This window comes from Populus trichocarpa, chromosome 4, assembly GCF_000002775.5.
Source record: "Populus trichocarpa isolate Nisqually-1 chromosome 4, P.trichocarpa_v4.1, whole genome shotgun sequence".
In the NCBI taxonomy this organism is placed as follows: domain Eukaryota; kingdom Viridiplantae; phylum Streptophyta; class Magnoliopsida; order Malpighiales; family Salicaceae; genus Populus; species Populus trichocarpa.
Window position 1 is genome coordinate 11,990,052 of NC_037288.2, and position 72,089 is coordinate 12,062,140.

General features: G+C 32.1%; 6 protein-coding genes across 6 annotated transcripts; 5 read left to right on the forward strand and 1 right to left on the reverse strand.

Moving 5' to 3' along the window:
* Window positions 1-4,836: 4,836 nt before the first annotated feature.
* On the forward strand, window positions 4,837-10,084 carry LOC7472609 (FACT complex subunit SSRP1). The gene is made up of 16 exons (XM_024600247.2): window positions 4,837-5,104; window positions 5,696-5,881; window positions 6,263-6,365; window positions 6,531-6,667; window positions 6,900-6,983; window positions 7,066-7,160; window positions 7,326-7,434; window positions 7,804-7,890; window positions 7,970-8,062; window positions 8,227-8,424; window positions 8,535-8,680; window positions 8,756-8,903; window positions 9,119-9,217; window positions 9,316-9,492; window positions 9,586-9,664; window positions 9,753-10,084. Exons 1-16 carry the CDS (start codon window positions 5,051-5,053, stop codon window positions 9,881-9,883), a joined length of 1,926 nt encoding a protein of 641 aa, XP_024456015.1. The 5' UTR covers window positions 4,837-5,050; the 3' UTR covers window positions 9,884-10,084.
* A 3,680-nt stretch (window positions 10,085-13,764) lies between these two features.
* Window positions 13,765-16,085, reverse strand: LOC7472610 (pectate lyase). Its single transcript, XM_024599384.2, has 4 exons — window positions 15,665-16,085; window positions 14,624-15,395; window positions 14,283-14,525; window positions 13,765-14,189 (listed from the first exon to the last, which is right to left on the reverse strand). The coding sequence occupies exons 1-4, from the start codon at window positions 15,853-15,855 to the stop codon at window positions 13,968-13,970; spliced, it is 1,428 nt and encodes a 475-aa protein (XP_024455152.1). The 5' UTR covers window positions 15,856-16,085; the 3' UTR covers window positions 13,765-13,967.
* A 10,658-nt stretch (window positions 16,086-26,743) lies between these two features.
* On the forward strand, window positions 26,744-29,006 carry LOC7463049 (probable auxin efflux carrier component 8). Its single transcript, XM_002305335.4, has 6 exons — window positions 26,744-27,367; window positions 27,757-27,928; window positions 28,031-28,116; window positions 28,201-28,358; window positions 28,427-28,503; window positions 28,614-29,006. The coding sequence occupies exons 1-6, from the start codon at window positions 26,860-26,862 to the stop codon at window positions 28,678-28,680; spliced, it is 1,068 nt and encodes a 355-aa protein (XP_002305371.2). The 5' UTR covers window positions 26,744-26,859; the 3' UTR covers window positions 28,681-29,006.
* Window positions 29,007-32,016: 3,010 nt separating this feature from the next.
* LOC127905251 (glutathione S-transferase T3-like) lies at window positions 32,017-33,624 on the forward strand. The gene is made up of 3 exons (XM_052452575.1): window positions 32,017-32,566; window positions 32,650-33,067; window positions 33,614-33,624. Exons 1-3 carry the CDS (start codon window positions 32,147-32,149, stop codon window positions 33,622-33,624), a joined length of 849 nt encoding a protein of 282 aa, XP_052308535.1. The 5' UTR covers window positions 32,017-32,146.
* An 11,047-nt stretch (window positions 33,625-44,671) lies between these two features.
* LOC18097706 (BAG family molecular chaperone regulator 8, chloroplastic) lies at window positions 44,672-46,265 on the forward strand. Its single transcript, XM_052452542.1, is given in 2 exon segments — window positions 44,672-45,379; window positions 45,418-46,265. Coding segments are annotated over 2 exon segments (1,026 nt in total). The 5' UTR covers window positions 44,672-44,685; the 3' UTR covers window positions 45,750-46,265.
* Window positions 46,266-49,339: 3,074 nt separating this feature from the next.
* LOC7472612 (pentatricopeptide repeat-containing protein At5g39350) lies at window positions 49,340-52,490 on the forward strand. Its single transcript, XM_024598880.2, has one exon. The coding sequence runs from the start codon at window positions 49,584-49,586 to the stop codon at window positions 51,612-51,614; it is 2,031 nt and encodes a 676-aa protein (XP_024454648.1). The 5' UTR covers window positions 49,340-49,583; the 3' UTR covers window positions 51,615-52,490.
* Window positions 52,491-72,089: the final 19,599 nt, after the last annotated feature.

Genomic DNA, 72,089 nt, shown 5'->3' on the forward strand with positions numbered 1-72,089 from the left:
AAAGCTTTAGGAGGGTTATGGGTTTCTCCCAAACATGCAAATCAAAGGCTCTTTGAAATATATTTCTCATTCACCCATAATTTGTTTAAATCAAGTTAATGTTTCATGTTAAAGAGCTTATGTTGGAGATCAAATTCCAACAAAGTGTAACTCTAAAAGTAAATAGACTTCATTTCTAATTTGACCTCAAATATGCTCATTAACCATGTTTTAAATAAAAATTTTAACATCCTATAATTCAATGCATGTATCCTCAACTTATTTAAATTAATATTCACCAAGCTGACCAAAAAATTGCTAATTTAATTAAATATATACTAAAAAACTAGAAAATCATTATGGAGCTTTATTTTTTTATATGAACAGTGAAGATATTCTTTTTTTCAATTCAACCCTTATTTCCCTTATTTTTTTATTTCAATTTGATCCTTTTTTTTTCAATTTCATCCTCAAACTTTTCTTAACAGTCATTTGGGTTGCCTTAAAACTAGTTAAGTCGATTGGATCACATCGAGGTAACTTCCATATGGTCTAGTTTTAAACACGGACTAAGTAAAGAGGTGAGTCGAGAAGTTTTTTTTCCTTTTCAATTTCATCCATTTTTTCTCAATTTGTTCTTTTTTTTTTTACTAGTCATCCAAATTACCTTCGGACCAGCTAAGTCAACGGGGTCATATTAGAGCAACTCTCATGCTATTTAATTTGAAACCTAGGCTATATAAGAAGTTTGTTCAAAAGATTTTTTTATATTGGTTTCATCTTTTTTTTTTTATCAATCTCATCCTCACACTTTCTTTTATTGGTGGTCAGGATATCTTTGGATTGTCAAGTCAACTAGGCCATGTTAGGGCAACTTTCACACAATTTAATTTTAAATTTGGGTTAGGCAAGGAGTTGAATAAAGAGGTTTCAAAGTTAAATTGTTAGGCCGAGTTTAATAAAAATGCCAAATAGTTTTCTATAAGCCCAAATATTTTTGTTAATTTCAAGAAAGATTTGACTCAACCAATAGCATAACACAAGCCTATAAACTAGTTCTTCACTACATCATTAAATATTAAACATATGTCCATTTTAAACCATATACAATAAAAATAAAAATGAATTATATGAGGGAGGTTGATACTATACATGCAAGAGTTCAACAATAAAATTCATATTTTAGCATAATGTTACTTATTGTTTATTTTTACATTATCAAGCATGATTCTCAATCTGACTGTTGGACCTGGCTGAAATTTTACTAGGTGTTTCTAGATGTATTGTTCTACATGAGAGTAACATTTCAGGTCAATTAGAGTTCAAGAAAGTCTTGAAATACAAGTTAGCAGATACATTACAGATTTTAGTATTTGTTTCCTTTTGACTTATAAACTTCTTATTTCAAGAGGATTCTTTTCCTCATAATGCAAGGATATTCAATAACTTATTTTTTAGAGTTTTGTAGTTTTACAAGAATCTTTAATGGGTAGCAACATAATTTTCAAATGTGGCGAGGATTCCTTAATGTTCCAGAATCCTTTTCTTATAAGGATTTCTTATTTATCTTAGTTATACAAGGACAAGAGAGCATGAATATTTAATGACATATTATTTTTAGGCTGAATAATTTCTTTTTGTATTAATTTGTATTATTTTAAGGTTTTATTTGTTGTTTTATTTCAATATTTGATATTTACAATCAAATTTGGGCTTGTGTTTTAATTTGGGTTTGTTTTGGTCCAAAATAAATATTTTAGGATTGTTTTAGGCATTAAGCTTGTGTTAACCGATTATTAGTTTGGACCCATTGGTTTGTAACCCAATAAAGGTCCATTAGGGTTATTTAAGAGAACTATATATTATTTTTTTGTTGTAAAATTTAGTAGCAATGGATTATAAAATAAAATTAGTGTTTTGCTTAGAGTAACATATTTTTCTCCTTGTTTAAATAAAGAACAATCGAACTTGTTAAAGTATAACTGACTTTGTGGTTTTTTGTCCCTGTACTTTTTTTTTTCGTGATTTGCTAATCATTGGTGAGGGTTCATTCCAATAGTGTTGGTGCTTTGATTCAGGTAATCTATGTATCACACTCTTATCAAACCAAATTCATTGGCTTTCTAGGATTTGTCTTCCTTTCGTGGGGGTTACGTGATAATGACGAGTTGGTATCAAAGTTTGGCTATATTTATCAAGTTATATCCTTATGTAATTCTCATTCCGCGTGTTAAAACTCATTATTTCGTTTGAATTATGGCATAAACTACTCTTACCAAAAAGATGCTATTTTGTTTCATTATTGTCACTACATATATCACTAATACAAAGGTCAAAAAAGAAAAAGAAAGTCGTCATTCAAACAAATATGTCATAGATTATATGATAAAAACTAAAATAAGGGGAAATTGGATCAAACCACATCATAATTACTTGAAAATGTATATTCTGATTCGTTGGAGTCTAATCACACTATATATTAAATTTTAGGTCATTTGGACATCAATTGGTTTAGGTTGCAGATTCAGTTTAATTTGTAAAAAAACGAGTTTGATTTGTGTCTACTATTGAAACTTGCTTTGCTACTATTGATTTAGGTAGCATACTAAAGTGTTGTTCAGGGTATTTGGATGTTAATCAAGTCGTTTTTATAATATTTACTTCTGATTTTTTTTATGTATTAAAAAAACATCCATATCTTGTATGAATTTTCTTGCTACTTGTGAAATTGTAATTATAGTTTTTTCTTTGCTTGTTTTCATATATTTCTTACTTCTTAATTCATTACATATATCTGGATTGCGTTACTAAGCTGTTCTATTAGCTGTGTTGAATTTCTAGGTGAAAAGCCTAATTGAGTGAAACACGAGAAAAGAGTAAACATGTGAGGGAGTGAATGAGGAAATATTTTTTTTCTTTATCACTAAAATATTTGTAGATTTAAAGATTTCATAGAACACCATTACAACACCACCAATTGGGAATCAGACTTTTCAAATTCAAATGTTAGCACAACAGATGGAAAGGTTGAATAGAGTAATAGACAATTTGGAGGATAGGAAAGAGATAAGGGAAAGTTTTGATGCTGAAATTGATGGTTTGAGAAATAGGGTTGATCAGTGTGGAAACAATGTTAGGAAGTGTGAAAGGTGTGTTAGTCCCCATGTTGACGATGATTTTGATGAGATGGGTGATGAGAATTATGATAGTGTAACTTTAGGCCATAAAGATCAGTTTGGGCATCTTAGAAACGATAGGTATGGGGGAGTTATGAAAGATTGATAGTTTAGCCAAGGAGATGATAGGAGTTATGGGTAATTTTAGGTACTGTGTGATGTGGTAGATAAGAGTTTGGATAGCATTACGATGAAAATTACTTTGTTTCAATGGAAAAATGATCTTGAGGCATATTTAGAGTGAGAGAAGAAGATGGAGCTTATATTTGATTGTCATAACTATTTAGAGGATAAAAAGATTAAGCTTATCATAATTGGGTTCATAGACTATGCCATTGTATGGTGGGATCAGTTTGTGTTAAGTCACAAAAGGAATCGTAGGAGGCTTATTGAGACTTGGAAGGAAATGAAGACTATTATGAGGAGATGTTTTATCCATAGTCATTATTATAGAGAATTGTATCAAAAATTGCAGTGTTTGAGCCAAGGAACAAAGAGTGGTGATGAGTACCACAAAGAGATGGAGATCACGATAATTCAGGCTAATGTAGTAAAGGATAGGGAGGCCACTTTAACTAAGTTCTTGAATGGGCTGAATTGCGAGATCTCGAATATTGTGGAGTTGTAACACTATGTGAATATGTGGAGTTAGAGGATACGATGCTTATTATCGCGGGTCGTGCCGCGACGTCGTCGTCGATGACAAAGACTTTTATCGTGCCTCTTGATGAGGTGTGGTGTGTCGGGAAGGGTTTTTGGATTTAATCATAAAATTATGATTAATGTTTAGGAGTCGCCACCTAATATTATGGTCACTAAAAACCTATGGTCTGCGAGAGTCTGGGTAAGGGACTGGTTGTGCAAGGGGAAGATACGTCACATCTAGTGCACCCTACTTGAGGTAAGTTGTATTGTTGTTTGATTATTTTTTCTAAGTCGGGTTTCTAATCGTTGGTTTTTTCTAAGGTTCAAGATAGATCTCTCTTTATGAGAAAGTCTCTACCTTACTGGGTTAAATCCTAACCGTTCTAAAGTCTAAATTTTAGCATTACATTTTTTAATTAGGGTTATTTAGGAGGACTATATATTGTTTTCTTTGCTGCAAAATTTAGCAGCCATAGATTATTGAATAAAATTGGTGTTTTGCTTAGAACAACATATTTTTCTCTTTGTTTAAACAAAGAACAATCGAACTTACCAGAGTATAACTAACTTTGTAGCATTCTTCATTATACTTCTCGTTCATGATTCATTAATCATTGATTGGGGGTTCATACCAATAATGTTGGTACTTTGATTCAAGTAATCTTTATTACACACTCCTATCATACCTGATTTTTTAGCTTTCTAGGATTTGTCTTTTCTACTCGTGAGTTATGTGACTACATGATCACGAGATTCGTATAAAAGGTAGACGAATGACCACCCATTTTTTTCATTGCATGTATTAGATATATCTAACAAGAATATCTATACACATCTTGGTAAGAAAAATAAAAAAATCATAAAATATAAGAATTTCATAATATCATTATCTCTAAAAAAAAAAAATATATTAAAATAATATAATTACCATGTCAATATTGGGGTAATAAAACTTATATAATCTAAGAAATTTTGCAAGTACAATTAATCAAATTAAAATCTTCAAATAAAAAAAATACATGTAATTTGCCACCATATGCTTTTGTTTCCATCTTCCTTCCCACGCGGCACACAAAGAAAGAAAACAGCGATCACCAATTTGGCGCTCAAATCCAAGGGTACGGGAGTCGCTCCGTTCATGCCTTCCCGATTTAAAAGACAAGAAAATCCCTCCCAAAAGGCAGAAACTCGTGCGCGCGCACACACACACTTTCTCTCTCTGTTCTCTGAATAAAAGTTTTGCAGGAGCAATGACGGACGGTCATCTCTTCAATAATATCTTTCTCGGAGGCCGTGGAGGCACTGTAATTACCTTCTTTCTCTCTTAAATTTATTACTTTTACTCTTCGATTTTGAAACCATACCTTGTTTGAACCCTAATTCCTTTTCTTTTCTTTTTTTGTATTTCAATTCTGCTTTTTGAGACCCTAATTTTATTCTAATTCCTACTTTGTCTGTGTTTTGGGTTGGAAAATCATGTTCTTAGATTGTTGTTCATGAAACCCTAATCAGTTGGCTAATTCGTTTTTGGAGTATTGAACAAATTATGAATAATTGGCAAACAATCTCAAAAGATTATTAAAAAAAAAGCGATTTAAGGTTTAGGTTTGACGGGTTGCTGAGAAAAGTTAGTATGGATACATGAAATAGTGGTTTTATAATAACCGTTTCTTAAGTTTAAACTCTACTATAGTCAATATGATACCTTTGGTATCGATACACTAATTTTTTAGATTTGAGGCTTTAGTTATATGTGATTTCTTAGTGAGTTCATGGTATTGTTACCCTAATTTGTTGAAATGCCTTGTAAAATTTGGAGTCTATTTTTCGAATGGAGAGCAAGAAAGAGAATTGAAAATTGGAATCTCATATATGTTCATATTGTCACATTTCAGAACCCTGGACACCTTAAGATATCTCCAGGGGGGATTCTATGGAAGAAACAAGGGGGTGGTAAGGCAGTTGAAGTTGATAGAGCTGACATTCTTGGAGTGACATGGATGAAGGTCCCAAGGACAAATCAACTCAGTGTTCTAATTAAAGGTGGACCTTGGTACAAGTTTACTGGATTTCGTGATCAGGTTTTTCTCCAATGTCCTTGATATCTTATTTTTATAGTCAGAAGTTATTTGTGCATTTGTCTTGATGTTCAGAGAGTGTGTATTCAATTTGAGTGGAAATCAAGGTAATTTATGGCCTTTCCTCTCAAATTTTGAACATATTGATCCGCCTTGTAACCTAGCTTATCCCTACCTGCATGGCTTCAGGAACTTCTCATCACATTTAAGTTTCTGTGTCTGTAGTTTGTGGGTCTGTTAAATGATCACAATAGCCCTGGTGCATGTCAGTGACCGTTCATTAGTTACAACTTCTACTGAAGTTTTCAATTTCCTTTTTCCTTGTAAGTTTGATGTTTATAGTTTGTGATTTCTTACCTTGCTCATCTTTTGTTGGCCATGTAGGACTTATCTACCTTGACCAATTTTTTCCAAAGCCATGGAATAACACCAGAAGAGAAGCAGCTATCTGTCAGTGGTCGTAACTGGGGAGAAGTTGACTTAAATGGTGGGTAACTTTTTTGGACTTGCCTAGTTGCTGGATTGTCTTGCACCCTTTGGTTTTCTTTATAGCCTTTGTTGTTTATGACAGTAGTTAGCTTCTTTAGTGGTATGGCATTCTTTTATTCTGTCTTTATTGTGCTGTTGGCTTACATCTTCCAATCATTTGTAGGAAATATGCTTACATTTTTGGTTGGTTCGAAGCAAGCGTTTGAGGTATCTTTAGCAGATGTTTCACAAACACAGATGCAAGGGAAAAATGATGTCATCTTGGAGTTCCATGTGGATGATACTACTGGAGCAAATGAGGTCTGTTTATAGTGCTATTTGTCCTTTCTGAACAGTGCAAGCCATATGGCTACATTTCATGCATATGGGTCCACAATCCAGAATTATATGCAGGGGTCACCTCTATCACATTCTTGTTTTCTTCATTGCAGAATTGCATTAAGTACCTAGTAGAAAATAATGGTTCTGCATTTATATTTTCTTGTTTAGGATTGATGCTATCATTAGTAATTATATTTTGTTATGTTTACAGAAAGATTCGTTGATGGAGCTAAGTTTTCACATACCTAATAACAATACCCAATATATTGGTGATGAAAATCATCCTCCTGCTCAGGTGAGTTTCTTCCTTGTTATGACAATCATCTTTTTTACATCCTATGTATCTACTGATTTCTTGTCAATTGATTTTTTTTTAGGTTTTCCGTGACCTAATTGTGCAAAAGGCAGATGTTGGTGCTGGAGGTGAAGAAGCTGTTGTTACATTTGAGGGCATTGCAATCCTCACACCAAGGTAGAAATCGCAGACCCTGATCCCCCACCCACCCTCCCATGCATACTTGCATGCTCACCCATGTACTTCCATGCAAAAGCATAACTCAATCCATGTCATCTGCTGGTTCTTTAATGCTACTCTTTTAGATACATATGTGACTTGTAAAACTATTTTTCAATTTAGGGGTCGGTACAGTGTTGAACTTCATTTGTCTTTCCTGCGGCTTCAAGGACAGGCTAATGATTTCAAAATCCAGTATAGCAGTGTTGTCCGCCTCTTTTTGCTTCCAAAGGTTTGCTTTAATTACCTGTCCACTTATATAAGCATATGTATGTTTCAAATGATGATTTCCTTAGAGCCTTGGTATGATTTCAATCACTCATGTTCATGAAAGGCAGCGTTTAGTTACTGTTTCGGGATAAGAGAGACGGAGATAGTGGGACAAAGGGTACAAGAGGACATATCTCTTTGTACTTTTTGTATAGAAATCCACTCTCCAAAACTGTCCAAAAGATGGACTTATTTTATGTTTTTGTCCCTATCTTTCCAACCAAACACATTTTTGTCCCTCTTGTCTGTCTCTTTTATCTTGAGACAATAACCAAACGCTATCAAATGATTGCTAATGGAATCTAATGTGAGCTTGATTGATTTTTTACAGTTTAACCAGCCACACACCTTTGTTGTCGTGACTCTTGATCCACCTATCCGTAAAGGGCAAACTCTATACCCGCATATCGTGTTGCAGGTATTATTGATTGTATTACATTTGAACATCAGTTTGTGTTTTTGGATGTGTTTGGCATTCATTATTCTATTTTGTACAGTTCGACACTGACTTTGTAGTTCAAAGCAACTTGTCAATGAGTGAAGATCTTTTGTACACAAAGTACAAGGACAAGTTGGAGCCATCTTACAAGGTAATAACCTAGTTACATTCTGATTCGATCATGCTTCATGTGTTCTTCTTCTTCTTCTTCTTCTTGCAAGAAGGTAATCATCTCTTGTGATGTGGATATTTTAATCTAGGAGAGATTGGCTTGCAAGTTTGCATATAAAATTTATTTGTGTTGTGGATAAATAGGGACTTATTCATGAAGTGTTCACCACTATATTGCGTGGATTGTCTAGTGCCAAAGTTACTAGACCAGGAAAATTCCGTAGCTGTCAAGATGGCTATGCTGTGAAGTCATCGCTGAAAGCTGAAGATGGTGTCCTGTACCCACTTGAGAAGAGCTTCTTCTTCTTACCCAAACCTCCAACCCTCATTCTTCATGAGGAGGTATAGCTCTGCAAATTTTGTTCTTGATTAGTTCTTTGATATGCATATGATATATTTCAATTGGTTTTGTACATGCTTGTTTTAATTTTTTTTGTCTTTCGTCATACAAGATTGACTATGTTGAATTTGAGAGGCATGCAGCTGGTGGCTCAAATATGCATTACTTTGATCTTCTTATAAGACTTAAAACGGAACAAGAACATCTTTTCCGTAACATCCAGAGGAATGAATATCATAATCTTTTTGACTTCATAAGGTTTGGTTTATTTCTCACCTGACAGTTTGATTTTACACTGTTTTCAATGGCTTTACCTTTCATTTAATCATACAGTGGGAAGGGCATGAAAATTATGAACCTGGGAGATATGCAGACCGCAAAAGGAGTGGCTGCTGTTCTTCAGAATGATGATGATGATGCTGTTGATCCACATCTTGCACGCATTAGAAATGAAGCTGGTGATGACGAGAGCGATGAAGAGGCAAGTTCTTTTATCTATTTTTGAATTTTGTGCTGCATCTCCTGCAAGCTTGTAGGTACAGTATCTTTTAATTGTAGGGTTCACTTCATGTAAATACATAGCGTTATGCGCACCACTCTTGTTTGCACTCCATTTTCTACAGTTTTCCTATGCCTCTATTGAGATCTAACAGTTTTGCATTTATGCAATTGAATCTAAGCATGGTGATGTTGCAGGATGAAGATTTTGTCCTCGGGAAGGATGATGGAGGTTCTCCTACTGATGATTCTGGAGAGGAAGAATCTGATGCCAGTGAAAGTGGAGATGAGAAAGAGGCAATGCATTTATTTTCCTTTACCTTCATGCCCTATTGAAGAGGATTTGCTATATGGTAATTCGATTGATAATATTTCCAAATAATGGCCAATTGCAGAACCCTGGAAAAAAGGATTTTAAAAGGGAGGTTTCATCTTCCAAGGCTGTTACAAAGAGGAAAAGCAGAGATGGAGAGGAAAGCCAAAAGAAGAGAAAACCAAAAAAGAAGAAGGATCCCAATGCACCGAAGAGATCAAAATCTGCCTACGTGTTCTTCTCGCAAATGGAAAGGGAGGTGGGTTCATTGCTGTTCCATTGAAATCTCTGGTCATGATTTGCTCTTTGCTTGTTTTGGGTATGCTAATTATATTATTGTGTTTGGCAAAAGAATGTGAAGAAAAGTAACCCAGGAATTGTGTTTGGGGAGATTACAAAAGCACTTGCGGACAAGTGGAATGCTATGTCAGGTTTGCTTTTGTTTTTGTAGGTTATTCCCCAGATATCTCGCCAATATTAAAAATATTTCACCGTTTGTTCTTACCTGTTCAAATGCAGCGGAGGAGAAAGAACCGTACGAAGAAATGGCTCGAGATGATAAACAACGGTATAAATCGCAAGTCAATGATTACAAGAACAAGAACCCACAGCCAATGATGGTAGACTCTGGATACGAGTCTGACAGTTGAATAGATTGAAGCCCTATGTTCTAAGACTTTTCTTATGTTTGATTTTCCTGTCTTCATGCCATTGGTTTGAGAATTCTATGTTTCCATGGTGCCTTTTTTCTTGAATCATCCAAGACATTGTTGGTACTTTTGTGGCTGCTCTCAGTCAGGAATTGGGTGCCTTTTCCTCGGGTTAAAGACAATGAAATGGTTTTATACTAACCATCTTACCAAAGGAATCTTCATGGCTTAGCATCATAACTAGATATGTTCTGCCGTGAAAATTTCAACATAAAAAAATTGTTAAGAAAAAAAATTAACAATAAAGCACTGTAGCTTTTTTCATGTTTTTTTTTCTGTATTTTTTTTTCATTCCTTGTTTTTTTTTTTTTTTTTTTTTCATTTTTATTGTTTTTTTTCCATTCCCCACATGCTTTTTCTTTTTCTTTTTTTCTTTTTTTCTTTTTTTCCCCAAAATTATCAACTTTTTTTTTCATTTTTTTGTTTTTATGTTTTTTCTAAAAAAAATTATCTTTATCAATTTTATTTTTTTATAATTAAACTGGTTGAAAATTTAGTTTTATAGTTTTTTTTTATGTTTTTTTAAAATTATTTTTGTTGAATTTATTTTTTTAATATTGAGAAGGTTAAAAATTTAGCTTTATAGTTTTTTTTTTCTTTAAAACATTTCGGATTGCTATAGTGTTTTTTCATATGTTTTTTATGTTTTTTTTTTATGATTTTCTCTAAAATTATTTATCGATTTTACTTTTTTAATATTGAGTTGGTTAAGAATTACAACTGTAGTTTTCTGTACAATACATTGTGGATTGCTATAGTGTTTCTCTACATGAATCTTTTTTTTTTATGATTTTTCTTTTTTTATATGATTTTTTTCAAAATTGTCTTTGCTGCTTTTATTTTTTTAATATTAAGCTCATGAGAATTTAATTTTGTATTTTTTCTTTAAAACATTGTTGATTGCTACAGTCATTCTCCATATATTTTTTTTATGAATTTTTTTAAAATTATCTTTGTCAATTTTATTTTTTAATATTGAGTTGGTTGAGAATTATAACTGTATATTTCCTCATAAAATATTATAGATTGCTACAATATTTCCCGACTTTGAGTCATAGGTCCAATTGATTATTTAAATAATATTAACAAAAAAATATCTAACAATGATAGATAAATTAACAAAAAAAAAACATAAAAAAAGATAAAAAGAATCTGATCTATACTTATACTGAATGAAAAAATTGAAAAAAGAAGAAGTAACAAAACAAAATTTTAATTGAATTGGATTGTAAACTTTGTTGGTATAGGTATAAAATTGAAATAATTTCATATAAAAAAATTTTGAATATCAAATTTTAATAAATAACTTTATATAAAGCAAAAGCAAAAGAAAAAATTTTAAGTTAAAACTTAATCTCTAACAAATAAAATGTTGCAAAATGAAAATAAAAAAAATATATAATTAAAAAATATTGAAAAAACTTGATCAGAGGGGTCAAGATTCAAAACCTTTGACTCAGTCGTGATACTTGGATAACTGCATTTGAAAGCAAATTAAAAAAAATAATGAAGTTTAATGATTAAACAATTAAATGTTGAAGGAAAAAAATGAAAACAAAAAAACTGGAAAAGCAATGAAAAAAAAATATTTGTTAACCCCACGACCATGTGTACATGATCAGAATAACTTAATAAAAAAAACAAGAAAAAACAAGACAGTACAAAGACCAATTTCTAATAAATAAAATGTTGAAAGATAAAACTAAAATAAATTATTTTAAGATTTAACACCAATAACTCTAGTTATTAACAAAAGACTAACCCCAAATGAGACAAATTATAAAAAATAAAAAAAATCATAAATTTTAAAAAAATAAAAACATTTTTATACTAGATTCAGTCTAATCTCTAAACTCATAACCTATAAAATTCACATACAAGAAAGAAAGTAGGGGAATTTTTTTTTTATATATACGAACCCCCATTTCATTTTAAATGTGAATTGGGTTGAATTGGCCGTGAACTGTGTTAAAATATAATATATTAAGTTTGTTGTGTTTTTTTTTTTTCCCTTAAGGTGTTTCAGCGTATGCCATCATTGTTTTTCTTGAATTTTAATATAATTGAGAAATGGATGCTTGATTGAGATTTTTCTCTTAAACTTAGAGGGTCAATGAAGACATAAAATATGGGACACCTCATAAATCTCAATGGAGGTAATTCAGATATACACCATAAATAAAACATTAATTATAACTATATAATTAAAGAGATCAGTTTTTTACTATGTAATCCAAGTTAAAAGACTGATGTTTTTAGTTATAAGTTTTTTTTTTTGCTTTTTTGTTTTTAATTAATTTTTTTATTTGATTTAGTTCGTTGATATTAATATTTTTTCTATTTAGTTATCACACTCTCATGACACGGATCTCAGGTTTGACGGGTTAACTCAGTTGATTCAATTTTTTTTAATTAGTTTTTTTCTTCTAATTTTTTCTTTTAATATCGATTTGATTGAGAATTAAACCTCATGATTTATTTTGTTTACTTTTCATTAGATTATTGTGATCTCATGAGGAGATTTTACAGTACCCCTCATTGCAAAGTACTATTCATTGGAATAGTGCTTTGCTTTTTTTTTTCCTTTTCAATTAATTTTTTTTTTAAATTTCATTCTTTAATATTAATTTTTTTTTCTAATTAGTTATCACACTTTCATGACACGACCTTGTAGCCAGACCTACAAAGGCTCTCAGGTCTGGTGTTGCAACCAAACCCAAGGTTCTTGGGTCTGACATTGTAGCCAGACTCAATTAAACTTGAGTCATGCAAGTTTAATATTATTATTAATATTAAAAATATTATTATTTGTATTATAAATATTATTATTTTTACTATAATGAATATTGCTAATATAATAATTAACAATTTTTTTAAAAAATATTATTAATATTGAAAAATAACCATAGATTTGATTTAAAGGGTAAAATTTAAAACTATAAGAACTTGAGTTAGACATATTTAATATTATAAATATTATTATTGTCATTATTATTAATATAATTATTAATAAATTTTAAAAAAATATTATTACTATTGAAAAAAAAAACCATAGATTTGATTTTAAAGGTAAAATTAAAAATTATTATTATTGTTATTGTTGTTGTTGTCGTCGTCGTCGTTGTTATTCTTATTATTATTATGATTATTAATGTTATTCTTAATATTGTTAGTATTTTTATTTTTATTATGATTATTAGTGTTATTCTTAATATTGTTATTATTATTAAATTTGAAAAAAAATATTATTACCATTAAAGAAAAACCATAAATTTGATTTGAAAGTATTAAAAACTATAAAAACTTAGATCAGATAAGATTAATATTATTATTTTTATTCTTATTAGGGAAACCAAACCCCAGAAACTTAGGTCTGGCTGGGGCGCCAGATCCAAGTTTATAATCATTAGTCTTCTTATTCTTATTATTATTGTTATTATTATCATTATCATTAATATTTTTTTTAAAAAATATTATTACTATTAAAGAAAAATTATAAATTTGATTTCAATGGATAAAAAACTATATGGAACTTAGGTCAGAAAAATTTAATACTATTATTAATATTAAAAATATTATTATTTGTATTAAAAATATTACTATTAATATTATAATTAATATTATAAATATTATTTTTGAGTCGGTTCGTTGCAATCAAACTTAAAGCTTTTGGAACTAGTTTTGTAAATAATCTTAATGTTATTGACCATTAACGTCTTTTAATATTTTTTTTATATAAAAAAAAATTACAGTGAAAAGCTAAAGTGAAACAATAGAAAAAACTGACGAATTCTTTGTCCCATCTTTAAATGGTCCACAAAAAAAAAAACAACATCAACGTAGTACATTAATAATTAATTGTAATGCTTACATTTTTTGGTTTCGTATTTTGCCCTCCGATTCCAATTTCTCCTCCCAACAAACACGCAAATTGATAACAGCAACAACGTTAAAATTGTTCTCCTTCACATGTCCTTGTTCGTGAGGTTTAAGGTTCCACAGATTACCATGGGACTTGATCTTTCTAGCATTTTCTACCTGGTTTGCAATCAAGTGCCCCAGCAAAGCGAGTCATCCTTGTAGCAACTGCACCGGGTTTGGCTTTGATCATGAACTTCCTGTTCGGTTTCTTGGTTCTCGGCTGGCCAGATTGAACAAAGAAGGCTCCATTCATCATTAGATCGTTCTCTGATCTCCATGTCCATTTACTCCATTCTCCCTTCGTTGCATAGTCCCTCTTGGTCACCTGCATTTTAATTTGCAGGTATCATCAAAACATTTATTTATCGTATTATTTATGGGATTTAATTAATGTAATGCATGATCTTGTTTTGTTTACCTGTTTTAGATGACTCTCAGGTGGTGCGATGAAGCGGTTACCCTGGCTGATAATGGTAGGATGTTTGCTGCCACCAATAGCATACAGGCGCCAATGAGTGTAGTCATTATTAACAACATGGAAGAAACCCCATCTGCATCTTGGCATTCTCTGTACAAGCCCCTGGCCAAAATGATTGAATGCAACTGTGACTTGCATAAGATGATCGCCTGAGTAGCTATCACTTGCTCCCAGCAAGATGGCCTGCAATTCTCAATATATATCAAATCGTCATCTCTCTGCAACAAATAAGAAGAAAAATTATATTTAAGTTTTAAATAAGAAATGATATTGTAGCTTACATCATTGTGGTGGGTGAAATGGCAATTGGAAATGGTAATTGCAGTGGATCCCATAATTGCATCTATGAGTCCATCGGTGCAGCGAGACATGGAAACGTGATCGATCCAGACATCGGTGGAGCCGAAGATGGAAATTCCATCTCCATCACTGTTGGTCCTGATTCCATAATGGTCCACGGAGTCCCTAATATTCCCACCGCTAGTAGCAATAATGTGATGAATGCGAATTCCATGAATGATTACGTTATGGATGAATTGTATTGTAATGCCACCTCCATAAGAGATGTGTACATGGTGCCCACGCCCATCAATCGTCTTATGGCTAGACATTATCAACTCTTTCGACAACTTAATGTTCATGTTCTTTGAAAATATGATCCACAATGGCTCCTTTTGGATCACAGCATGACGCAAAGTCCCAGGTTTTGGCTTCATAACATTGTTGTCCGAGCTATCTGTCACAACATATATCCTTCCGGCCATTCCTCCAGTAGTCCTACGCCCAAAACCAAGCGCACATTTTGCTAACTGCTTGCGGTTTTTTGCCCAGTTCCTTTGGCACCTCCAGCACCTGTCAATTGGGTTGGTCACCTGGCATGGACCTGCGTATTTTTTCCTCCCTTGCCTCAGGTTCCTTCTAGTGCTGTTAGCGAACTGTTCAAAATCGGCATCGTTATCGTTATCGTTATCATCATCATCAAGGTCCAAATTAGTGATGTTTGTGCTCCCAAAAGCACCATAAAGGCTGCTGCTATTCTTTGCAAGAGAGTATCTTCCCCCAGTTAAAAAGAAAAGGAAAAAAGATTGTCAAAATCATTATAATATTTCATAAATGTGCCATGTAAATTAATTCTGCATGCTGTAACAAAAAATATCGTCGAGCGCATACGTTAGTATAGCAAGTTCCTATATATCTTATCCGATCTAGGCGCTTGCTTCTTAGTTCAAAGAGAAATTAAGACTTTATAAAATAAATAAATGGTGATACATTGTGTACTGATGATCAATAATGAAATGGAGAAAATGATGTTGGGAATTCACTTGTTAACTTCAACGTTGAAAGCATCGGTTGCCTCTTCCGGGTCGGGTACGTAGGCTTCCAATGTCATCTTCTTAGCATCCTGCGCTCGTTTTTGCCACACATCGTCGAAAATGCCAATGTCTGCCAGCAGGCTTGGAATCAATGTTGCAAGAGTAAAAACAAAGATCAGCATGGCCTTACCCACTGCCATCTTCTTTGTATGTAATATATTATGAATGTTAACAAGTTCTGACCAAAAGTAGTCCTGGACGTCCTAGGTCCGTTATAGATTAAGGTCTCCGGTTGAACCACTGGGCGCGGCGGGTTCGTAAATCTTCTTATGGGTTCAGACCGAAATAGACCAGAAAAAATTGAACCTAGCTAGGTGAATTTTTGAGCTATCTGCATAGCTTGTGTTTGGTTTATGAATTGAACACATAGGTTTGACGTTGTGGGCATGCTTAAATACTATCCAATAACTTGGGAGATCTAAAATTAGAAGCGTAGAGAAAGGAATACCATTCTGTGCTAATGGTTGACAGTACATGCACAGCAACAAAGATTGACTGACTGAGGATTAGTCTCTAACAAGGAGAAGAAATGGTCTCGAACGAGACCCTATGTTGCTAATATACATACATGCAAGCTATTTTCTCTTCTTTTTCACGCCTGTCCCAACCTGGTTCATGGTTGACTCCATGCCAGCAATTTCTCTTCTTTTTCACGCCTGTCTCAACCTTGCGCATGGTTGACTCCATGCCAGCAAGCAATGTTTTTTTTATCAAATCCTTGCTTTAAATAGCTTACAATCAACCATGCATGTTTTTAGACCAACGATCGATATATAATAATTAGAACTGCCTTGCAGCTTCCAAACAATGAGCTAGATCAGCTGTTGCAGAGTTTTCTTTCTTCTCTTTTCTTTTGTTGTTTTTCAATTTCTTTTGTTTCGCAGGCCGGCAGGCAGGCATGCATGCATGCAGCCATCCATGCATGGATCTCCTTAGCTGCTTGAATCAACAGAGAATTGGAGGGAAGTAAGGGTGCTCTTAAAAATGGCTGAACCTATTATGCCCAGCCCCCATATATATACATAAACACATCCATCACGGTTTAGACACATCTTGAACACGGAATATTAATTAGTGAAGTTGCGCCCGCTAGCTAGATAGCTGTCGATTTTGTTATAAATTAAGACCATAAAAACTAGCTAGCTAGCCAAGAAAGATTTAATTAAAAATATATTAAGTACAATCAGCTTGCTCTAGCTTATCAAGGACTGCTAGATATATAGTCATCAATTTTTATTACCAAATCTAATTGTGAATTATAATATTGAACATCGATCATTGGGTACTTTCATGTTTAAAAACGCAGCTTATCTTTTGGGTGTCTTCTATTTATTTACATCGAATATATATAAAGAAGGGGATTTTACTTTCCTATTCCTCACGAAGTATTATTTGTTGAAATAATGCTTTATTTTGTTTTATATTTTTGCTATTTTATTAAATTTTTTTTGTTTAATTTCATTTTTTAATATTAATTTTTTTTCTATTTAGTTATCATACTCTCATAACACGGATCCCAGGTTTGATGAGTTAACCTGTTTTGGCGGGTTAACCTAGTTGACCCATATTTTTTTTCTTCTTCCAATTTCATCATTTAATATTGATTTGATTGAGAATTAAACTTCATGATTTGTTTTGTTTACTTTTCATTAGATTATCATGATCTTATGACACGAGAATAATGCTTAACAGATAAACCCTAGTTAACTCGGGTTTTTTTTCTTTTATTTAATTGGTTTTTTTTAAAAAATTATCATTCAACATTTGGTCGGTTGAGAATTGAACTTCATAATCTATTTTGATTAGTTTTTTATGAGAACACCTTGTTCTTAAGATCAAGGTCATGAGTTTTGACATTTTAACCCTGGTTAAATCAGGTTGTTTTTTATTTTTTTTTATTTTCTTTCTAAGAGGTTAAATTGGTCTTATTACCTGGGTCACGAGTCCTTCAACATTAAACTTTCTTTTTATTGGGTTGTCCTTGTCTCATGACTCGGGTTGTGGGTTAACCTAATTGACTCATTTTTTCTCTCTTTTTTAATTGACTTTTTTTCTTCCCAATTTCATCAATTAACATTATATTTAATTGAGAATTAGACTTCATGATTTATTTTGGTTTGTTTTTCATTAGATTATCATGGTCTCATGACTCAGTAATAGTTCTTAACAGTTAACTCGGGTTAACTTGACTTATTTTTTATGTCATTTTTTTAATTAAAATTTTTATAATTATCATCATTCAACATTAGGCGATAGAGACGATTGAGAATTGAGCTTTATAATTTGTTTTAATTTTTTCTCTATGTGGTTATCTCAGTCTCAAGACCAAAGTCGCGGATTTGACAGATTAACCCGAGTTAAATCAAGTCATTTTTTTTTCTATAAGGTTATCTCAGTTTGATAACCCGGGTCATGGGTTTGGTGGATTGACTCAGGTTTTTTTATGTTCTTTTTTTAATTGATTTATTTTTTAATCTCATCCTTCAATATTGGGCTGGTTAGGACATATTTCGTCGGTAAACCAGAATGTAATGAATACCATGAATAGTGTCATTGAGAAGTGAACAGTTCTCGTGTTCTCAAGAATATACCATTAGACACATTCTATCGGTATACCCATATGTAATGAACACCATGAACAATACCAAGGTGAAGGGAAACAGTTCTCATGGTTTCTGAAATATACCAATAGACATATTCTGTTGGTATACCCGTATGTAATGAACATCTTAAATAGTGTTAGGGTGAAGAGGCATAGTTCTCATGGTCTCTGGAATATACCGACATACATATTTCAACCCATATGTAATGAACACTATGAACAATGTTAGTGTGAAGGGGAATAATTCTCATGTTCTCTAGAATATATCAATGAATACATTATGTCGGTATACTCGTATGTAATGTATAGTCTATCGGTATTTTCATCGGTGTAAAACAGTTTCTGATGCCAAATTATATATGTATTCCCTATCTATCCATTCTGCAAATATTTAATTTCACAGCTGCACACACAACACAATAACATCAATTCACATAACAATAATAAAATAAATATTTCTTTGTCATTCAATAATAAATTAACATCATTGTCATTATATTGAAGTGAATTTTGTCTATAAATATTACATTATAGTTTCTGGCATTACACATTAGTGTTGTGCAAATTAATCAGAATTCTCTTCTTCTTCATCAATTGACTGGTCCTCATCTCCATCGTAATCTTGTACGTTGATTTCATCATTATCATCTTCATCGACTTATGTATGTCCACTAGAGCTCAAACTATCATTCAACTCCTCAACATCAACATCAATAAAAATATTCTCGACGATGTGAAAATTTGAATTTTCTTCTAAGTCATTAGATGAAGCAACTCGATATGGATCAACTAATTCACCAAGTTGAAAGATATCATCTCCCATATTTAATTGATCATTGTCATCCTGAACAACCTTGACATGACCCCTGGGTTTGGTTTTCACAATGGATAACCAGTCAGCTCTTGAACGATCCTTTCTAAAGGAAAGATTGTATGTGTAATAAACTTGCTGACATTGCTTGATGAAAACAAAGACATCGTCACCGTTGCAGAGTCTAGCCTTTGAATTAATTTCAATCAAACCATGATGGGGATCTACTCTGATTTCTCTTTTAGTGGTGTCACACCAATAGCATTTGAATAAAAACAATTTATTCTGCTTGCTATGATATTGCAATTCAATGAACTCTTCCAACTTCTTATAGTAGTCAACTTCAAACTCATTAGAAATCGATCCCTTAACACAAACCCCCATTGTTATATGTCTTCCTTCCATGTTCATATTCTTTAGTATGAAACACATGTCCATTGATAAAATACTCGTTATAGCACTTCATCTTTCTTTCAGGACCCAGACATAATAAAGACAAAGTAACACTAACATTCCTTCTCAATTGATAAACTTGGTACATGAAATACAACTATGAACAACTAACAAGAAATGTGTAATGAAATTAAGTATCTTGAGAGATAAGAATAATTAAACAGTACTTACATGTGTTCTGAACCACGTGGAAAATTGTTCATCTTGTAATAAAAAGATTTGGAATTCAGTCAGCTGTGAGTTTTGCGACATAAAATATTGACGATGTTGTCTGCAAGGAATTAAAAAATGTATTATTTTATGATATTATAAGAGATAAATTGTTTGAAAATAGCAACATGTTAAGTACTATACTTACTGAATAAAAGACCTCAGTTCATTGCAGTTAAATAACATATAATTATGTGCTTGTCTGAATTCTATTTCTGACAATATCTTCCCTTTATAGCATTTATTGGTACGGGTTATCAAGGATGAGAGAATATTGACAAGTTCCCACTCGAAGGCACTTCCTCACCATCATCATACCTTGCAATGCGGTTGATTCTTGTTCTCAATTGAAACTTGAAATAGTATGAGATAAATGTTGAGATCTCTTCAACAATATAAGCTTTGCATATCGAAGCTCAATATGTGCCTTGTTTTTTACTTCTCTCTTAGGTTGAACAAGTACTTGTATGGTATTAAATGAATGTTTTGAAATATGCAAACAAAGATAATAAAATTTTAATTATGATGCATGTGTAACCCTAACCTTTTGAATGGATACATCTATATATATTGGACTAGGCCTTCAACTTTTACCTCAAATGGTAATTGTATGGATAAATGCTTCATTGAATCGAAAAATGATAGAGGGAATATCATCTCAAGTTTTCATATTGTTTGAGTGATATTAGTTTCAAGCCTTTTCATGTGTTGTGTCAGCAACTTGTTGGAGTGTATATTTTTAAAGAAGTTACTAATCTTTGTGAATGCATCTCATATCTCCTTTTGTAAAAAATTCTGGTAAACTAATGGAATGAGTGTTTGCTTATCATGTGATAGTCATGGCTCTTCATTCCATACAATCTGTAATTCTTTAAATTCATCAACCTTGATAAGTTTGAGGCATATCCATCAAAAAAATACAGACTTTTAAGCTATTGGTAAACAAGTAACTATTGTAATATTGCAGTCACATAAATTAATTACCCTAACTTAAACAAATAAGATAGTATAGAGCAAGTAAATGATCAATCCCACGAGAAAGATCTAGTTTAGGTTTTTATGCTAGATGTTTTAATGTTGGGGGGTTTTGAGGTTATCTAGGTTATGTTATGGTAAACAAAATAAAATAATCAAACTAAATTAAATAAACAGAAACCTATTAAGAGAAAAACCTTCATCTCAAGTAAACGTCCACCTATAAAAATCAAAATTGATCATTGAAATGATACATCAATTTATATTCTAAATATCTTTCTTTCCTTAACATTAGTTAGTTAACTGATCTACAGTGTAACTAACCCTAATCATTAAACAACCACAGTGTGCACACTAATAATATAATTCAATGGCAACCTTAAGAACTAGATAGGTTGATAAATCTAGACAACATAACTGTCTATAGTTTATGTTCAATTTAATTGAATGTTTTCCCTAAGATTAACAACACAAATCCGCTATAATTATTAAATCTAGTCGCTTCACATGTTTAACATCACAACTCTGGTTTTGATAGCAAACTTAGTAATAGATTGGTTTAGAATAATAACTTATAGTCTGCTCTAAGAATCAAACTAAACAATCATATAAAATAAACATAGAAAAACTTTCATACTCATCATATAAACTAAAAAGAAAAGATAGAATAGATCTCACAGTTTTTAAAATCTGGAGGTTTCTGTATCCTTTCAACCAAGACAAATAATTTCGCCTTGCATGTCTATCGAAAAACTAAGAAAGAGAAAAAAAAGATGAAAACATAATTTTAGGTATAAGAGAAAATGGTGAGAGTTTTCTTCTTCTTTTTGGTCGCCCTCTTCTCTTTTTTTCTCTCTTTTTTTATTTTATAGGAAACTCTAATCCCCACACCCCTCCAATCCGTTTGTATCCTTTAAAAAATAATCCTTTCCAAACTAGACAATCTACATTGAAGTAGTACAATAACTATTTTTCTAAAAAGAAAAAAAACTAGTCTTGCATAAAATCTTCAAGCTTTGACTTTAAACTTAGAAAATTAATTTTCCATATAAAGATCTTTTGCATACGAAGAAATAATTCCCATGTCAGTTTGGATGCTTTGGAAGTAAGTTGGACTTGTTTCTTCACAAAACCTGTCTACTGGTAGAATTCATAGGTTGTCTTGGAAAATCATATCTATCTCATATGAGCTTCTTTTTTTCTGCTGCAATTTGATAGTTTGATAGGTCGTTGAGTTAGGAATCCAACAAAATTAAGTTTGCATTAAATGAACTTCTCAAACTCAAGATATTCAAGTCGAAATGGTCGAAGGTCAAAACTGGCAGAATGCAATACTTGTCTTTGAAGGCTGTGATTTCCATGCCCTTTCTTTTTTATTTTTCTTGCCATATATGTATAGAAATGTATGGATATTAGCTTTCTAATGCCACTAGAACCACCTCATTTCAACCTCTACATCTCAAATTCTAGAAAAAACATCGACTAGAAGTCAAATCTACCAATATTCGACACGGGTTGGAAGATGGTCTGAATTTTATCTCTAATTTACTCCTTTTCAAATATTACATCCAAAAGTGCCTTCAAAACATGGACAAAATACTAGGTATATATGGGTAAAATTATTGAATAATATGGTTGTATCAGTAACTATGCATTATTATCTAAGGCGATGTTGGCTTTTGTCTTTACGACTCGTGACCCAACATAAACCAACTTCATATTTTTACGGTGACAAAAGAAAGCTATATTTATTTTAGCCTTGATGTTGTCATTTGTCTTCCCCTTCACGTCCATAACTGTGTTGAAAATGTTCCTAAATACATTCTTTTCTATGTGCATGACATCAAGGTTATGGCGGATGAGATTGATCTTCCAATAAGGAAGCTCGCAGAAAATACTTCAGTTTACCCAATTGTAGGTCAAACCAAAACACAATGTCACCGTACTCCGATAACACGTTATACAATTCTTCACCTAAAAGAAGCAATGGTGCAACATCCTTTTTAACTCTGTCAACAAAAAAGTCCTTCATGAACTTGTGATCTGTTGATAAGAACCGCCGGTGGCAGTCATAAAAAGACATTTTACCGATGTTTGTTAGCATGAATGCCTTGTTATTTATCATACAGTATGAACGTGCTAGCTTTTCATGCATGCTCTAACCATAAACCATTCTATAAGCTATAAAATCATTGATAGTCCACATCAAAGCTCTATTCATCATAAAATTTTGTTTCCTCAATACATCACAAGTCAAAGCTCTGAATGACCACAATTGCTTTAACTCATCAATCAATGATAAAAAAACAAACATCTATATTTTGACCTGGACTATTAGGACCAGGTATAACCATAGATAAAAACATGAACTCCGGTCTCATACACATCCTTGGTGGCAAGTTGTAAATCATGAGTATCACAGACCAACAAGAATAAGGAGCAGCAAATGACCCGAATAGATTGAATTTGTCTATACATAACACAAGATGCATGTTCCTTGTCTCCACTAAAAATTGAGGATGCACACTATTAAAGTGTTTCTAGGCTCCACCATAAAAAAAGGTGCACCATCACTCCATCTAACACATCATGTGATTGGTGCCATATTATGTGCTCAATAGTCTTTGGTGATATGAATAACCTCTGTAATGTAGATGTGATTGAGAAGTATATAAGTTTTCTGTATGTGACAAGAGTCCTTACCCTACCAGTCATGGGTTTATAACGAGAATGTCCATATGTTCTGCACTCGGTCAACTCTGTATTTTTAAGGTAATACAACATGTAGAAGTTTAGACACGTGTTAATTTTCTAGTATCCTAAACTGAGAGGTTTCATCATGTACTTACTGTGATTTGTGCAACTATCCTATAATGTTTGTCAGAATCTTTTAAAAGATCAAAAAATTTGGTCGCGTCTGCATTAGGTTCTTCGTTTACGATTGGACATTGACCGATATGACCATGATTCATTCTCATCGCATCCATAACCATATTCTTATAAGGATTACTATTGTCATCTAGAACTCCATACACATTACTAAAACTAGAAGTTGACCCAACTATCGTTTCTACTATGGTATTATAAGGAACATATGGTTCTCCGTGTGTATACCAATACATTTATTTCTCCATGAACCTTTTTTGTAGAAGATGTATCGTTACAACATCTGGATCGAGAAACTTTTTATTTTTACACTTCCTACATGGACATTTAATACCATCATTATAATAATATTTCTCCACTAATATTTCTTGAATTAGATAATGCATAATTAATAAAATTATGGACCTCATTACAATAATCCATCATCCGCAACCCTTGAGGTGAATCTCTATACATCCATGAACGATTATCCATTACTTATATCAAACCTAAATGGACATCTAATACCCCCTCTACTAATATTTCTTGAATTATATAGTGCATAATTAATAAAACTATGAACCTCATTACAATAATTCATCCTTCGCAACCCTTGGGGTGAATCTTTATACATCCATGAATGATCATCCATTACTTATATCAAACTTATATAAAATAATGATGACAACACGTATTAATTAACTATGTTAACTAAATAATTTGCAAAAATATTGGTTTAGCTCAAACTTATTCAATCTATCTTAATAGTACTCTTAATTCATTATCGACTATCTACATAATTCAAATTTCTACACATTTACCGAAAATTTCAACTTGGCAATAAAATTGACAAAATATAATACGAGACCATTAAATAAGCCATTATTTATTTCATCACAAAACACCTAAGTCAAAAATTCAACATAAGTATCAATTTACAAACAAATATAATTTTACAAAATCTAAAATAAACCCTGACATTTACAAATCATAAATCCATACAACAAATTTGTATGAAAAAAAAACTATAAAACAACTAAACACCCAAACAAAGTACATAAACTACAAAAAATATACAAAAAAATCAACATTTAAAATTGATTTCAAATAAAAAAATGGTAGATTTGCTTACTTAAAGTGGAGAATCCTTAACAAAACACGAATGCTGACAAACTGAGTATTGTGGTAGCCGGATTTGTTGTGAGAGGTTGAATTGTGTTGACATTGAGGGGAGAGGGCTGTTTGTTATAGAAAAATTGCACAAGGAAGAAGGAAAAATGGGGTTGGGGGAGGAGGGTTAATCGTCAAGTCTTAAATTAAATATCACCGATGACATTACTGATGAAATTATTCCGCTAGTAACTCTGTCGATCATTCTATTAATAAAAATATCACGTCACCATATGATTTGCTTTTTTGAATCTCACTATAATATCCTATGTCATTTCTTCAGTATATACCGATAAAATATTTTTATCGGTGTTTACTGATAGATATAAGAATGAAAATTTCTATCAATAAAGATCATTACAGTATACCTATAAAAAATATTTATTGGCGTTTCCGTTTATATTTACTAATTTTTCTGGTAGAGCTGTAGATGGATTAGAATTAGAATCATCAACTACCAAGGAGACAAGAATGAAAAGGCGAACAGCATAATCTTAACGTACGTAGACTCTACATAGGTATTAAGGAGGTGTTCTAGCCAAAGCTTACATAAGTAACATCTTGCTCTTATTCTACTATTCTCTATATTCTTGGACAAATGAATTTTAAGCATAATTAATAATGATGTGAAGCTATATTAATTTGGGTCGTGGTGTTTAGACTATAATATTTAAGAAATTACTTTTAAAAAAAACCCTACTTGATTTCAGAAATTCTCAGCTAAATATATAAATATGCAGAAAAATTTCAACATAAATGTGCACTGGATATAGTAATATAAAAAGAATTAAAAGTCTAAACAAAGACTTGAGGACTTAAAATTTTTGGTGTTAAGCAAAAGCTACGAATGTAAGATCCTTCTTGTCAATCATTAAAGCCAAGGTATAACGTGTGGAATTCTTAGCAAGTCACCAGCACATATATTCACCTATTTTGTGCAAGACAGGCATGGAGGGCGAGAAAATGGGCCTCAAGTATTGCATTTTCTGGTAACAAAGACAACTTGAAGAAAGAGACAACAGGTCTTTTAGGCAAAATTTCACATTTTTTAAAGTGAATTCCCCACATCACTTATTCTCACACTTTTGACCATACTTAGCCAAATTCTTCCTTGCCACTGCCATAAACACAGTACTTGTATTACTTCCCTTGCAATTTGCTTCTTTATTCCTCCTCCCCCTAAGACTAAATTTAGCTAGGCACATACCCTCTACTTTAAATTTAGATTATGTGGCCACAATCAAAGAATGGAGGTGTGCATGGTCAAAATGGGGTAAAAAAAACAAAGAATTTTGTTCTTTTAGATCAAGTTTTTGAAAATTAAAGCCTGTTGAACAAGATTTAGATTTATATATACAAGTGTCAGCCTAGCTACATCCCTTCTTTGCTTAAAGTCGTAGCAAGAGGGAAGGAGGAATCTATCTATTGACTTATATGACAAAAATACCATGTCCTTTCATTTACAAGAAAGATTCCCATAATACATTATGACTAGCACAAACTTGTTTAGAATACCGTTTTCTAACAAAAATTGAGGAAATTTGTAATTTGTAATTTAATTTTTTCGACTAGATATGTTACTCTGCAAGTCAAGAAAAAAAATTACATAAAAAAAGTACAATATTAAAAAAATCTAAACCTCGAGTTATTGGTTTAAATGATAATTTAAATAATATAAAAAAAACAATAAAATTACAAAAAACACAGTGGGAAAAAAATAAAACCAAGACAACAGGCAAAACCAAGTATACATCTACTATAATTGTAGAGGTATAAGCAAAACTGGCAACATGCAAAAGGCTAGAATAATCAGAAATTCAATGGGGGGAAAAAGCATAAATCATGTTTGCTTCCTGACATGAAAGAGGCAGAAGCTAAGGTCATTCTGGTAATTAGGAAAGACTTTTTAATGAGGCTTCTATCAAAGCAGTTGATGCTAGCCCAACTTTTCATAATCTGGCAGAGCATATAAAAAGAGATTTGTTACAAAGGATTCTCACTGGAAGAAAAAGAAAACTAAAGCAGCACTTATTCACAATCCTTGAATCCCTGGTTGCCATGATTTCTGCAGCTGATGTCTATCATGTGGTGACAGCCACAGTTCCATTATATTTTGCCATGATATTGGCGTACATCTCTGTGAAATGGTGGAAGCTCTTTACACCAGATCAGTGTGCAGGCATAAACAAGTTTGTTGCCAAATTCTCAATCCCATTATTATCATTCCAAGTTATCTCTGGTATCAATCCATACAAAATGAACCTGAAACTTATATTTGCCGACTTTCTTCAAAAACTACTAGCCCTTTTAGTGCTCACAGCACTCGCCAAAATCAGCTCTCGCGGACGGTTGAATTGGATCATCACTGGTCTCTCCCTCTCAACATTGCCCAACACTTTGATTCTGGGGATTCCACTTCTGAGGGCTATGCATGGGGCTGAGGCAGAGCCACTTCTTTCACAGATAGTTGGCCTGCAAAGCCTAATTTGGTACAATTTGTTGTTGTTTCTGTTTGAGCTCAATGCCACCAAGGAAGCCACTGTGGCACCATCTTCAGAATCCACAGGTATTTGTGTTCCCTTCATCGATGATAAATAATAATAAACCCAAAGTATGAACAGTACCAAATGCATAGATCACCAGCTACGTAATTCAATTCCAATCCTGTTCAGCCAGCCTTAATTAATATATTGGAGTAGAAGATAACCCTGAAAACATCTCTGCTCTCTGTCCATTTCTTTTGTTTATGCTCTTTGAAAGATCCATTCATGGACATTTTCCAGGAAATACTGATATATGGTTAACTAAGGTACTGCATGTTTATTGACTAATAAGTATAGCAGTAATTAACAAGCTGTCTGATTCATATTCAGACATACATGATGTGACTGTTTTTTTGTTTCTAGATATATTTTAATGTCCTCCAGCACATATGGTTTTCATTTCTATGTTAAGGGGATCTAGAGGCTCTTCAAGAAGCACAACACAAAGACGACGAGGGAGTGCAAAGAAGAACAAGGAAAGTCAAAGCCATGGTCATTCTTTTGACGGTGGGAAGGAAGCTAATGAGCAATCCAAACTTTTACGCTACCTTGGTGGCTCTTATCTGGGCAAGCATACACTCTCGGTACATCTGCAAAATCAATTCTTGATGATATTACAATGAGACTATACTTGAGACAGCTTGCTCTTATTACTACTGATGTTACAAGGCTTTTCTCTGTCTTAGGTGGGGAGTGAACTTGCCGGACATTGTTGATAAATCCGTAAGGATATTGTCAACAGGAGGGCTTGGTATGGCAATGTTCAGCTTAGGTATGACTATAAATTATCAATAACTTCTTGTTACTAGAACTCATAAGAGGGAATTTCTACTCATTCCATCCAAATGCTCAACAGGTCTATTTATGGCATCGCGGCCCAGCATAATAGCATGTGGAATCCCAATGGCAATGGTAGCCATGGCAATGAAGTTCATCGTAGGGCCTGCTCTAATTGCAGTCGCTTCCATTGCTGTTGGACTAAAGGGAACAGTGCTCAAAGTGGCAATTGTGCAGGTGCATAGATTTGTTTCATTTTATCAATTATTATGTTAGAATGTTAAACAATGTGTTTTGTAATCCAGGCAGCTCTTCCTCAAGGGATCGTTCCATTCGTCTTTGCAAAAGAGTACAACGTTCATCCGGATACATTGAGCACAGGGTAACTAATGCTTCACTGCATTCCTCTATTATCCAACATCCTTCCATTCCCTTCCCTCAACTCCTCCTTCTTCTTTTCCTGAAAGTATTATATGTTTGTTTTGGTTGCAGGGTAATATTTGGCATGCTCATTTCCATGCCAATAGCATTGGCCTACTACTCCTTATTAGCATTGTAAGAATCCAATGGGAATTTACACAAGAAAGCTGCAGAAGCAGTGACTGTTCAACCTACGTCACAGTTCAGGAAAGGCTCACAGTGTTGAAGATGAATCATAGAAGTCTGTCCCGTCCAGTTTGTTCAATTTTCTTGGACATATATATCAAGAACATGTTAATTTACAAATTAGAAAAAAGTTATCAAAGCTATTCTAATAATCAAGCTGTAAATTATATATTAACTGCATTCAATTGTGATTAACAGCGAGGAAAACAAACCTGTACAATTATGAAAATATATATGAGAAAATGGTTGGACATCAGCAACCTTTTCATTGTTTAAGCACACGCTTTCTACTATCATCCGAGTATTGCATCAATTAGAATTCTTGTGTCTTGTTTCCTGAGAGAAATGAAAATATCCAACAAATTTAGCAGATTAAAACAAAGTTTTAACAAAATAAAATGTTATACATCATAATTCTTCAAAGTGTTGTATATTCTTATGCTGCATGTCATGCACTCGTACATGTCACTTTTATAACAGGCGTGGAAATAAAGCTATGAGCTATTTTAGAAGGGCAGTAAATTGAAAGTCCGCAATCTTCTTCTCAAATTTTAATCAGAGCTAAACTACATGGTTAAATTTTATTCAAACTGAAGTATAAAGAAAATTTACTGCTGATTGGATAATTCCTCTTTTTTTTTTTTTTTTTGCTACCGAAGATCAATTGCTTTAGTGTTACTAAAATTAAAAAGATATTTCATAGCATAAACGTCTTTATAAATTTTATCAAGTTAATTCAGAAAGTTAAATCTAGAAAAAAAAAAGATAGAACAATTATATTGCATCATCTTTTTTTAACATGGGTTATGGCCCTATTTATAAATCTACAGGAAACAGTTACTTCTTTTAGTAACTGTGTGAAGCAGTTGTAACTGCTTCACACCTCCTCTAAATTCTTGAATTAGACTCATCCTATACGGGCAAACCAGATGTAACCCAAAAACCAATATCTTTCACTTGCTTATGAAAGACTAAATTTATCTAATACGTTATAATTCAAACTTGCACAAGAATTTTATACAGGCGAATAGATTGTGCAACCTAAATGAAAAGAGCTCCAATATAGAAACTTAATATAGGTCATATAAGAGATATCAACCTCAAAATCAGTTACTCTTTAAAGTGCACTTCTATAACCCCAAACATTTTTAGTTGCACATGACTGAATATAATTTAATCCCTCAAAGATTTCATGTTCAATATATCCTTACAATTACAAGTATTCTAAATTGTCACGACCCAAATCTCGGGTCCATGATCGGCAACATAGGAGCGGTATCGAAAGGACACCCCACCTATGTTAAGCCTTAGAATGAACATATCAAAAGAACAAGTTATTTAAAAATACGCAGCATTTTATAATCTTCAAAAATATTATATTATTCAAAACTAATGAAACCAAATGATAGTTCAAAACTTCTTATCAATAATTAAAACAAAAATAATAATCCATAATGCTCATTACATTGTCAAAATCCAAACTTAATTAAAACATGATAATAGTAGAGCTTCTAAGACATCAAATCAAAACTAAAAGGAAAGCCTCTTGAAACAAGCAAGGCATACCAACTAAAACTGAAAAAGCAGAAACACTTAACAAAGTCCACATGCTAACAGAAACTAAGAACCTGAAATAAAATTAGAAACGAGGGGTCAATTCAACCAACTCGGTGAGAGAATAACATTTAATATATATTTTAGATATTAATAGTTTGCAAGTCGATTTATCTTGATATACGTATTCATATTAAGCATATTACATAAAGTAGTGGAATACATGTCAGAGATCAAATGACACCCGAAAGTGACCAGATAACACCCCAAGACGACCATATGACACCCAAATGTGACCACTGTGGGAGAATTAGTCGCCACAGGTTGATGTCTCTCTCACCAGCTAGGTATAAAAAATAATATGTACACATAAACTAACTACTCTCTGTTAGCATGGAGTTACTTACAAGTCCTATCAAAACATAATAGATATTTGCATAATTATCAAAGCAATGTATATCATATCGAATAAAATTTAGTTCAACGGGATGCGAGTGCAAATTCAAGAATAGATGAATACTAGGAATATAAAGCAACATATATAAATATTCAAAAAATTAACTAGTTGTACTCATCAGATAATCAACATACATATTTATTTATATTACATGCATATTAAATATTATCTCACTCACCCATAAAATATAGAACTAAAAGGAATATTAAATTAAAAACTCGAAAATTCTATTAAGGATCGTTAGGAAAACCTACAACAAATATACAGACTATACTAAAAAACAACCCAAAACAACACAAATAAAATATTCTGATGCATAAAGGAAAACCAGGTTTAGTCTTCTAAGTTTAGAGACTAAAAGACAATTTTCCAAAAACAGGGACCAAAACATAATGGTATCAAAATTAGAGGACCAAACTATAAATACATAACCATACTGAAATTTCACCCATAAACCATCATCAATTCTGTCCAGAAATGAACCAAGGACCAAACTATAATGTTATCAAAATTGGAGGACCAAATTGTAAATATATAAACATACTGAAATTTTACCCATAAGAGCATCTCCAACCAGAGAGGCAAATGAGAAGGCAAAGTTAAAAACGTGTCCTTTTAGCTTTTGTTCCTTTAATTTGTCATTCCAATGCAGCAGCCAACCGAGAAGCCAAAATGGCTGTTTAAATTAGGAAGAGCTATTTCTACAGTTTCCTGTAGAAATAGCCAAAAAAAGATTAACGTTGCCAACGGCTATAAAAATAGCCGTTGGTCAACAGTATTTTATTTTGCTTTAAAAGTAAGGAAAGGAACTTGTTTTTGTTTTAAAAATCTTGTATTGTGCCTCAATCTTCTCTCAAATTTAGAAAAACAAGAATCAATTATTCTCTGGTTAATTAATAGCATCGGTTGTGTTAATTAGCTGAAATTAAAAGGTATGTTTATTTAAAAGCTTTTTATATTTTCTCTTTAATATCTCTTGATTTTGTAGATTTTTTGTTGTTAATTTGATATTTGTGATGATTTTTATTTCTTTGTAATTTTATGTTTTTGATATGGGTTAAGGAAAAAAATCTTTTATTTATGTTGTTATCTTTGACAAAATTAAGAGGAAGTAATAATGGTAGCTAATATTGATAAAAATATAGAGTGACATATTTAAAATTTATTTTTGATTGTCTGTTTTAATTTGAGGTTAATTATATTTTGTCTTGTTGAAAATCCAATTAAACCAGTATATCAATCCTCTCTTAGTTTCAAAAAAATAGTCAAATTGTAATGTTAGAACAAGTAGAATGCAATGCTTGTTATTAATTCACATGTATGTAAACTACAAAATTGCTAGACATTGAATGTGCGCTTCTTTTACACTCTCCTACAAGGTTTTAACTTGAGGTTTTTTTTAATGTAGATGGATTCAAATTTTCCAAGCTCTTTCACCAACTTTCTTATGAGTGAGTCAGAAGATATTCTCTCTCAACCAAGTGATTCTAATCAATTAATTGATGACTTAACATACTCGAATTTAAATGTCCATACAACAAAAAAGTCACAAAGAAGTAAAAACTTCTCACCAGAGGAAGATTGTTTACTTGTCTCTGCATGGCTAAATACAAGCAAAGATCCAATTACAGGAGTTGAACAACAAACAAAACAGTTCTGGGCTCGAGTACATGCTTACTTTGTAGAGAATGGAGGAAACTTGAATAATCGTTCTCAAATAAGCATCTCAAATAGATGGCAAGAAATAAATAGAGAAGTCGGTAAATTTGTTGGATTTGTTACTCAAATTGAAAATCGTCAGCAAAGTGGAATGACCGAAGAATCAAGGGTAATTTTAATATTCGTTTTCATGTTAAATTGTTTAACATATATTTTAACATTATTTAATTTCTCTAATTTTTTACGTACCAGATTAATGATGCTCGACAAATGTATGCTTCTTGCGTTGGCAAACGATTTCAACTAGAACATTGTTGGGTTATCCTAAGAAAAGAACCCAAATGGCAATTTGAGCGTGCAAGTCAACATCAAAGGTCAAACAAGAAACAAAAAAGTCATGTCAATGCAAGTTCGACTTCATCAACTCCATCTACCCCTGATTCTGTTAATTTAGGAGAAGACAGTGAACCATTGATTTATCAAGATAGACCAATTGGTCAGAAGGCTGCAAAGGAACGACTTAAACGTAAACAAGGAAAAGATAAAGTTGGGGAGACAACTGTAACAAATATCTTACAACAATTCAGGGATACTCTAGTTGAAATTGAGGATCAAAAGAAACAAGACAGAAAAATTATGTTAGAGCAACAAGCTATGATGATTCAACAAAGTCAAGAGAAACAAGACTTGGACAGGATTGAGAAAGAAGAACAAATTATGAAAATGGATATTTCTAATTTGGATCCAATTTCTGCAGCGTATTTTCAAAATAGAAAGTTATAAATTATGCAAAAGAGGGGTTTTAATTATTAATTAACTAGATTTATTTATTGTTTAATGTAATGTATTTTTAATTAACTAGATTTATTTATTGTTTAATGTAATGTATTTTTAATTAAATATTTAGAAATTTATTGGTTATTTTAAATATATTGTTATAAAAGTGGTATTAATTCATAATAATTTTTTGAAGTTCTTCTAACACTTAACAACAATAAGTAGGATTAATTAACTTAAAAGACAACAACCATAATGAAAAAAAAACATAAAAAATTTAACAACAATAAGTAGGATTAATTAACTTAAAAGACAACAACCATAATGAAAAAAAAAACATAAAAAACTTGAAAATTATGATGACATAAGAAGTTCAAAGCTAATGATTCTACTCGTTACCATATTGTTCCCATAAATGTTCAACCAAATCTTCTTGTAGTTGAGAGCTAGTTGCTCTATCCCTGATTCGATTATGAGTTTGAAGAAAATCATGTAGTTCTGGTATTTCACCATGTGACACTGATATAAAGGAATTGACTTCACGTTCATGGTCAAATCCAAGGTTCATTGCTCCTTCATCTTCAATAATCATATTATGCATTATTATGCAAGCTTTCATAATATTTGCAAGCGTTTCTTCATCCCAGTATCGAACAGGTCCACGTACAATTGCAAAACGAGATTGGAGCACTCCAAATGCCCGCTCTACATCCTTTCTTGCAGACTCTTGCTTACTTGCAAAATATTTTCTCTTTGCTCCTAATGGCCTTGGGATTGTCTTAACAAAAGTTGACCAATTAGGATAAATCCCATCTGCTAAATAGTATCCCATTGTATATTCATGCCCATTAATTGTATAATTGACAGGAGCAGTACGACCTTCAGCAAGTGCAGCGAAGATAGGTGACTGATCAAGAACATTAATATCATTTAATGATCCAGGCATTCCAAAAAAGGCATGCCATATCCAAAGATCTTGTGAAGCCACCGCCTCTAGAATTATAGTTGGTTCACGACAATGACCAGTATACATCCCATGCCATGCAATTGGGCATTTCTCCCATTTTCAATGCATACAATCAATGCTCCCTAACATCCCTGGAAATCCACGCTGCTCTCCAATTGATAATAATCGACAAACATCGGCCTCGTTTGGTGCTCTTAGATACCAATCACCAAAAACTTCTACGATTGCTTTGACGAAAGCTCTAAGACTTTCTATCGCAGTGCTTTCTCCAATTTGAAGATATTCATCAGTAAGATTTGCAGGAATACCATATGCAAGTATTCTGTGAGCTGCAGTTACCTTTTGAAGACAAGATAAACCAAGAACACCGAGAGCATCTGTCCTTTGTTTGAAATATGGATTATGAGCTTCCACTGCATTTGCAATCCGAAGAAAAAGACGACGACTCATCCTAAATCTTCTTCGAAATTGAGTTTCAGTGAATTTAGGATTTTCAGCAAAATAATCATTATATAACCTCAACTCACCTTCCTTTCTATTACGATTGACAATATTGTGGCCAAGAATAGAGCCACGATACCCTGTTCTCCGCCCTTGATTATTCGATTCTTCTTCAGCAACCACAGCAGCAGCAACTTGAAAAGCAAACACAGGAGTGTCATCATCAAAATCAAAAGCATCATAAAAATTAAAATTAGAATGATTCATGATGAATTTTAATGAAATATATTTTTGATTGGAGAGAAAACAATGGAATGATGAGAAAAAATGTTAAGGTATATGAGAATATTTATAGATGGATTATTTTTTTAAATTTTGAAATATTAGAACGTTGGCGGTAATTTTTTCAAAATTTGAAATTTTAAAATTTAAAATTTAAAATTGTGGCGGTCATTTTTTCAAAATTTGAAAATTTAAAATTTAAAATTTAAAATGGTGGCGGTTATTTTTTCAAAGCATGAATTTTTTTAAAAAAAATTGAAAATCAAATTTTAAAATATTGATGGTTTTTTCAAAGTTTGAATTTGAATTTACTTTTAAAAAATTAAATTTTTAACAGTAACATATAAAACTGAAAATTAAAAATATTCATATAAATAAATTTTAAGTTTAATGTTAAGTTATATCTTTTAAATTTCATATTATTTCATTAAATTTTATATTATTTTTATAAATTACTCATATTTATTATATAATTAATAACATCATAATTATATTATATATAAAATATCTAAATTAGTTATATAATTATATAAAAATGAATTTAACATGAAATATATTAAAATATAAATGGCTTTTCTAAATAGCTTTTTACCATTGGAATGCATATAATCAAAAAAGCTATATTTATACTATTCAAAAAGCCATTTTTTAAATTTAGCTTCTCAATTTGGCTTTTTGCATTGGAGATGCTCTAAACCATACTCGATTTCGTCCAGAAATGAACCAAGGACCAAACTGTAATTTATTAAATTTCAGGGACTAAAATGTAAATTTTCAAAATTAAGGGACCAAATTAAAAATATTCCAAATCTATTATCAAACTGAGATTATCATCCTTAACCTCATAATAATACTTCCCAGAATCCCAAAATATATTTAGGGGTCAAATTATAATTTTTCAAAGTTTAGGGACTAAACTATAATTTTCATAAATCACATAGCAAAATAAAATTTTATCATCTTCAACTTCAAGACCATTTTTTTCAGATTTTCTAGAAAAGTTGAAACAAATTCCTTAACCCATAACAAATCAATTCACAAATTCTTATTTCTAACAACACACCCAAAATCAATCATTTAACCTTTAACTCATAATAATCATAAATCAATCTTAACAACATAAATTTTAAATCTTTATAAACCCTAATCTCTTCTTTAATCCTTCCATAAACAAACCATAATAAAAAATAACATTAGAGAAAACCATTTACTTATTACTTCCACCTTTCTTGAACCTAAAAATTCAAGATCAAAAACTAAAATTCTTGGTTTGATGAAGAGAGGGTCACGACAACTACAAGAATTTGAAGAGAAAAAAATAATTCTCTTCCAACTTCTCCTTATATACCTAGGTTAACTTAGGTTGGGTTTAGGCTGACTTGGGCTTGGGTTTGGGGCTTGCATAAATCATATCAAATTCATTCAAGTGATATGATCTTGGTCGGTGAATACAAGTAACAGATGTAGAAAAAAAAATTAATTTTTCTCTCTTCTATATCAGTCAAATCTGAATTAACTACTTTCGTAGGAGTATTCCTTAAGTCGAATCATTCCATGACCATAGGATACAGTCTTAAAATAGTGAACATTTACGCATCACCTCATGATACAGTCAAAAGTCACAAATGGTAAGATATTGAGATCTTACACAAGATCTCTAGGACTCACATAATAAAGAAGTAGGGATCCATTCATTATTCCTATAAAGGTGTTAGCACATGTAGTATGAAATACATCATATAGCGAAGCTTACTCTTTTCTTATATGTAGAAAAAGAGTGTATGTTGTTGCTCTCCTTGTTAGATGAAATATATTATAAGAGTCTTAATCTTGTCATAAAAAATATAGACGTCAAATCAAAAATTCTCATTTGCTCATTGTCATTAGTGTCAGATAAATAATTTCATTCGGCTTAAATCATAATAAACACATGAATGGTGGGGATTTATTTGTGTTGATTTTTTTATTCAAGAACCTCATCTTGGTCCTAACCATGACGACTTCTTCATAATTGCTTTGAGTTCAAATTGCTCCCACTAGGCCCAAGTCCCTTATTGAGTATTAAAACTCAAATAATATAATCTCTACTCACCTTACAAACGCTAAAGGTGATTGCTCATGTGAGTGAGTCAATCTTAGTATATCAACATACTTTAACAAATTGTACTATAGGATACGCATAGTATATTTCATAAAACAAATAATGAATAACATGATATTCTAATGGAATTTATTCATTATTCAATCATTGTAAACCTTTATATGATCCTTAAAACTAGTTATATTGACAATTACATTCTATGTAGGCTGATGGATCTCATGTCTAACAAATGCATCCATTACTATTGGTTTTATGAGTGGATCTGCAATCATAGAATTTATAGAAATGTGTTTTAGGATCACATCATGTTTAGTAATTGCATCTCTAATATAGTGATATCTCACCTTGATGTGTTTGGTCTTTTCATGATATTTTGGATCTTTTACCACAGCTACTGCAGCAGTGTTATCACGGTAAAATGTTATTGGGTTTGACGCTAATTTGACAATTTTCAAATGATGCATGAAACTCTTTAACCAAACAGCATCTTGTGTTACTACGGAACAAGCTATATAATCAGCGTCCATTGTTGATAAAGCTATGTAAGATTGTTTCTTACTCCTTCATAGTATTGCACTATCATTAAACGAGCATATCCTGAAGTTGATTTGGACTGGTCAACATGTCCTCCCCAATTAATATCTGACTAACCAATCAATCATAAATCTTTCTTTCCTTGGTAACATAGCATGTAATTCGAAGTTCCTTTCAGATATCATAGAATCCTTTTAACTGTTATCTAGTGTTTCTGACTAAGGTTCGATTGATATCGATTAAGTAATCCAATGACATAACATATATCAGGACGTGTGCACCTCATTGCATACATCAAACTACTTACGACACTGACATAAGGTACTATTGATGTTTTCTCCTTTTCTTTTGAAGTCTTGGGACACATATCACGGCTCAGGTTTAGGCTCAAGCTCTTATCAACAGAGGTGTTCATTAGTTTGTTATCTTATATATAATAGTGCTCTAACATCTTTTTGATGTAAGTCTCTTAAGATAAACCAAAACGCCTTTTAGCACGATCTCTTATGATTTTCACACCATGAACATAGTTGGCCTCACCTATGTCTTTCATTTTAAATTTTATTGATAACCACCTTTTAGTAGTATCAATCATTTCTTTGTTATTTCTAGCTATTAAGATGTCGTCGGCATATAAGGACATTATTATAAAATTATTGTTAGAACATTTTAAATACATGCAATAGTCTTCTTTCATCATCGTAAAACCATTATTAAGGATAGCTTGATAAAATTTGACGTTCCATTGTCTAGAAGCTTGCTTAAGACCATATATGGATCTTTTAAGCTTGCATGCTTTGCGCTTTTATCCTTTAGATTCGAATCCTAAAGGTTGATTTATATAGATCTCCTAATTTAGTTCTCTATTGAGAAATGCAGTTCTAACATCCTTTGGTATAACTCCAAGTCCATATGTGCGACTGTAGCTAAAATGAGGTAAATTGAAGTAATCCTCACAACTAGTGAGAATGTATCTTCTTGAGTGTAGCCTTTCGCTACCAGTCAAGCCTTAAAACATTCTATTGATTCATCTGTCTTATGTTTAATTTTAAGAACCTATTTATTTCCAATGGATTTTTGTCCTGATAGTAATCGACCAAGTCTCAAACTTGATTAGTTTTCATCGACTCCATTTCTTCTTTTATAGCTTTAATCCATTCTCTTGCTTTAAGACTCTTCATCATCTTGTGGAGCAATCATGAACGTTTCCCCCTTAATCTCAAATCAACAACGAGGAATTGGTTCACGAATGCTTCTACGAGGTTAAGATTGCTCCTAATTTTGCTCCATGAGAGTAGGAATAGATAAAATTTCAATCCCACTGTTTCCAAGAGGATTAAGAGTTTCCTCTAAGTCTTCTACTAAATGGCATGTTGTGCTATCGTCTAAATCTTCCATTTCATATAATTGAAAATCTTTATTAACCTCACCTGTCGTTGGAAATCCTTTTCTAATAATACAACATCACGCAACTCAATCTCCATCACTCTTCCATCAGCTTTTTCACCAATAAATAAAAATTATTTGGAATGTTCAGAATATCTTATAAAGATACACATCTTCCCCCTAGGACCAAGTTTCTCATATTCATGAGAATTATTGTGAATATAAATTGCACACCCTCATGGATGCAAATAACCTATATTAGGTTTTTCGTTATTCCATAGTTCATACATGATGGATGAGACGAATTTAGAGGGCACACGATTAAGTATATAGGCAATAGTCAATAATGCATCTTCCCAAAAGGAAACTGGTAAGTTAGCATGCACCATTATTAACCTAACCATGTCAAAGAGGGTTATATACCTCTTTTCTGCTACACTATTTTGTTGCGAAGTATAAGAAATAGTTAACTATCTAGCTATACCATATTCATCACATTTAAAAAAAAATTGTTCAGATAGATATTTATATCCTTAATTGGTTCTTAAAGCTTTGATCTTTGTGTTTAGTTTATTCTCCACCAACTTGGTGTATCGAATGAAGTAATGCAATGCTTCAGACTTGTGTGAGATCAAATAAACATGACCAAATCATGTGAAATCATCTATAAATATGATGAAAGAATTTGCACCATATCTTGCCCTCACATTCATTGGGCCACAAATGTCTAAATTGATAAGTTGTAATGGACTACTAGCTTTTTTAGCTTTGCCAAATGGTAATCTAGTTGCTTTTCTAGTAAGGCAATACTCACAAACAGGCAATTATACTTCAATAAATGATCCAAAAAAACTAGCTCTTGTTAATCTATGTAATCGGTCTTGCCCAATGTGTTCTAATCTAGCATGCCAATTTACAAGATCACTATTACTAGTAGTGCTAGAACTTCAAACAATATAAATAGAAGCACCATCCTTGATAAATACATTAACGGTGTCCAACACCATAAAACCATTTAATACAAAACTAGAATTATAAAAAATATTATTCAGATATATTTTCACACAACAACCAACAAATACAATATAAAAGCCTAATTATAGTAAAACAAGAACAAACACTAGATTTCTTTGAACTTCTGGAGCGTAAAGTACTTCATGAAGATAGAGTGTGCGACTGCCCCACAAATCCAGTTTACAAGTACCGATCCCAAGCACAGCAGCAAAAGCATTATTCCCCATGTATATGCATCTGCTTCCCTTTAAAATTCAATAAAATTCCATAAAGATTGTTCGATCATTTGCTATGTGGTCGATTGCTCCTAAGTTTATAGTGCAAAAAGAAAAAGATTCAACAACCACTAAGCAACTTCTAACGTATAAGTTAGAGGGATGATTGTGGTTAAACATTACCTATGGATTAGTTTAATCATGAGAAAAGTGACCAGGTTTACCATAATTCAAACAACTCATATTCTTGCATTTCTTATTGTCGTGTTTCTCACTCATGCGCTTCTATCTACTATAACTTGCTTCTATTCCTCTCTTGTCATTTTTGGGATCTTCACTCTTGCCTTTTTTACGTCCAAAGTCATTTACTCCTTACATCTTAGTCTCAAATATGAAAGCCTCGTTTACAAGCTTCTCAGCAAGAAGTCGATTTTCTTCAAGCTCAACATAACGAGCAATATCATCAGAAGTCTTAATATTGTCATTATGGGTAAGGTTAACACATTTGTGTTCTTAATTGCTTGGCAAAGAGCGAATCATAACTTGGACTTGTTGTTCATCAGTCATCTCATACCCAACACACCTCAATTCACTAATAATGTTAGACATGACTGTAAGATGTTACCTCATCATCTGATTTTGATGCTTCTGGTAACCATCAAATTTAAGGGTTAACTGACAAAGTCTAGTAGTGGAGGTTCCTCTATATTGAACATTCACTGCATCCCAAACTGTTTGGGTTGAACGATGTCTTTCAAAACGTAGCATTATATCATTTCTCATGCTACTCAATACTAGAATGTGAGTTACATGATCCTTGCGCTTATAGGCTTCATATGCTTCTATATCAAGTCTATGTTGAGCAGTGTTGTCTTGCTTAGATTCAACCATCGATTGTGTGATTGTTTCCAGCATTTCTTACTCTTCTAGGAGATACACAATCTTACAATGCCAAACATTGTAATTCTTTTTACTTAATTTGTCTCTATGGTTCAAATTAACAATAATAATCTTAGATGCAGCATATCAATTGCTATTGACACCAATTACTAATATTAGTATCTAGTACAGTTTAAATGACTTTTATTGTCACTCTATTCTAAATTAAACAAATAATAATCTAACACATATAATATAAATGAAAATAATGTTAAACACTCAATCAATTTCTATTTGCATAGTTCTATTATTATTGGAAATTTAAATAAGTGCAAAAATTATAGCTATTAGTTTCAACTAACAACTCTTACTAATCAAGGTTATTTTATATACATGCATATAATGTAATTAAAACATATATTACAAAAAAAAATATGCAGTTCTATGAAAAAGCCATTCTGCAAATTATCTTAACAAAAAAAAAATTTAAATAATTAAGATTTTTTGTTGTTAAAAAATACTTTAACAATGCCTAAATTTATTTATTTTTACATTAAGAAAAAATTATTCCAACCTAGGACGGAGCGCATGTCAATCATCTTAGTATGTGTTTGACATTGTGATAGCTTTTGTATCACAATTTAAATAAAAAAAGAGTAGGTTTAAGAAAAATATTTTTAGTTGAGGTTTTAAAAAAAGTAGGTATAAAAAAACATATTTGGTTAAAACTGTTGTGATATGGATTTTTGCATGAAAAATAAATAAATAAATAGATCTTCATAAAAAGCAAGTTATTTTAACTTCTATAAAACTAAGGTTAAAATAGAATTATGTGTAAGACCTAATATAAAAGGCAAAAGTTATTTAATTAACCAAATAATTTTTTCTACATGGTTGACCAAGATGCAAAAGTTAATTAAAAGAAACTAAAAAGAGTAGATGTTTTACTATAGCTTTTTTACTATTGCTCTAGACTCACTAACATTATGGATTAAAACAGTGAAACTATCATTTTACCTTATCAACAAAACAATTTGGCCTGGGCTTCATTTTTTTTGTTGTCTTTTTCACAGTAAAATACTTATATACCCTCTTAGGCAAAGAATTATGTGTTGGTGGGTAAGGGGGTTCTCGCCTTTTTTCATTTTCAAAGCACGGTAAAATGACCACATTACTATTCAAATCAAATTATCTTTAACTTAGGTCTAGAGGTTTTCTGGTCTTTTCATTATGATTTTTTTTATTGTTATAACATTTGATCAGTGAAAAATTAGTATTTTACCATACATAAAATATTATTTTATATTTAAAAATTGATTGTGCATGTAGAACACGTGGACGTTCATGGTACACTAGTGTTATTCGAACAATGTGTATGACGTCGTCTAACAGCTAAACTCTAGCTTCCACAATAGCTTTTTAATTCCCATGGATCTCCTCCATTCTTAGGTGATGCATGTGACAAAAAAATCTTAGATTTCACACCTGTGATCATTTATTTCTTTCTTTCTTTCCTCTCTCTTCCCGATTTCCACGCTTGCCTCTAGACATTTTAAAGTAGCCTTTCAATTTGTTTTTTTTTTCAGATTTGGTTCATTTTCTTTTTATTTCTATTTGTTTAATTCTAAATAATTTATGAAATTGAATTTTTCTTTCAATTTCATCCTCATTTGATTTTTTATATGTCAGATTTGATATCCATTCTTTTGATTTTTTTTGTTTTAACCATCCTCTTAATTGAGTTATTTGTTTAATTGCATCCTTCAATATTTTATTTCATTTTATTTTTATGTCAGATTTGATCCTTATTCTTTAAATTTATATTTGTCTTGTTTTTTTTTATCATTTTTTATTGGAACTTTCTTTTTTAACTTCATCCCTCGAGCAACATTTTATTAATCGGGATTTCATTTACCAAGAATTTAATTTCATAGTTTTTTGAGTTTGCCTACTATAGGATGATTCCGACCTCAAGATTTGGGTCAAGGGTTTGAAAGATTAATTTAGGTTGGCTTAGGTCTTTTTTTTTTACAATTGATTTTTTTCATTTCCATCATTTTATGGGGTTATTCTGATCTCATATGCCAGGTCACGAGTTTTACAGGTTAACCCAGCTTAACCCGGGCTAATTTTTTTTTATTTATCTAATTTTGTTGTTTTTTATCATATTATTAATTAACTTAGGTTATTAAATTCAATAAAAATAATAAATTGACTCTTGAATTTTTATTTTATTTTTAAAAAAATTGTTATCCTCGTCTAAACATTTGTCTTTACATTAAAAAAGAAATTAATTCGGTGTCTCGCGGAGTACAGCGGAGTACCGATCTACTCTTGGGCCCCGTTTGTTTGCTGGAAAGTAGTTTCCTTTTGGAAAGTAGTTTCCTTTTGGAAAGTAGTTTCCTTTTGGAAAGTGAATTATTTTCCGATGTTTGGTAGTGTAATGAAAAATAAGTTGGAAAATATTTTTCAGTGTTTGGTTATGTCATGGAAAATGAGCTGGAAAATAACTTATTAATGTTTTATTTTTTTCAAGTTTATTAAAATAATGAGGAACAAATCTTACAAATTAAAAAGTTGAATGAGAATGAAATTGAAAAAAAAAATATAATTTCATAAATTATCTCAAATAAAATAAAAAATAATCAAAATAATAGAGATCAAATCTAAAAAATAAAAAAATTGAAAGATGAAGAAATTAAAATAATATAATTAACATTTCATAAATTATTTCAAATAAAATAAGTAACAATCAAAAGAATGAGGACCAAATTTGATAGATAAAAAATTTCAATTAAAAAATGATAAGGGAAAAGCAAATAACAATTATAAAAATAAGAACCAAAATTAATATAAAAATTAAATTCTAAGGAATGAAATTGAAAAATAAATATTCAAAACAAAATATATATATATAGCAATCAAAAGTTTGAGGACCAAATTTGATATAATCAGCAAATAATATAACATTTCTAAATTTTTCACAACTTTCAGAAAGTGTTTTCCATCTAATATAAAAGGAAAACACTTTCCTGAAAACCAAGCCAAATTTTTTTTTTTTTACTGGAAAGTGTTTTCCGTTGACCAATTTTTCTAATTATAAACAAATACATGAAATTTTGGAAAGTTAAAAACTACTTTTCTGGAAACTAAACAAAAACTCCCAAGAAAGTAGATTGTCAATTATTATTACCAAAAAAAGGCCCTCTTTTTATGTGTTAAAACCCTCCAAATTCTCTACTCTCCACCTTCTGTATTGACAAACAAAATGGAGCAGTGAAATTCCCACAATTACAATTAATGCAAGAACAATGGTGTGAAGAAGAAAGAAAGGGAGGTTTGGTGCAGGTAACACAAAGAAAGAGAAAGGGAGAGAAGAAAGGGAGAGTGGCACTAATTAGTAATTACAGTGAGTTTTTAAAATACCTGGAGTTGTACTAATTACTCAATTTTTACAATAGAAAACAATATATATATACACACACACACAGAGTGAGTTTTTTATTCTTAGAATTCCAGCACATTCTTCCTAAATCATACGTGGCACTAAAGACTAATTAAAAAAACAAGGAAATAAAACGCACAGCATCATGGTTTGTTTTATTTATACTCATTATTTGAATTTAACAGCTATGTTAACAGTTGATTTCTCCTGTGCCCTTCTCTTATCAATCCCCCCCTCGCAACACAAAATGGCCTCTCACTACCACGATCACCACTGCCAAAACCAAGTATCCATCCCCCCCTCGCAACACAAAATGGCCTCTCACTACCACGATCACCACTGCCAAAACCAAGTATCCATCCCCGCCGCCGCCACTCACTGCTGTTAGAGCCACTGTTTCAGCCAACCTCTCCACCCGCCACCATCACCAGCACCACAAGTATCAATCGATCCACTTCTTCAATCCCCTGTTTCTCTCCTCCAACAGCAGCAGCAACACCACCAACCCCGTCTCTTCTCTCCTTGTCTTAACAAGAGAAACAACCCCCAAAAAAATAATCACCAAAGAACAAACTTTCTCCCTCAAAAGCTATATTTCCATGAAGAAGATGACCCCCATCAAACCCATTTTGTTCTCTCTCCTCTTCTTCAACGAATCAACACTCTCGAGTCCTCCCTTCACCATATTTCTACTTCTAGTAATAATATTAGTCATTACTATCCTTCACGTACTCTCAGAGACACAGCTGCACGTGTTATTCGAACCCATTTTCGTGCCTTTCTTGTTCACCGATCAACCCTAAGCCAGCTCAAGGAGCTTGCTTTTATCAAATCCAGTTTTAACTCGCTGAAGTCTTCTATTTCTTGTAAATCTCTTTTTGATTTTGAGGTTGTTTATCGTAAAGCCATGGACTTGCTGCTCAAACTTGACTCCATTCAGGTATATCATTAATGGGTCTTTGTCAAATTTGTGGGTGTTGTTTGTTGGGTGGTGATCCTATGATCAGAGATGGAAGAAGGTCAGTTACTAGAGATTTGGTAAGGTTTTTGGAGTTCATTGATGGGTTTGCAGTTAAAAGGCATGAACGTTCATGTAATTCTGCTAGGAATGTGAGGGTCTTAGGGAAGAGTAACAACGCTAGGATCTTGAATGCCAAGAATGATTATGGTGGTTATGGAAATTTGATTGAGAATCCTAGAAGGAATATGAGAAATGGTGGTGACTTTGAAAGTAATGGGTATTGCCTCGAATCAAAATGGGAGTTTAGTTTTCTCTGCTCCAGTGCCTGTAAAGATGGAATCAAGAGCTGATTTGATGAAGAAGAGAAAGGCTGTGAAAATTGTCACATAGAGGGCCATTAATCGGGCTTAGATTCTGAAGTCCCGCACAATTTTGTGGCTTGGCTGGGGCATCAGATTCCTATTGTAATCTAATATCATTTGTTGGTGTAGGATTGACGAAATGCGTTTCGCTAGTGTAGTGGTGGGATTTGTGTGTAATCTGCTACTTTCTCCCAGAAATTTTAGATGTTGAGTGAATAATAAATCCCACAACTGAGAATGTCTTAACTCTATATATTTTACCGATTCACCACTCATTTTTCCAAAAGTGCATTTGCTGCTGGTAGAAAATGTATTCTTCCATTCCTGTGCATTTTAACCCTTCATCTGAATTACTCTGTCAAAATACCTCTCTTCATGCTAGAAGTTTCTTCAGCAGGAGATGTTCCAGCCACGCAGAAGCACTCTCTGCACATTTTAGTGTGACATAATGCAATACTAAGGACAACAGAAAAGAGAATGAGACTCTGTTGCTAATGCCATGGTCACCTCTATTCCATTTCTATGATCAAGATATTCTTCTTTTGATTACAAAGCATTGTAAAAGACACGACTGTGCCTCATTCTCGTTCTGGGAAAAAAAATTGTTTGACTTTTTTGATGCCTTAGTGTGTTTTTTTTTAACAACCATGTATGGCTTCTCCATCATCAAGTTTTAGTAGTTTCGTTATTTAGGTTACACAGCATGGTACTAATTTTTTTTCATTATAAAAAAGATGATGATAAGGAGATGAAAGCATTTCTAAAAAAAGTAAAAAAACTTGAAATTCAAGTCATTGATTTGATTAAGTTTAATAAATTTATATAATATAAATATAAAAAATATAAAAACAATAAAGAAATTGATAAAAAAAAAAACTAACAAAGAAAAAAAAAACTAATCTGAGTCCATTAGGGTTAATATGTCAAATCTACAATTTAGTTGTGATACTGGGATAATCCTATCGAAATCAAATTAAATAAACCAATGAAGCTTAATTATAAAACAATCCAATGTTGAAGAGTGAAATTGAAAAAAAAATCATTTTTTAACGGAAAAAAAAATCCAACTCAATATGGGTTATCTGGTTAACCTTGCGATTATGAACATAAGATTAAGATAACTCCTCCATAGAAGGGAAAACAGGAAAAAAAAAAACATGAAGATCAATTTCCAATAAATCAAACATTGAAGGATGAGATTGGAAAATAAATAAATTTAACAAAGAACCTAAAAAACAAGATCAAAGTCACCTGTGTTAATATTCAAAACTCGAGACCCTGGTCATGAGCTCAGGACTAACCCCATAGGATACAAACCATAAAAAAAATAAAGTAAAATTCTTAATCACAAAATAATTAGGGATGGGGGGGGAGACAATAAGAAAAGGATAAAAACAAAATAAATAGTAATAAAAAGAAAAGGGACCAAATTTGACATAAAAATAAATCAAAATCAAATATTAAGGGATGAATTTGAAAACAAAATTCAATTAATATTCAAAACTCGAGACCATGATCATGAGCTCAGGATTAACCTCATAGAAGGCAAACCCTAAAAAATAATAAAGTAAAATTCTTATTCACAAAATAATAAGGGATAATAGGGGATGAAATTGGGGGGGGAAAGACAATAAAAAATGATAAAAAGAAAACAAATAGTAATAAAAAAAGAAAACCAAATTTGATATAAAAATAAATTAAAATCAAATGTTAAGGGATGAATTTGAAAACAAAATTCAATTAGGAAAAGGATAAAAAAAATTACAATTAAAAGAATGAAGACCAAATTTGATATAAAATTAAATGAAATCAAATGATTAGAGATGGATTTGAAGAAAAAAAAATAATTTACAAAATATAAAATAAAATAAGTAGCAATCAAAAGAATGAGAATCAAATTGTATAAAAAAAAAATGAAATAAAACTTTTGTATTTTATTAAGAAGAAGAGAGAGAAAAGGAAGAGAAGAAGAAAAAAGTTCATTGGAGTCACACCACCAACATGCGCCCCTCCCAGCAAAAGGCACAAGCTCCTCCCACCCACGCGTCATCCATGTTTTCCTTTAAAATAAATTTTATGTATATTAAAATACCAAATTTCTCCTTAGTATATTTGATAATTACAAAAAAATTATAATGAAATGATTAAAACACTCCTCAACACTAGTTCAAGAAAATAAAATTTCAAGAGTAGTTAAAAAAATATGAAAAATTTTCATTAGGCCTCTCCACGACTAGTGCAATAGGCTTTAGAGAAAGTTTTATCAAATTGGGCTGAGGTAGTTCATGAACTCTTATAAAACAAGTCTCCTATTGGGAGAGAAGACTCTCCAATATTTAAGTTAGTAAATTATAGGATAAAAATAATGTATAACATAAAGAATGAAAGGTATAGAAAAATATATATTAAAAAGAAAGCTAAATAGCGTGGCAAATTCATTGTAGCAATATACTCGGTTTATTGTGGATTGATATAGTAAATTTATCTTTATGCCTCTCGGTAGAAAAGTTGGAAGGTTATGAGATAGAGGTATTTTTCATCTTTTTACACTGACTCATTGATCATTAAAAAATTAAACTAAATAAAAACTTAATTTAAAATTGTCCTACATTATCATGCATGCAGAAAAAATAGTATATATTATTTCTAAGAGTAAGAGAAATCTTAAATGATTTATATATGTATAACTATGCTAATCACTAAAAACTTACTGATTAATACATATCACCAGTGATGTTTAAGATATAATTATGTTTTTTTAAAACCACATCTAAGTATCAATATCTTAAATAAATTTGAAAAATAAAATTATTTAGTATATAAGATTCTTCGTATTAAGTTATTAAAAATGTAATTTTAGGAGGTGCTATAAAATCATTAATTTTTTTAATATAAGAAATCCAAGTCACATTGGGTACTCAAAGAGTGAAAAAGACCTTATATCCAATGTGTGAAAGTTATATGCTAGGGTATTTATAGGCATAGTTGGGTTGAGTTTGAGTTTATAATTGTATCAAATCTAATTTTTGCTATTTTATAAATTATAAACCTGATCCATTAAGTTTCTTTAGACCTGAAGGGGATTGATCTATCGAGTTGGGCTAATTTTTTTTATGAATATTATAAATATTCACTAGTTGGGTTTATATTACTATTTTTCATTAGTTGGAGATTTGAGCTTATAAATTAGCCCAAAACAATCTAAGCGTAATATATCAACTAAATCAATGAAGTTTTTTTAAAAGAATTAGTTGTAGAAAAATGATAGAATAATTTGTTGTTATAGGATATACAGATTGAGCCGAGGTAATTAAGTTTCAAATATCTTGACCCACCACTAGTGACGGAGGATGACAAAAACAGTTAGGGGGCAATGTAGAAATAATACGACTTCAAGGAAAGGGGAGATTAAGAAATTACAAGGGTCTATATAAAACACAACTAACTTTAAAGGACTATCGTGAACTTTCGAATTTTTTTAGGGGGATGGCCCTCTCCTAGTTAGTCTAGGTTCTCTCCTTGCCCATTACCTAACTCGTGATATTTATTTTTTATGTTTTTTTACTTATTATTATTTATAATATTTTTATTATTTTTATTTGATGGATTAAATCGGATTAGATAATACAAATATTACAAATAAATTAGGTTTTTTAACACCCATGTTATATATTTAGCAAATTAAATACAGATGCGTGAAAAAATCACCCGAACCCGATCCATTGCCATCCTAACGACAACCCATAATCGGCAGGTTACCTGTTACATTTGCCTAATTTCCTGTCAAAACCCCCCCAACAGCTAAAGTAGCCATAGAAATTCATGAATGGCCCAACAAAGACTACTATATCCAAAACAACCAAGCTCTTGCTCGCCCCTAAAACGACCCAATACCAGTCTCTCTTAAAACACTATGGAGCCGCTCAATCCCTCACCAGTACAAAACAACTCCATGCCCACCTCATTACCTCTGGCCTTCTCTCCATCGATATCCGGTCAGTCCTTGTCGCAACCTATGCGCACTGTGGGTACGTTCATAATGCACGCAAACTGTTCGATGAATTGCGTCAACGAGGCACGCTCTTATATAATTTCATGATTAAAATGTATATAGCTAAGGGGGATTATTTTGAAGCGATGAAGGTGTTTCTTGAAATGCTTGGATCAAAAGATTGCTGCCCGGATAATTATACATACCCGTTTGTTATTAAAGCCTGTAGTGAATTGTTATTGGTTGAATATGGTAGAGTGCTTCATGGCCTGACGTTAGTGTCAAAGTTTGGTTCACACTTGTTTGTGCTGAATTCTTTATTGGCAATGTATATGAATTGTGGGGAGGTGGAGGAGGCAAGAAAAGTTTTTGATGCAATGAAAGAGAAGAGTGTGGTTTCTTGGAATACGATGATAAATGGGTATTTCAAGAATGGGTTTGCAAATACTGCTTTGGTGGTTTTTAACCAAATGGTGGATTCTGGGGTTGAAATTGATGGTGCTAGTGTGGTTTCCGTGTTGCCGGCTTGTGGGTATTTGAAGGAATTGGAAGTGGGGAGAAGGGTTCATGGATTAGTGGAAGAGAAGGTTTTAGGTAAAAAGATAGTGAGCAATGCATTGGTGGATATGTATGCTAAGTGTGGTAGTATGGATGAGGCGAGATTGGTTTTTGATAACATGGTTGAAAGGGATGTAGTGAGTTGGACTTCAATGATTAATGGGTACATTTTGAATGGTGATGCGAAAAGTGCATTATCACTTTTTAAGATTATGCAGATTGAAGGGTTACGACCCAATTCAGTGACTATAGCCTTGATTCTTTTGGCTTGTGCTAGTTTGAATAATTTGAAGGACGGTCGTTGCTTGCATGGTTGGGTGATGAAGCAAAGGCTTTATTCAGAAGTTGCTGTAGAGACTTCATTGATTGACATGTATGCAAAATGCAATTGTCTTGGCCTAAGTTTCTCAGTCTTTACTAGAACTTCAAGAAAGAAAACAGTTCCATGGAATGCATTGCTCTCTGGTTGTGTTCATAATAAACTTGCAACCGAAGCAATAGGACTTTTCAAGAAAATGCTGATGGAAGGAGTGGAAATAAATGCTGCAACATGCAATAGTCTCCTTCCTGCATATGGCATTCTTGCTGATCTGCAGCCTGTAAACAATATAAACAGTTATCTAATGAGGTCTGGGTTTGTTTCAAATATTCAAGTTGCCACATCTCTGATTGATATATATTCCAAGTGTGGAAGTTTAGAATCTGCTCACAAGATTTTTAATACCATCCCTGTAGATGTCCAGGACATTTTTGTGTGGAGTATAATTATAGCTGGTTATGGAATGCATGGACATGGTGAGACTGCTGTTTCACTTTTCAAACAAATGGTTCAGTCTGGGGTGAAGCCAAATGATGTTACTTTTACTTCAGTATTGCAATCTTGCAGCCATGCTGGCATGGTGGATGATGGCTTGTATTTGTTCAAATTCATGCTCAAGGATCACCAAACAATCCCCAATGATGATCATTACACATGCATGGTTGATTTGCTTGGTCGTGCTGGTCGAATGGATGAAGCTTATGATCTGATAAAGACAATGCCATTTATGCCAGGCCATGCTGTTTGGGGTGCATTGCTTGGTGCTTGTGTGATGCATGAAAATGTTGAATTGGGAGAGGTTGCAGCAAGATGGCTTTTTGAGCTCGAGCCAGGTAACACAGGAAATTATGTGCTGCTGGCCAAACTTTATGCTGCATTGGGAAGGTGGGAAGATGCAGAAAATGTGAGACAAAGGATGGATGACATAGGATTAAGAAAAGCACCTGCCCACAGTCTGATCGAGGCTGGAACTGTGAATTGGTAACATGCTATCTATATCAAATGGATAAAATAGTTAGCTTGCTAATGCTAATCTGCAGAGATAAATTTCCATCCAAAGCTACAGTCAGCACAAGAATTGAAGAGTATAATTGAATGTGCTGATTGCTTAGAAACCATATATTAAAGAGACGTGATTAAACCAATGATTTTCAAGTTCAGTGCATCTATTGACCTTAAATTTTACCAGATAAGGAAATTGTATGTCGAACCAATTGGTGCAGCTTCTTTTCATGGAAGAATCGATTGCCACCTTGATTTTGAAGAATGTGGCGAGCTCAAGTGGAAGAGAGATCAGTGTCCAGGAGTGTTTAGTCTTTGGGATTAGCCTTGTAGGGCTAGTAGAATTACATGAAAATTAAGTAGGATGACCCATCAATTGTACCATAGTACATTTTATTGGCACGAGCTATGGAGATAGCCTTCTTGATGTGGTTCATGGCATCCCTGATCCCTTGACAAGATGATTGGTGTGACAATGGCAATGCTGATGGATTTTGTTAGTGTACTCTCATCCTACCACCCTATCGATGATTTTGCATTGAGTTATCAATGCAACTTATCAAATAATTTTCCAAGTTGAGTTGGTATGGATTCAACTTCATGGAATTGCAGCAGATGTTGATGTGATATTATTATTCATTTAAGATGGATGTAGACTAAACACGGCGATGGTGACTTCTTTTTAAGGGAATGGTTTTGCTGGTTGTGAACTTCCTGCAAGAAAAATATGTATGGCTTGGTATCTCTTTCATTTATGAGGTTTGGTTGTTTCATCTTGTTTTCAACTTTTCCATCAATGAATTGATTGCATATACAACGAAATAAAATGAAAGAGTCAGAAACACGGTGCATTTGACAAGTACTAGCTCTTTAACTACCTTTTTTTTTTACAAGTACTAGCTAGCTCTTTTCTTACTTTATAATATTTAAAAAATATATAATTAATTGTATTTTATTAGTTAGATGTATTTTAAAGATAAAAACAAATATATATATATATATATATAAAAAAGAGAATATAAAATTCTTAGCCCATCTCAAAAATATATAGGATTTCTTTCTTCTAATTGTATCTTTTTATTTTCTTAAAGTCTCGTGAAGGGAGAATGGGAATTTAAGGTTTTTGGGACACAAACAAATAGATTTATTAGACAGCAAAATAATAAGCGGAGGTATATATAACTGCAATTTTAAAACCACCGTCTCGTCTCCATCTCCAAACTTCAAGAGACGTGTCTTTTTCTCAGGTGAAGATATTCATTCCCTTTTAACGAAGAAGCAGGTGGCTTGGTTTTTGGTGTGGGTTGGTCTGAAATTGGAAGGCAATTAAGGAGAAGGGTATCTCAAAGACCTCCTAACAAATTTACAAAGGTGACATGCAGATCTCTCTCTCTCTCTCTCTCTCTCTCTCTCTCTCTCTCTCTCTCTCTCTTGTATTGGCAGATATCATTGGGTCAGTTTCTGTGTAATACAGTATTTAGGAAAAATGATCTCTTAGAATTTAACTTATTGGAGGAAAATTATGTCTTAGGGAAGGAAGCTGTCGCATTCTGGATGGTACTGTGAAATCCTGAAAGGCAAAACTGCTGTAAAATTATTAGGGTAGTAATTGAGAATAGTTTCCTTTCCTAAACAATTTAAAAATGCATCCCTCGTATTAACCTAAGACATTTAGAAAAATTTAATAATTCTTTTAAAATGCTCTCCTAAAATATTAAAATAAAAAAGCAAATCTATTTCTTAGTGATCACGAGTTCGAGTTTTATCAGAATCACTAGAAGGTTACATGATTTTTACTAGAACTCGTAGGATTAGTCGAAATGTATATAAACTAATTCGGACATCCACGTTAATAAAAAAAAAAAATTTACTCACATTTATGTGTTAGACATGAAGACACCTACACATCACTCAAATTAATAAAAACTATATTGAAAAATTAAAATAATAAGAAAATCTAAAAAATTAACATACTGTATGAAAAGATTTATAGTTAAAACTCCCGCTTTTAAAAATAATTTACTATTAATTTTTTTTAGGTGTAGTTACATCAAATCTCTTTCGTTCTTTCAAAAATTATATTTTACATCTTAAATTAATTCAAATTTTAAACTTAAACAAAATAGACCAAAATACCTCATATATATAATATATAAAAAAACACCAACAAATGATAAATTAGAATTTATCTCTTCAATTTTGACTCTTCTCTCTTCAAAATTCCTAACACTTTTTCAATCTACAATCACATTCATAATCACATGACATTCACATCATGGTAGTATGAGCCCCTAACTTGCAATCAGTATAAAGAGATGTCCTTGCCTGGAGTTCGGACTCCATGTCTCTTAGATCCCTCCCTTTCCCGACCCAGAATGCTAATTGAAATCAAACAGAAAAAAGCTTCTAAAATTGATTTCAAAACCCTTTTTCCCATCAAAAGCTTAAAAAATTGCTTGATTGATTTGCTTATTGTGATATTTTCTAGGAATGAGGATAGGAAGAATGGTGGGGGGTTTTGTAGGGGTTGTCGGGGGGAATGGAGATGGCAAAGTTTGTCCAACTAGATAATTCGATAAATGAGAATTTTACTGGGATTGATGGGGGTGGGAATAGGATGTTGGGTTTGAGGTTTGATTATAAAGGGGAAAAGGTAGAGGAGAATTGTAATGTAATGATCAGGTGAAAAAGGGTGGAGATAATGGTTTCATGTATGAAGAGGTGGACCCAAATGTGTCTAATTTAAGGAAGAAGAGGAAGGCACTGAAGGGATTCGAGAAAAGGGTGTTTGGGTTTCTGTCAAACCAGCTCGGATAGTTGAGGGACATGGAGCCTCGGTGGTTTCTTGAAATATACCTCCGCAGTATAAATAGTAAATTTAAAAAAAATTTAGGAGTATTAAAATTTCGTTAAATAAATCTAGAGTTTTTTAGGGTTTATACTAAGATTACATAAAGATCAAATGTTTTTTTTTTTTGCTTTGAATAATTTCTTCAAGGTTGGGTTGTCGCAAACTACAAATAGTCTAAATGTCCGGCCTCTAACAGTAATCCACACAAACCATAGGTGAAAAATCTCTTAAATCCTTTTAGGATAGAGAGATTGCAATGCCTTTAAGTGATAGCTATTTTCATTTGTGTTTTTCAGGTATTCTGTATTATATTGTGTATTACTCAGAAAACAAGAGGCATATCATTCTATTTATAAGGAAACTTGAAAACCATATAAATAGCAAAATATCAATTTGCCCCTTGAATAATATCATATATATTATTTTAGGATAATTTTATGAATTTATTAAATCAAGTCCCTACTTGATTTTATGAATAATCTGACCAATGGTTCTTATATGTGTGACCCATTAAGTTCCATAATAAGTTGTCCCAAATATAAATCGCAATCCTAAATAAAATAGCAACATGTCAAACGACTTAATCTTTTAGCGAATAGTTTTTTAGTGTAATTATTATCCTTTTATCAACAATGTTCCGATTTAAATATTATAGCACGGAGTGTGTCTTCTTTTTCAAGTCATGCTTATTCTCAACACCATAATCATTGATTCTTTAAATAAGTTTTGAAACTTTTTTCAAATCTCATTCCACCTTAAATAAGGATTTACAATCAATACTATTTGAAAACATGTGGAACATTTTTCTAATTCATTTAGAGTAATGGATCATCTCTTGTTCATCAAATACTTTCATATTGTTTGTGTTATACCCAATATTTGTCTGTTTTCCACCCTTGATTAGAACAATGTGTGGTAGGATCAAAATATATCATTTTGTATATAAAATAACTTAGTAATCTCAAGTTTAAGGATCATTTACACAACCGTCATATGAGTATTTCTATAGACACAGGTGATCTCTCCATATGGAAGTCTCATGTGAGTCATTTCGGTGTATATATCATCTGAAAAGCACATATATATTAGCTATAGGTATCCATCATACCTCAGTTTATGAGAACAATTTCTTCATTTCATAAAAGAAAGAATATAATATGTATCAGTCTCAAGAGTTCTAATTAATGTTCATTCTTAATAGATCATTGACCATGAAAATTTAAAAACAATGCTTTCATGCAATAAAAATCTCATAATTATAACAATTTTATAATTTCATTTGCAAAACATTTTTGTCCCTAGAACTTTATCTTTACTCTAGATTCACTAATAAAATATTTGATGAATATTAAAGATGAATAAGTTATTGTTAATAATTAAATATATTTAAATAAACAAAATCAATATTATGTATAACCAACTGATTGGCTACATGACATGTATACTAATATGGGCAATGTGAGTTGGAGAGAGAGTAGGAGAAGCAAGGAAGAAAGTTTTACATGACGTAGAAGACTTTTTTTTATGGTGGAGTGAGCCCGTTTGGGAACGCGGTGCAAACCGTGTTCCCTCAAATTTTGAAAATGTTTTTTTTTTTGCTAAAAAATATATATTTTTTATTTTTTTATATTGTTTTGATATATTGATCTCAAAAATAATTTTTAAGAAATAAAAAAAATATTATTTTGATATATTTCTAAGCGAAAAACACTTTGAACCGCAACAGTTATCACAATCTCAAACAGGCACGGTTGTGGAAGAAACAAACCCGTGTCATGGCATAGGGTTCTTGAAAATAACCATTTGTTTTTATTGGGGTTTAATGGAGCATCTTCCTGATGCACTATCATTTTGATTTTTGGGTGGAGCTAGTGAGAAATGGAGGAAGATGAAGAGGGATTGTTAATGGAGTGTGATGTCTTGGTGGATTTGGGTCTGAATATGTTGCCATTACATAATTATTTATTGAAGATTTAGAAGGAAACAAAAGAAAAGGAAGTTAGCCATGATTGCTATGGGTTTTTTTAGTTAAATAGCAAAGTTGTGATATTAATATTATAAAAGCTTTTTAGTCATTAAATTGAATACAATGACAATTATGTAAATAATATGATTTTTTTGTTGTTTTTATTTTATTTTTATTTTTGCATGCTAGTGCAATGATATAAAGTGTTAATAAGTAAAGTGTAATTTTTGAAATAATAAAGGCAAAACAAAAAACAAAATATCAAATCTAGGAGACTCAATATAATTATCTAATTTTTTAAAAAAAATAAATGGTTGAATTTTTAATTTATTTAAACTGAAACCTAGTAATTTTAAAAGAAAAAAACATTCTTTTATACTAGATTTTAAATTTCATGCTGGTTTTTTTTGTGCTTTCATTTTCTTAGGATAGTATGTGATAAATTCGTCCAATATGTGCTTTAAGAAAGATAGAATCACTCTTTTTCTTAAGGTCAATCGTTACAATATGCAACTCATATCCCTGTTAGTGATAGAAAAACAAAAATCTTAACTGAACCAATAATACTAGCTAGAATGATTAAAATAAAATAATATTTGTAGAGGAAGGAAACCCTTAATAATCAACCTCAATTCTAACAGTATATTTGTTTGGTAGTATAAGAAAAGTTAATAATTTTTAATTTAGAATTGCAGGCACAACTACCGGTTTTATTATAGTTCGAGAAGGGATGCCCGCGTACTGCTCCGGGTTTATAAAACAAATGTATTTGATAGTGTTATAATTGTGAATCAGCGCTAAATAAGTAATAGAAATTAAAGGTATGATGAAGCAAATATTTCATGACGAAAAAAAAAGTTGTGTTGGTGATAAAAAAAACTTAGAGATTTGATTTGTAGCAATCTACAATGTTTTGTTAGGAAAGATACAGTGATTTCGTCACATGATTTACCTTTTCTGTTAATAAAGCAAAAAAAAATTATAAAGCTAAATTCTCTACCAACTTAATATTAAAAAAAATCGACAAAGATAATTTTGGAAAGAAAAAAACCCATGAGGAAAAACATTGTAGCAATTGACAATGTTTTGTGAGGAAAACTACACTGCTTTTCCCAATAAAATTGACAAAAATAATTTTAGAAAAAATCATTAAAAAAAACCATTTAGAGAAATATTGTATCAATCCACAGTGTTTTGTGAGGAAAACAACAACGCTTTTCCCATATGATTTAGTTTTATTGTAATTATAATTCTTAACCAACTCAATATTAAAAAAAATTGATAAAGATAATTTTGAAAAAAATCATTAAAAAAATCATGTGAGAAAACACTGCAGCAATTCATAGTGTTTTAAAGAAAAAAATTACAAAGTTAAATTCTCAATCAGCTCACTATTAAAAAATAAAATCGACAGAGATAATTTTAGGATAAACAATATAACAAAAAAAAACATTAAAAAAACAGGAAAAAAGACCATGTTGGAAACACTGTAGCAATTCACAGTGTTTTGTGATGAAAGCTACAATGCTTCCCCACATGATTTAGCCTTATTTGTAATGACTTATAATTATAATTCTCAACCAACTCAATATTAAAAAAATAAAATTGATAAAAACAATTTTGAAAAAATCATAAGAAAAAAAATCATGTGGAGAGACACTATAGCAATCCACAATGTTTTGTTAGGAAAGCTACAGTGCTTTCCCCACATGATTAAGCTTTATACAAAGTTAAATTCTAACAAGCTCAATATTAAAAAAATAAAATCGACAAAGATAATTTTGGAAAAAAAATTTACAAAAAAAAGAAAACACAAAAGAAACTGGAAAAAAACCATATGAGAAAAAACTGTATCAATCCATAGTGTTTTGTGAAGAAAGTTACCGTGTTTTCCCCACATGATTTAGCCTTACTTGTATTTACTTGTAATTGTAATTCTTAACAAGCTTAATATTTAAAAAATAAAATTGACAAAGATAATTATAGGAAAAAACATAAAAAAAACCACGTGAGGAAAAACATTGTAGCAATCTACAGTAATTTGCGAGGAAAGCTACAGTGCTTTCCTCATATATTGTAACTGTAATTTTTAACTAGCTCAATATTAAAAAATAAAATCATAAAAGATAATTTTGGAGAAAATCATAAAAAAAAAAACCATGTGGAGAAATACTGTAGCAATCAACAATGTTTTAAAGAAAAAAATTACAAAACTAAATTCTTAATTAGCTCAATATTAAAAAAAAATGACAAATAAAATTTTGAAAAATAAAAAAATAAAATAGAAAAACCATGTGGGAAAACACTGTAGCAATCCATAGTATTTTAAAGGAAAAAAATTACAAAACGAAATTTTTAACCAGCTCAATATTGAAAAGGTAAAATTGACAAAGATAATTTTGGAAAAATAAGACAAAAAAGAAAAAGAAAAGAGGGGAAAGAACTGTAGGGAAAAAAAAAAGGAAAGGAAAGTAATACACTATGAGTGAAAAAAAAGTGCAAAAAAAAAAGAAAAAGTGCAAAAAAAAAAGTAATACATTGTGGATTACTATTGTAATCCACAGTGCAATAAGTGTAGGTGAATAGTGATTTCCCCCACACACTTTAGTTTTATGTATAATTAGAGCTTTAAAATCACTTGCTATAAAAACAATACATAAACACATCTCAGATGGCTTTAAAAAATGGCTTTGTTCCACTCCTAGCAATCATCCTGATGTGGACCAGCCCAGAAACACCAGCAAGGACCCCTTACATGTTCCAAATGGTCCAATGACTCGGTCCAAGACAAAGGCATTGAATGCATTGGTTTTGAATGTTTCAACCAAGTCATAATTGAAAGGTCCATTAGAGTATCAAGAAAAGACCCTAGTACATCTTATCCATGTGCAAGAGGGGTCCAACACAACCTTATTTGGGCCATGAGGTGAGGACAGCAAAGGAAACAAAAGAATCCTTCTACAACTTGGAAACAACATGGGTGGCTACCTTTTCTTTTTGTTTCTAGGATTAAGGGGCTGCATAGAAGGCTATAAATAAGCCTTGAATCAGTTCTATAATATTTTACTTTCTTCTCTTCTTCTCATGACAGAACATGGATTTAATATTATGGGTTTTGTTTTATTTTGTTAGCTACAGCCCAAGGCTTGTTTGAGCTTAATTAATACTTTGTTTTGAGTTAGGCTCCAAGGCTTGTTTGGATTAAGTTATGGGCTTTTCAGTTTAGGGTTTTGGGTCAGTTTTGAGTGGACCTCATTTAAGTCCACATAAGGGGTCCATTAGGGTTAACTTTTCAAGAACTATTTAAACTCATGTAAGCCAAAATTTCAGCAGCGTTGATGATAATTACTTCTGAATTTTTCAGTTTTAACGTGTGAGAGTGATTCTTGCATTCTTCAGTTCTTGAACGAACTGAATCTGACTTATCGAAGATTAATTGGCTTCGTGGCGTCATTCTACTCAATCCAATAGTGTTGGTGCCTTGGGGCAGGTTTTCATTGTGTCACACTCCTATCAGACCTATTTCGGCTTTTCAGGATCAGATCTCAATCTTGATTGTGGGTTGCGTGACCATGTGATCATGAGGTTCACATCAGTTGGTATCAGAGCTAGGCTCCGAAACAAGGTCATATCCTTCTGTTATTTTCGTTTTTTTTAGTGTTTCTTTAAGTTTTTCAGTGTTTGCGTCCATCTTCTTGTTCTTCGTGTCTGCGTCATCTAAGCAAAAAAAAAGGGTTATATTTCATCTTGTTACTGTCTCTTATCATATCAGTATATTAAAAAGAAAGAGAGATAGGGATTAGTTGAAATTTGAAGGATCATTCAATTTTTGCTGCAGAAACACAACTTTTGGTGAACCATAAGCAAGCCACCTCGGAATCAATTGAAACTTCATATTCATTTTATTGGGGGTGAGATCGCATCATATGTCAAATTTGGGCTTATTCTGATATTGTTTGCTTGAGGTTTTAATTCGAGGCTCAATTCTGCCGCAGAAACACTACTCTTTGTGAACCATAAGCAAAACACCTTAGAATAAATTGAAACTTCATATTATGTGTATTGGGGATGAGATCGCACCATATATTAAATTTGGGCTTATTTTGATATCGACTTCTAAAGGTTTTAATTGGGGGTTCAATTCTGCCGCAAACTGATCATACAAGGGGTTTGGGTAACTAGACATAAAAGAACGACCTATAAATTGATTTTTTTTGTTTTTTAGTATTATAATACTAAATATTGAATTTGAGGTCATTTCGAGATCGTTTGGTCTGGGTTTCAATTCTGTTACGTAAAAATTACGTAACAGGTTAGATTTGCGTCAAGTTTCAAAACGTGATCCTTACTGTTTAGTTTTGTCCAAATCTTTTTGTTTCTATTATATTTGGGTTATCTAGGAGTCAACTGTTTTCGCTAATATTCGCATCTGTTTTATTTCGTGTCTTCGTTTCGTCCACAATTTGTACGAATTTACATTGCTACTCGCAAAATCATAATTGTAGTTTTGTTTTACTTTGTTTTCAGTATATTTATTGATTCTTGAGTCTAAAAATTATAATTGGAGTGCGCTGCGAAGGCTACTGACTTTGATTTGTTGATTTCAGTTCCTAAAGAACCAAAAGAAAGCAAGTTGTGTGGTAAAAGACGTAGTGAGCTTATTAGAGTGAAAAGCCTTGATTTTTTTTGTGTGATACACGAGAGGTGTGAGGATATATTTTGTGCTATTAAGCAAAATTTACAGATTCAAATAATGTCTGAAAACAACGAATCAGCTACACAAAATGCTAACGTAGCTTTCCAATTGCGAGCCATAGGCCAGCAACTTGAGCTGTTGTCTAGAACGTACAAGGATCTGAAAGATGAGGTGAATTCAATAAAGCAATAGAATAGTGGGGCTGATCGCCGAGGAAATATGGTCTGTATGGCCGTACGGAATGTCAGATCTGATTTTGAAGAGTTTATTGACGAAAACGCAGATGCGGGTGAAGATGACTATGATTTAGCATCTGCTGGCAAAGAAATCAGGTCTGGACCGAACAGGGCTAGGAGGAATGTGAATTTTCATGGCATGGGCACTTATGAAGATATGGATGAGGACTTGGACACCATTAAACTGAAAATTCCTAACTTTCAAGGTAAAAACGATCCCTAGGCTTATTTGGAGTGGGAGAAAAAGGTAGATTGGATTTTTGATTGCCATAGCTATTCTGAACAAAAGAAGGTGAAATTGGTAATAATTGAGTTTACGGAGTATGCATTGATTTGGTGGGATCAAATTATAATCAGGAGGAAGAGGAATGGGGAGCGACAAGTTCAGACATGGGGGGAGATGAAAGTCTTAATGAGGAGACGATTTGTGCCAAACCACTATTATAGAGACTTATATCTGAAGCTCCAAGGTCTGAATCAAGGTTATAAGACAGTAGATGAATATCATAAAGAGATGGAGATAGCAATGATTCGGGCCAATGTTGTTGAGGATAGAGAAGCCATCATGGCTAGATTTCTTAATGGGTTGAATCGGGACATTGCTAATGTGGTTGAGCTACAACACTATGTGGAGCTAGAGGACATAGTTCACATGGCTACGAAGGTGGAGAGACAACTTCGGAAGGGACATGCTCGGCCAGCATTTAATTTGGGCTCTTCATCATCTTGGAAGCCGAATCTAAAGAGAGAGGGTATTGTCCGGCCAAGATCCTTTGTTCCTTCTAGAACTGAACCACCAAAGGCTAAAGTTAATGTTCCTACTAATGCCAAAGGTAAATCTGAAACTCAACCTAAACGTACCCGTGATGTTAAATGTTTCAGGTGTCAAGGACATAGACATTATGCTTCAGAGTGTCCAAACAAGAGAATCATGATGATTAGAGATAATGGTGATATGGAATCTGAAAGTGACAGATCTGATTGTGAAGGCATGCCACCATGGAGGATAGTGATGGGGATGAGTTAGCATTACCGGTTGGGGAGTCTTTGGTTATAAGACGAACACTTTATGTTCAGGTAAAGGAAGATGAAATTAATCAACAAAGGGAGAACATCTTCCATACGCGTTGTTATGTACAAAGCAAGGTGTGTGGTTTAATTATAGATAGTGGAAGTTGTGTTAATGTTTGTAGTACCACCCTTGTTAGTAAACTGAATTTGTGTACTGTTAAGCATGTTAAACCATATAGATTGCAATGGCTGAATGATAGTGATGAAGTGAAAGTGACTAAACAGGTTGTGGTTCCATTTTCGATTGGGAAATATGTTGATGAAGTTCTGTGCGACGTGATACCAATGTAAGCAAGTCACATCTTGTTAGGGAGACCATGGTAATATGATAGGAAGGCAATTCATGATGGGGTTAAAAATAGGTATACCATTGTAAAAAATGGTAAAACCATCACTCTTGTACCTCTTACACCCAAACAGGTGTATAATGATCAAATAAAGCTAAAAAGTGAGCATGAGGCGATGGGGAGAGAAAATCAAGGTGAGGAACAAGGGGAGAGAAGACAATCAGATTCGACTAGAACTCAAACCACTACAACCCATTCGGCCACCCATCCAAACACAAACAAATATGCAGCCAACACTCCAAACAAATCAAACCATTCGACCACAACTCAAAAACACCCAAATCTGGCCGAGAGTGGAGGTAAGACAAGAGGAGTGAAGAAAGTTAGTAAGGGTGATGAGAATTGTGTGGAAAAACTAAAGAAACAACCCAATTTTTACGCTAGAAAGGGTAAGGTCAGATCTGCATTTTTCACTAACAAGCCAATGATTTTACTTGTGTACAAAGAGGCTTACTTTAAAAATAATGATCTTGATAGCGGATTACCACCATTGAGGGGGATAAAGCATCAGATTAATTTCGTACCCGGAGCTTCAATTCCTAACCGACTAGCCTATAGAAGCAATCACGAGGAGACGAAGGAGCTTCAACGGCAAGTTGATGAGCTGATGGAAAAAGGGCTACATTTATGAGAGTATGAGCCCGTGTGCTATACCCGTGCTACTTGTGCCTAAGAAGGATGGAACGTGGAGGATGTGTGTTGATTGTCGAGCCATCAACAACATAACGGTAAAGTATAGACACCCTATTCCTAGGCTTGATGACATGTTAGATGAGTTATATGGATCCTGTATTTTCTCTAAAATCGACTTGAAAAGTGGGTACCATCAAATTAGAATGAAAGAAGGTGATGAGTGGAAAACAACATTTAAGACTAAGCATGGTTTGTATGAATGGTTAGTAATGCCATTTGGACTTACAAATGCACCTAGTACGTTTATGTGTTTAATGAATCATGTGTTGCGTGCATTCATAGGTAAGTTTGTGGTTGTGTATTTTGATGACATTCTGATCTATAGCAAAAACTTAACTGAGCATCTTGATCATTTGCGTAATGTACTTTGTTTGTTGCATAGTGAGAAATTGTATGCTAATCTTAAAAAGTGTGCCTTTTGCATGGAGAAAATTGTGTTTCTTGGCTATGTTGTAACTGCACAGGGTATCGAGATGGATGAGGAGAAAGTTAAGGCCATCCGGGATTGGCCTACACCCAAATCGGTAAGTGAGGTAAAGAGTTTTCATGGGTTAGCTAGTTTTTATAGGCGTTTTGTGAAAGATTTCAGTACAATAGTTGCACCCTTGAATGAAGTTGTTAAAAAGTCAGTTGGGTTTAAATGGGGGGAGGAACAAGAATTGGTTTTTGTTCTTTTGAAAGATAAATTGTGTTCTGCACCTGTTTTGGCTTTACCTGACTTTACAAAAGCATTTGAAATAGAATGTGATGTATCTAGAATGAGAATAGGTGTTGTTTTGATGCAGGATCGGAGACCTATTGCATATTTTAGTGAGAAGTTAAGTGGAGCGACCTTGAACTATCCCACTTACGACAAAGAACTCTATGCATTGGTAAGAGCACTTGAGACATGGCAACATTACTAAGCAAGGCAAAGAGAACATCATAGCTGATGCACTTTCGCGCAGGTATGTTTTTTTACACACAATGAATACTAGATTGCTAGGCTTTGAATATGTGAAGGAATTGTATGATAATGATTCTGACTTTGCCGAGATTTATAATGCATGTGGACATTCGACTTTTGGTAAGTTTCATTTGATGGATGGTTATTTGTTCAAAGAATAGATTGTGTGTTCCTGCTAGTTCTTTGCGTGAATTGCTTGTTCGTGAAGCACATAGGGGTGGTTTAATGGGTCACTTTGGGGTTGCGAAAACCTTGGATGTATTGCATGAGCATTTTTATTGGCCAAAGATGAAAATAGATGTGCAACGAATTTGTGAACAGTGCATTGCTTGTAGAAAGGCAAAATCTAGAGTACAACCGCATGGACTATATACACCATTACATGCGCCTACTGAACCTTGGGTAGATATCTTTATGGACTTTGTTTTAGGTTTACCTAGGTCAAAGAAAGGTAGAGACTCTATTTTTGTTGTGGTTGATAGGTTTTCTAAATGGCGCATTTCATTGCATGCAATAAAATGGATGATGCATCTCATATCGCAGACTTGTTTTTTAGGGAGACTGTACGTTTGCATGGCATTCCTAAGAGTATAGTGTCAGATCGTGATGTTAAGTTCCTTAACTACTTTTGGAAGACCTTATAGGAAAAGTTGGGAACTAAACTCTTATTTTCGACAACATGTCATCCTCAAACAAATAGACAAACTGAGGTAGTGAATAGAACATTATCCCAACTTTTGCGTGCTATAATTCAAAAGAATTTAAAGAGTTGGGAAGAATGTTTGCCTTTTGTTGAGTTTGCTTATAATAGAACTGTGCATTCGACCACTAGTTTTTCTCCATTTGAAATTGTTTATGGTTTTAATCCACTGACTCCTATGGACTTAATTCCTTTGCCTTTTGAAGAAAAGGTAAGTTTAGATGGTGAAAAGAAGGCAAAGATGGTGAGACAATTCCATGAGGGAGTTTGACTGCAAATAGAGAAAAAAAACAGACTTTACGCTTCTAAAGCAAATAAGGGACGTAAACTGGTTGTTTTCCAACCCGGTGATTGGGTTTGGGTGCACATGCGTAAGGAACGATTTCCTAACCAAAAGAAATCAAAATTACAGCCTCGTGGTGATGGTCCATTTCAGGTTTTAGAGAGAATCAAAGATAACGCATACAAAATTGACCTTCCAAGTGAGTATGGTGTTAATGCTACCTTTAATATTGCTGATCTTACGTTGTTTGACATAGATTTTGATTCGAGGTCGAATCCTTTCGAGGAGAGAGGGGATGATGTGAACCAGCCCAGAAACACCAGCAAGGACCCATTACATGTTCCAAATGGTCCAATGACTCGGTCCAAGACAAAGGCATTGAAAGAGGCATTGAATGCATTGGTTTTGAATGTTTCAACCAAGTCATAATTGAAAGGTCCATTAGAGTATCAAGAGGAGACCCTAGTACATCTTATCCATGTGCAAGAGGGGTCCAACACAATCTTATTTGGGCCATGAGGTGAGGACAACAAAGGAAACAAAAGAATCCTTCTACAACTTGGAAACAACATGGGTGACTACCTTTTCCTTTTGTTTCTAAGATTAAGGGGCTGCATGGAAGGCTATAAATAAGCTTTGAATCAGTTCTATAATATTTTACTTCCTTCTCTTCTTCTCATGATAGAACATGGATTTAATATTATGGGCTTTGTTTTATTTTGTTAGCTACAGCCCAAGGCTTGTTTGGGCTTAATTAATACTTTGTTTTTAGTCAGCCCAAGGCTTCATGGCGTCATTCTACTCAATCCAATAGTGTTGGTGCCTTGGGACAGGTTTCCATTGTGTCACACTCCTATCAGACCTATTTCGGCTTTCCGGGATCAGATCTCAATCTTGATTGTGGGTTGCGTGACCACGTGATCACGAGGTTCGCATCACATCCTTTTGTTACTATTAGTTATTTGATTTGCGTTCTGAGATCAAATTTTTTTTATAAAAAAACTATATATGTAGGCTTTTCTAACGTGTTTTTATAAATAAAAAAAATTCTAAATGCAAATAAAAAGGTTTATGCATACATGTAATCAAATAAATTGAGAACTATATGTGTTAAAAAATGAAAAAAAAAGTCATTAACAATAAGTAAAAATAAAACTGGAAAATCAAAAGACAGGTGTAGATTAAGATATTTAATCTTATAAGATGGGACATTTACTTGGTTTTGTTGCTGAATTTCTTTATTAAAGTAAATTTGTTATTCAATCAATCGATAAGACAAACAACAAAACCCTTGTTGTCTTCCTTGTAAGATTAGAAAACTCCCCAAGATAAGCTAATCAATTTATCATTAGTTATCACTGGCTCTTCTTTACTAGTGTAGCTAGAATAAATAAGGAATCTTTGTAAGAAAAAGATTTTGAAACATTAATGAATCTTTGCCACACTTGAAAACTATGTTGCAGCTCATTAAAAATCCTTGTAGAACTAGAAAATTTTCAAAACAAGCTGACACATCCTTATAGACAAAGGATCATTGCTAAATAGAAAGTCCACAAGTCAAAATGAAATAAATAACAAAATTTACATAACATGTTCTAACATATATCGTAAGGTCTTTTAGAACCCGATTGACCTAAAATTTTACCCCAACATATAACTATATTTTGGAAAACTCTGGATAACTTTTAGTCTGATCCAACGGTCGGATTGAGAATTATGATTATTATTGTAAAATTGGACAGTAGGCACAATTATGCTAAATCTAAATTTCTATATTCAACCCTTTCTTGGATCGTATCAGACGCACTCATTAAATTGATTGAATAAAAATAAAAGTGAAAAATATTATGCAAGGCTGCATATATAAACTTTTGTACTAAAAGTGAATTTTTAAAATTTAAAGGGACCTAAATTGTATAAATTGCATTATTTTCAAAGATGGAGGACCTAAGTATATTTTGCACAAAATCAATGGCACGTCACCCATGTTTGGCGCTTTTTTTAATTTCAGAATCTCTTCTTCCAATTTCACTCTTGCCTAAAAAATCAAAAGCAATTGTCTTCGATTAGGATCTAATCACCCAAAATAAAACTTTGAGAACCAAAATAAATTATTAAAAAATAAATAGTAAGTCCACAATATTTTATGAGTGTATGAAAACTGTACATTTACAATAAAAAAAAATCACACCTTTTAGTGTTTTTTATAATAATTTGCAATGGCATTCACTCACCCCCACCCTCCATGTGGAAGTTGCAATAATATTTAGCTAGCTTTTGGTATAACTGTGTTGTTAAGAGCTCCAACCTAATTTTTCATGCATTAAATTTTTTTATTATTAATGTAAGTGTCCGGGTCAACTTGCGCATCTCGATTAATCTCACGGGCCTTGAAGTTAACGATCATGTAAGTCTCTAGTGGCCTTAAGGTTTGTGGGACTCGAATTAGTGATATCTAGAGAGCAAATCTAGGATTTGACCAATTGAACTATATCTCTGAGGACTTTATTTTTTACGGCATTTGTTGGTGGCTTCAGACTAAATAAATGATTTCTTTCTTTAAAATAAATAAATAAATAACATAGGTTAATTAGAAGTTTTTGAAGATGTCTCTAGCTTTGCAGATGATGTGAAATCGTTAATAGAAACCAAACAGTTTCTTTTTTATAATTGAAGAAACCATCTTTGTTTTTCACTTGGAGGTTGATGGCTTTTGCAATTTTCCAATAATTCTATGTATGATTGAGAGTTTTTTCTTTTCCAATTCGATTGAGAATTTAATAAACGTGTTGGTTGCAGATGCTTGATCTCGTCTGCCACCAACACGTTTATTAAATTCCCAGCCAAGCCATAATAGCCATTGGTCCACAAGTCATACGGCTTCCCTGACCTCCAATTTTTATTCTTTTTCTTCTTCGATATCCCAAATGTTCTTCCAAAATCTTTGGTCTCCGGAAATGCTTGGGACAGCCAAAATTATCTAAACTGTCCTGAGAATTTCAAGAGACCAAGCCAACCCTGGGGTCCATTACTTTTATATAGATTGTCTAAAACAATTATATATATATATAAAAGAAATGGAGAAAAACATCTATATAAAACAAATTAAAATAAATTATGAAGATCAATTCATAATCAATTAAATATTAAAGAAAAAAATTTTAAAAAAATATTAAATTAAAAAAGGGCAAAAAAACCTACTTAGGTTATGAAACCGGAATAACCTTATAAAAAAATGACAAAAAATTCAATCAAAAAAGGACCTAAAAAAGTAAACAGAGTTAACCTAGGTCAACTAGTCAAATCCGCGACTCAGGTAATGAAATCGAGATAACCCCATAGAAAGTAAATTAAAAAATTACGAAGCTCAATTTTCAACTAATCCAATGTTGAAAGATGAAATAAAAAAAAATCAATTAGAAAAAATAGCCAAAAAAATTATCTGAATTAACCTGTTAAACTTGTGATCTATGTCATGAGATCGGGATAAATTCATAGAAAGTAAATCAAAAAAATTATGAAGCCTTATTTTCAAATTCCAACAGATTAAATGTTGAAAGTTGAAATTGAGAGGAAAAAAAAACTAAATCCATGAGACTGGTATATAACCCAACAAAAAACAAATCCTAAAAAAATACGAAGCACAATTCCTAAAAAAACATAATGTTAAAGGATGATATAACGGCCCCAAGTTTAAGATGTAAATTACATATAATTTTCCTTTCATTCATGTAAAAAATTAGACTATTTTTTTGTATCAGCCTACTATCTATGATAACATTCGACCTTTATAATTCAACTCAATGAATAGTTACAATATCGATTTTAATTATTTATTTAATCAAACAGTTGACCGAATCAATTTGTAAGTTCAATCGGTCAACCGATTTGAGTAATATCAAACATTGTTGTTAATTATCTTTTAAATTATATTAAGTTATTTGTAATGACCTTACTTTTAATACATTTTCAATCTCTCCTCTTGATCTAATCTTCTAGATCAACCCCACATCATTATACACAAGAATAGACAATATTCATTCTCTTAATCCCTTTTTTTGTCATTTCACATGGATTATAATTAACCCATGAGTCTTAAGCAACACAAATAAAACATGTGATTATAAACTAAGAATATTAATAAAAGTTATGAAACACATTTTTATTTAGAACAAGAGAATAAACATGAATATGATTAAAATTACTATCTAACTTCATTTCATTACTCTAAATATGATATACATGTTCTATTTTAATTTACAATAACATCATTAAATTTTATTACACAAAATAGGATACATCTATGCATTCAAATACATTACGATTTAAATCCAAAATATATTTTTGTTTCCCATTACTAATCTATTACAAGAAGTTATATGAGAAGACCAATTATTAAGTACAAGTCTGCGAAGGCCCGATCATAAATATGGTAATTAGGTTAATATTAAATAAAGGTGATTAAAATATAACAAGTTGTATAATAACACATTACACTTTAATTCCATTGTTTAGATAATTCTTCAACCCAAATATTCATATACTTTTAAAAATGTACCCTTTTTAATATTAGAACAATCATAATATATCATCTCGATAGATACACTTGCATTTTCAATACTCGTAATAATTAGTCAATTCTATATCCTGGTTATTAGATAACTCTGACACCTCTAGTACTCCCTTCATATCATTTTTTGTTATACAAACAACAATTAATAACAATGAATCACACACTTAATGAATTTGCAATTAAATTAATTAGACAATCTTAATAATATTAGTCAAAGGTGAAAGGCATCTACTTACATCTCCAGTTGTACGCACTCCTCCAGCTACAATAGATATCACTCTTCATGCCTCTCCTGAATCCAGAAAAAATACCCTTATTAGTATCTCTTTTATCTTATAATATAACATATCAATCATTTTTTTATTACACATATGTTAACTCTCAAGTAAATTAAAATCAATATCACACCATTATCAATTTCATTCTCCAATGTATATCCAATTTGGCCATAAGTCTCCTTCTCTTTTCTTTTTAATTATTTTCTTTAATCCTATCATAGTTTAAATTCAACATCCTTCATTACATATGCCATGCGACTAAAGCACACTAATTTATTCTCCCTCATTAACAATTCTATTATGCTAAGCAAAGTTGATAACATAATCCAATTCTTTTCAAATAACACACATATATACATAACACTTCTTATAATTTTTATGAATATACATAAAAATGAGAATTCTCCCTTTTTCTCTGTATACTTAGGTGGCCACTCCTCTCAATTTTTCTCCACGTATTTCTTCTTTAGAACATCAACTTTTACATCCATTAAAATTCTAACAACTAATTTAACATAACCCCAAATTCCAAATCAAGAACCCTAATGCATTAAATTTTCATCAAACTTGATAAATCAAGTATAGAGCTCCTTACCTAAATAACAATACAACTAGAATTGCTAACCATAAGAACAATTCCTCAAGTTTGTTTTTGTCGCTTTCATTGGTTCTCTCACTAAAAGCTTGCTTCCCCTCACTTGATTCAAGTTGTTGAGGTGTTTTGAACTCATAAAATCTCATAAGTTCTACTCTTAACTCCTTAATTTCCCTTAATTTCCTATGTCAAGCTAAATAGATGAAGAATTTTCATTCCTCTTTTTTCTCATTTCATGTCCGGCCACATGCACCCATATATATATATTGGAATAACTTGTGTTAATTCCTACTATGTCCTTTCTTTTATGCCTTTTATGTTTCCCAAATAATATTTTTCAAATCTCAATACCTGTTTATAATAGATTTAACCCAGGTGATATCAAATTTCATTAAACTTTATCTCTGCTTTCCTCATTTATTATTTTCATTTAGATTTTTATTCATGTTTTTGTGTTTTTTGTTTTGCCTTTTTTCAAAATTTAATTTTATAAAGTTAGCACATAACATCTTATTTTCAATTTCCAAAAGCTATTATCATCCATTTAGTGTAAATATTTAGTTTTCCTGCTTAACATATTGTTTACTTTAAAGTCCTTATGGATTTACCCAAGGGTTTACAAATAAAATTGAATAAAATAAAATAAAATAAGAAAACAAAGATTGGGTAGATAAAGGGTGAAATTTAGAAAAACAAAATACAAAAAACACAAAACACTATTCTAATAAATAGTGCTTTGTGGGTGTGGCTGCAATGATTTAGTCACACCCTTTAGTGTTTTGTTAACTAGCTATTTGACCGCGCTTCATCACGGGTTAAATAGTTTTATTTTTTAGCAAAAAAAAAATATATACAGGCTTTTCCACCACATTTTTTTACCATAAAAAAATTCTCAATCAAAAACCAAAAAGCTTATGCATGCTTCTAATTAAATAAATTGAGAAATTATTCATGACAACAAATGTAAAAAAAAAAGTTGTTGATGATAAATAAAGACTAAATTGAAATATATATATATATATATATATATATATATATATATATATATATCAAGATAACAAGGGTCATGTACCCAATTGTATTTAATAACTTGTTTCTTTGAATAAATTATTTATTTAATTAAATGATTATTTGTGTCAATAAAAAATATATATAAAAAAAGATGTTGTTAACAATAACTAAACTAAACTTGAAAACTAAAGAGATATATGTAGATTAAGATA

Coding starts and splice junctions, on each gene's coding strand:
- LOC7472609 (XM_024600247.2), top strand. CDS start 5,051: ATGACGGACGGTCATCTCTTCAATAATATCTTTCTCGGAGGCCGTGGA. Junction 5,105..5,695: donor TCGGAGGCCGTGGAGGCACT/GTAATTACCTTC, acceptor GTCACATTTCAG/AACCCTGGACACCTTAAGAT. Junction 6,668..6,899: donor ATACTACTGGAGCAAATGAG/GTCTGTTTATAG, acceptor TTATGTTTACAG/AAAGATTCGTTGATGGAGCT.
- LOC127905251 (XM_052452575.1), top strand. CDS start 32,147: ATGGATTCAAATTTTCCAAGCTCTTTCACCAACTTTCTTATGAGTGAG. Junction 32,567..32,649: donor GAATGACCGAAGAATCAAGG/GTAATTTTAATA, acceptor TTTACGTACCAG/ATTAATGATGCTCGACAAAT.
- LOC7472610 (XM_024599384.2), bottom strand. CDS start 15,855: ATGGCAGTGGGTAAGGCCATGCTGATCTTTGTTTTTACTCTTGCAACA. Junction 14,526..14,623: donor ATTTCACCCACCACAATGAT/GTAAGCTACAAT, acceptor TGAGAATTGCAG/GCCATCTTGCTGGGAGCAAG. Junction 14,190..14,282: donor CTGAGAGTCATCTAAAACAG/GTAAACAAAACA, acceptor ATTAAAATGCAG/GTGACCAAGAGGGACTATGC.
- LOC7463049 (XM_002305335.4), top strand. CDS start 26,860: ATGATTTCTGCAGCTGATGTCTATCATGTGGTGACAGCCACAGTTCCA. Junction 27,368..27,756: donor ACCATCTTCAGAATCCACAG/GTATTTGTGTTC, acceptor TTCTATGTTAAG/GGGATCTAGAGGCTCTTCAA. Junction 27,929..28,030: donor TGGGCAAGCATACACTCTCG/GTACATCTGCAA, acceptor TCTCTGTCTTAG/GTGGGGAGTGAACTTGCCGG.
- LOC7472612 (XM_024598880.2), top strand. CDS start 49,584: ATGAATGGCCCAACAAAGACTACTATATCCAAAACAACCAAGCTCTTG.